At 37.5% G+C, this 69,287-nt stretch overlaps 2 protein-coding genes across 2 annotated transcripts; both read right to left on the minus strand.

The window, feature by feature from the left end:
* Window positions 1–13,921: 13,921 nt before the first annotated feature.
* On the minus strand, window positions 13,922–14,749 carry LOC139119593 (uncharacterized). The gene has a single exon (XM_070683437.1). It carries the CDS (start codon window positions 14,747–14,749, stop codon window positions 13,922–13,924), a length of 828 nt encoding a protein of 275 aa, XP_070539538.1.
* A 229-nt stretch (window positions 14,750–14,978) lies between these two features.
* On the minus strand, window positions 14,979–51,419 carry LOC139120855 (uncharacterized). The gene is made up of 10 exons (XM_070685459.1): window positions 51,250–51,419; window positions 51,055–51,145; window positions 50,172–50,334; window positions 33,183–33,269; window positions 30,804–30,884; window positions 29,632–29,761; window positions 17,933–18,000; window positions 17,519–17,578; window positions 16,893–16,947; window positions 14,979–16,777 (listed from the first exon to the last, which is right to left on the minus strand). The coding sequence occupies exons 1-10, from the start codon at window positions 51,290–51,292 to the stop codon at window positions 16,695–16,697; spliced, it is 861 nt and encodes a 286-aa protein (XP_070541560.1). The 5' UTR covers window positions 51,293–51,419; the 3' UTR covers window positions 14,979–16,694.
* Between the last annotated feature and the right edge of the window lie 17,868 nt (window positions 51,420–69,287).

A 69,287-nucleotide genomic window follows, 5' to 3' on the forward strand; every position in this document is an offset into this window, starting at 1 on the left:
TAAAACACAGTTCCCTGTCTTCAAATGTACAGTATTGGTTTCCAGAGAGACTGGGGAAATTAAGGAAACATACAACATGCCTAAAACATCATAATGTTAGACTTACAGGTTACATATCTATGATATTTGATCAATCGCGGGCTGTCTTTTATTTTGTGTCATTATTGTAATAATTCATTATTGATTACGATGGAGCAAAGAATTGACAGCGCAGTGCATTGCACAAGTTACTCTTTGTTACGCAAGTAATTCACTTTGTCCTGAAATTGATCGACCTATACATTTATGTTGTGTTCTATTTAATGGATGTTCCGACCTGTGGGATTTTTGTCATTTTTGTTACTGAGTTGATATTGAGAAAAGAACCCAATAATTTGCTTTCCTTGATTGAATGTGAAATTATGAGTCGACCACTTTGAATCTCATCGGAGCACAGACACTTCAAGGTAAGATAACCGTGAATGCAAAGTAGCAGTGACAAGTGTTTATAATAATGGACATGTTGACTAACAGCGAAACCATACGCACAAATGACCAATACTAATCAACTCGAATAATATTTAATAGGAAATTTTCGTTTTGTTCTGTCCGTCAAAACATACTGGAAACAATGAAACTCCTTTGATGTCCCGGATAAATACTTGACTTAAAACATTACGTCATAGTATTAGCCAAAGTCTTCTATTATGCGCACATTCACATTGAACCATTGACCATCCAACACTTGTCTATCTGACAAGCGACCTGACATCGTTTTTAGAAACTTTTCTACGATTTTGATGAACTCACATCTCAGAGTTATCTGGTGATCGCCACCTCACAGAAAATTGCATTGTTGGCTTCCATTGGTTGATGCCTATCAGGATCATCGTCATGATCGTTTACGTGGACAATTGATCGATCTGTCTAATTGTCGAACGGTTTTTAGATCACAGACTAATCAAAGTCAAGGCTTAAGGGGATGACCGCTATATGCAAATAGTAAAGACATAGTGGGAGTCGATTTCACCGTGACAGCCTCTTGTTGGTTTTATTTCGCCTTCGTATATTGACTATCAATCATGGATCAAACTTTGATACAATTTCGCCACCTATGTTGGTATGATGTTTGTTCGTTCCATTCATTGGTTTATACTTAAACAATAAGATTGTTTTTACTTTTACTTACATTTATGCAAGAAAGTTTGCTTCGAATTGCGATTAGCCTACAAGACGTAACGTATGCCATGATAGAAACAGTTAACTGTTTCTTACAAAGACATGATATTAGAGTATATTTCTTTCTACATGCCAATTCCAAGGTCAAACAACCGCTTTCTCTCACACCTAGAAAATGCCTACGAGACTAATGGAAATTCTACCCTTTCTTCATAGCAAGACGAAATGCCATTCTAGAAACTTAGCGACAGTTCTACTGCTAATTTACGACAAAACTACGTGCGTTTTACCTTACCATACATTTTGAAGGCAAACTTCAAAACCCAGGCAAAGTCCAGCCCAGCCGTACTCTCTCAGCTAGCAATCGAAAACGTCCGTGCATTTGTAGGGCTAGGTATGGAAAGCCATGTCTGAGTATGCTTCTATTGATATTCGATGAAGATAAGATTTGCTTCAAACCTGTACGGTATACTACTCGCCCTCCACAAACCATTCGAAAGTCATTGTCACGTTTTAGCAGTGAATAAATATGAACACTCCTTTACTCCCAGGATTGACACGGTATTATCGCTGCTCTGTGCTTGGAAAAATCGCCCAAGGAGACGTTTGTTTACAACGCGGACACGGACTTGGAGCTGAGTAATAATTTTTCTTTTACAATATTTCCTGATGTTAGCGATTTCTCGCGGACGCGGACACAGCTGCATAGGCATCTCAAGTTCGAGCAATCTGGGATGTGCGGATTTACGTGTCTGATTTTCGGCTATGCCATAGTGATCCCTCTTTGCAGATGAATCCTTCCACGAATATTTGTCAGGGAAAACAAGCAACGAAGAACAACGCTATACACTGATGCGTGCAGGCCATGAAGGAAGATTAAACTAAGTTGGTTCAAAATACACAATCTCCAGTAAAATAATGTAGGTCACTTTTTCAACTGTAACTTGGTCAGTAATGAGACATCAGCAGTAAAGTCAGAAAGCAGACCAGTAAAAGTCAGAGTTCACAAGTATACATGCACTCGTCGTTGATCACTGTAGTGTTACCTAGCTGAGGGTTTTCACCGATTGCTGCGTGAGGGTAGACTAGGCTGGGCTAGGCTAGGCTAGGCCTTGGTTTTTGAGTTTGCCGATTTTACAGTAACAGCCTTGGCTGGCTTAGTGATGTACACAGGTGACAAATACTAGTCTGTAAAGCACAAGATGCAAACAAGTGTTCAATGACCAACAAACTTACAGTAAATTAGAGACAAACAGACACATCATCCACTTCTGGAATTCAGTGCGAAATCTACAAACCTCTTGTTGATATTTCAGTTGCTTTTCTTGTACACTCATCAGATAATTGGTCCTTAACCCACAAAACATCAATCATTACGTATATTGTTACTTCACTTCTACTCACAAATATTTATAATCAACTTTGCAGTTTCCACATTTCACAGACAACTCAGTCTATAGACAGACTTGGGATGCTAGTTTTTCATTGAAATGATCCATCTTTTATTATATCTGCTCGCACAGGATAGACAAACACATTTGAATTCATGTTATCATAAATGGTACGTCCATTTTAAATACACATTCCGCCACTTTTGTTCAAATTTCTTGGTCATTTTTATTTTGCTTGATACTTGGAAAAATTAGTGTTGACTTTTGTAATCTATTTCATCAGTACAGGACAGCGTCCTGGAGACCTTTCCAATTAATACATCTATCGCTGCAACATATCCAGGACGACAACTCCAATTCTTTATTTCAGACACATTGTTTCGGACATTTTATTGTAAGAAGAATGGCGATGTCCCCGTTGAGTGTGGCCTTGATTGAAAGGTAAATCTTATAAGAACTAACCGATTCATAATGCTCAAAATGCAATGAAATGTTTTGTGGAGGGACCATGATTAACAATCGTTGACTGAGTCCTAAAGAAACAGGAAAGACCATGGTGTCCTTTGAGCCTTTTGTTGATCAGTTTAAATGTCATTTATTATTATAAAAACATTTCTTGTACTAGGCACGTCTGCAGAGTTGATCTCTGGGATTGTATTAAACATTGGACTGCGTCCGTAGAAAGAGTGTACTACTCAGGATGTGCAGCTGAGTGGTCCCACTTTCATGTTATAAATATTCATCAGGTATTTGTTTAAATTCACGTTGGGGTCGATTGGTATGTGATCACATATTTCCAATCAATCAATCAATCAAATCAATCAATCAATCAATCAATCAATCAATCAATCAATCAATCAATCAATCAATCAATCAATCAATCAATCAATCAATCAATCAATACTTTATTCATCCCAACTGGGCAATTAAAATGGTGTCTGAAGAAAATTTACACACACGAACGAGAAATCTACAAACTAGAAATAAATAAAAACAAACAACAGACAGACACTGGATAAAAAGCTTGACATCATTTATTTTCACTTAAAAGCCGCACTGCGGTTGGAATAAAAGAATGTTTGCGCCGATTTGACCTGCAAGCCGGGGACTGAAAACGCTGACCGGAAGGAAGTAAAACAAACTTTGAAGATAAAAACAGTGTTTGTCATGATATCATAGAGTTTAATAGCCTTCTGGAGCACCTGCTGGTTATAAAAACAAAGCAAATTTCTCTCAGGAGTACCGATTATGTTGGAGCATATTGAAACGATCTTATCTAATGAGTTTTTTTTATTTTTAACGGACAAATTATGCATCCAACAAATAAAAGAAAAACTAGTTAAAACACTTTCAATGAATGTTTTATAAAATAGCGATAAAATATTTCTATCAACTCTAAATGAATCCAGTTTTCTCAGAAAGTATAAACGCTGCTGACCCTTTTTCACTATGGCATCAGTGTTGGAATCTCACTTTAATTTATCATCAAAAATAGAACCCAGATAAGCATAAATTGATACAATTTCAACTTCCTGATTATGTATGATGGTCTTCTCCCTTCTGTGTCCACGTCTCCTGAAATCAATGACCATTCCTTTTGTTTTCGTGATGTTCAAGTTCAAATATGATTGGTCACACTAGTCAAAAAAATCATTGAGAGCGGGGCCATGATGATGCTCAGACTCCATTAAAAGTGAAAGTAACGCACTATCGTCCGCAAACTTAACAAGATGATTACCCTCATGCGTACTTCTACAATTCATCGGTGTAAAGGATATAAAGTAGAGGAGAAAGGACACAGCCCTGAGGAGACCCAGTTGAAGTATGTATCAAATTGGACATGCGACCGTTGACAAACACTGTTTGTGATCTACTGGTAAGAAAATCGATAATCCAGAGCACTAGTTAGTGACCGATATCAAAATTCAACAGAAGTTTTCTGTGAGAATGTGCGGTTGAATAGTATTAAAAGCACTTGAAAATCTGCAAAAGTATTCTAGCATGTGCACCTGGCTTTTCTAGATGTTTATACAGCGTGTTTAAAATGAACCGCTTAGCACCTTATACCCCTTTTCCAGGACGATACGCAAACTGAAGAGGGTCAAGTTTGTGTTCTATCTTAGAAACAATAATGAATTTTATAATTTTTTCTAGTGTTTTCATAACGAGAGAAGTTAGTGCAACGGGACGAAAATCATTTAACTGTTCGTAAAGTGAGATTCCAACACTGATGCCATAGTGAAAAAGGGTCAGCAGCGCTTATACTTTCTGAGAAAACTGGATTCCTTTAGAGTTGATAGAAATATTTTATCACTGGAACTACGTTAGAGTGTTTCCAAATGTTTGGAATAGTAACAGTGTCAAGAGAGATCTGGAAAAGGTGTTGAAAGACCCCACTAAGCTGATCAGCACAGAACTTCAGGGTGCATCTACAAATGCCATCTGGGCCTGGGCTTTTATTAAAGTTGTTTTAGCAATGAGTAATGACAAGGGAACAGTCAGGTGACAAAGACTTTTTATGCTGGTAATTCGAGAAGAGAAATCAAACTTTTCGAAACGAGTGACAAATTTACTAAAGGCGTATGGTATAGCATCATCATCGATACCTTCAACACCGACCTTTGGCCTATTCGCAGGCCCTGTTGACTGCTGCCATGTTTTTAATACCCTGCCATGCTGCTTGAAAATTACCTAAACTGAATATTGATTCAATTTTGTCCCTAAAGTTTAGCTTAGCCTTTCTGATCGCATTTCTAACTTCTCTGTTTGCATTCTTTTTCTCAACTGGAGCACCCTGAAAAAATACTCTTTCCTTTTTGTTCAGAATCGACTTTAGGTCTTTTATCACCCAGGGTTTGTTATTAGAAAATATTGAAAACTGTTTTGTTGGAATACAAGACTCCACACGAAATATAAGATGAAACGACATCGACAAGTTCATTAAGGTCCGTACAGATGTGGTAGTAAATCCTCCAATCCGTGCAGTCAAAACAATCCTGTAAACAAGCAATACTGTCTGACGACCAGATCTTCACACTTTTCACCACCTTTTGAACCCGTTGTATGACTGGTTTGTAGACCGGGGCAAGCAGTACGATATTATGATCAGCCGAACCCAGCGGTGGTAATGCATAGGATTTATAAGCACCTGGCACTGTACCGAAGCATTTATCGATGGTTTTATCTCGCCGAGTTGGACATGTAACATACTGCTGAAAAGTTTTCAAACTCTTATTGAGGTCACAGTGGTAAAAATCACCAAGAATGAACTTCGGAGCGTCCGGAGATATCTTTTCCAGTTTCTGAATATTTGAAGCAATATGTTTCACAGCTGTTGAAGGATTTGCTCGTGGATGAATGTAGACTAGAGTGAGACACAGTTGTGGAAATTCTCTTGGCATGTAGCAGGGCCGGAGTAAAAGCGAGAACACATGCATTTCGATATTCATTCATGTACTTGATGTTGGCATAAAGTTCGTCAGTTTTCCAACCAAGTAACCGGACATTAGCAAGAATTAATCTCGGCAATGGCAAACGCCTTTGACATCTCTTTCCTTTCATTTTCTGTCTAATCCCTCCTTTCTTACCCATTTTCCTTCGTTTGCCTTTACCTGAGATGTAACTGTCGTTACTTTTCGACTGTGATGACGTACGATGGAGTTCAAGCGGAATACTGTTCTGCATAAACGTAGGCACCTGGACGAATTCATGAAGGCTCAGCAAATACGAGTGAAGACAAAGGAAGACCCGTCATGGGCACGTCCATCCTGAATATTCACACCTCCAATGCGTTGAATTTGCACCAACAGAAGCGCAGAGAGCACCAAAATTGAACCAAATATGTTGCAAGCCACTCTGCAAACACTCCCGACGTAGCACGGCTAAAACTACCCAGAAAAGAAGTCAACTCAACATGAAATTTAAAAGAAACGACGGAACGACGTAGTCATCGGTGTCGCCACTAGTATGTCACAATGTGTCAGAAAAAACATAGAAGTAACTCTAGGAATACAAGGAAACATGTTTAATTCTTGCTATAACTATTCCGTGATAGCACAGAACCTAAGAAAACCACTTTTAGCAAGGGTTTCTGTTAAAAGTGGTGATTTATACCATAGAGGGCGCCATTACTAATTTCGCTATGGTGACTTTTCACTAATGTCAAAAAAAGGAACTTTTCACTACTACTTTACTAGGTCCAAATACTTCTTAGATTGTTTAATACTTTGCTATTACACTAGGAGACGGGCATGATCATGTGCTATCAAGAGTCGCATCAATTTAACCAAACTTTATCATTTTAAACAGTTGTGAACGAGTGCCAGTAAAGTTCAATGACTCACACTGCATGAAAACCAAATAATACTTACTGTATTAGCATGGATTATCACCTGTATTTTAGCTGAATAGTGCATATACAGATGAATACAGTCAAAAATCCACTCCTTGTTTTCAGCAAGCCTTTATTCATATGAATTCATGTGAATTCATGTGTATTATTCTATAATACAGGCAACTCATTATGTGAATTTATCTGTATTATTGCGTTTTTATGCAATGTCAGGGTCACGCATTGTTTGGTCGGTACAGCAAATAGTATATCGTCCGCTTCATTCTTTCACCCGATGTTTGGTGACTATATTTGTTGTCACTTTTAAGGAATAGATTAACAAAATGGCGATCCATCTTGTAGCGATCTGCTGAGATATTTCTAAAAGATATGTTACGGACGGTTTGTTGGCTCTGGGCCGGGCTTACAGAACTTACGAAATAATCCATAGACCAACAATACATTACGCTAGCAACTTATTTGTTGGTAAATCAATATCATCAAGAAACGTGATGCAATCTGATCACTTCAAGGATAGCAAAGTACAAATGATACCATTTTTCATAAATGTGAGAGAGGCGGGCTACAAGTTAGCCTTGGTGTCACGTTTTTCAAACATGAATAAATTTGAAATATTGTGTGTCAATCACATTACGAGCCCATACCCAGTGCACTAATTCCTTCACAATAACTATATGTTCCACCTACAAAATAAAATAAAATCCGTTGACAGCCATCAATAATATCAATTATATCGGGGGCTCTTTTTTGCATTTCAAAGCAAATCGTAGAATTTGAAGATGAAATGACGACTGTCTGTGCCCCCGATGGTTTTCGGAAGGCCACTGCCTTTATTCTGAACAATGGACCAGGTTGGCAATTACGCCACCAGCGGAAGTAAGTTTTTGTCAGATTTTCAGATAAAAAGTCAAATTTCATACATTTCTTTCAATAACCTAACGTTAGGTGATACTTCTATATCATAGGTCTAGTGTCTGACATGACACTAAAAGAAAGCCAAAGCTTGTGCAGTGTTTGACAGGCTTTAAATCCAACTTGACGTGATGAAGAATTATCATTTTGCAGATCGCTTATCTTTTCCTCAAAATTCACCCCGATTTGGTCCTTGGAGGCAAGTTTCGAGAGAGGGTGAGCCTGAAACTCTTTACAGGGAGATTCCTGACCTGTACAGGAGGGGGTAATGAATAGTTAGTACAACGTCGCTTACATTTCAACCGAATCTACACAAACGCCTTGTGGCCAATCAAGCTAAGCTGTTCCCTATAAATGAGCGCTGTGTGTTCAGAAAGAAATTAATCATGTAACACTATGATATCAGAAATGAAACAAGTGGACCCGGAGTGTCTCTTTTCAAAGGCAAGTGAAACCACAGCTATAATTGCAAGTAGAAAAACGGTTTCCTAGATTAAAAAATACCATCAAGGACAGTGTGCTCACATTCGGTTTGAATTGGTCCATTCAAGAAATATTTAAACCAGAAAAACAAGAATGACAAAAGCAAATAAGGTCTGCAACTTAGGTACTGGAGGTCATCTTTAGGAACATGCATATCAACTTCTATAGCAATGCGACAAGCAGATCCTACATACATAAGCAAATGTCAACAAAAAAATTAGCCAGAGAAGGCATGACCAAAAAAAAAGGTTGGAAGAGTGGGAAAAAATAAAGAATGGGAAAAAATGTAAAAGGGATCTGGTAAAAAGTAATGATGCTACCTCATAATTTTCTAGACCCTATACCCCCTCCTGAATATCAAATATTCCACCCCTTGGTTGATCATGTTTACATAAGGCCAGATGGCAGGAAATGTATTTACAACCTTGGGGATTTTTGATTAATGCTATGAGTGCTATCATTCTAATGTAAACAGCACTTAAGTTAGTTTCAGATAGTGAAATGCCTTCCACAGTGGGCGGTGATTACGACATTTGGAATTATCCTGGATCCAAATTTCTCCTCAGTTCTTGTGTGTCTTACATGGAAAAGTTGCAAATATTGATCCGCAATGAAAAAAATTACCTCAACTTTGATTTCTGATCAAATTTTACGACAAATTGATACCAAATATGACAAAATTATGTTCACAACCTTCGAAACTATCTCACAACATCCTGGATTGGTGTAGGTCATTTAAGGTCACAAACTGAGAACATTACCTAAAATATAAAAATTTGGGGGTTTCCAAACACTTTGAGCAGAAAATTATCTAATAACATCCCTCGGGACTTTTGTATCAAATTACAAAACTATCAGACAAGTAATCTTGAGAACAAGTTTTCTTGACCAAAAATGACAAAATTGTCTTTAAAACACAAATTTGTATATTTCAGGACAACTTCCATATATCTAACTATTGTCATGCCTGGACATCTGTACACCAAACATAAAAGCTGTCTGTCCAGGGGCTTTAAAAAGAAAATATCTTTCAAGATTTTTTGACCAAAAATGGTAAAAATTGCCCAAAAACAGTAATTTTTCAAATTTTGTCGTTATTTCAACAAATTAGAAGGGTAACACCCAAATTTGAGAGAAACTGGGCTAGCGGTTTCACTTAAAATGAGAAAAATAACCAAAAAATTCAGCAAAAATACAAAATTCAAGATATCTTCACGATATTCATAAAACTGTATAAAATTCACGTAAGGTATTTGCACACAAATTTTCAAAGCAATCAAAACAGTGGTTCTTGAGTTATTAATTCTTGACCATTTTCACATTTTTTAAACTCATTTGCATATTTTTGGCAATGCAAACTTCATTTGAACAAAATCCTATCTATAGCCCAGGATGCATCAACACACCAAATACCAAGCTGAAAAGTGCAGCGGTTCGCAAGTTTTTGATGTTGACGGACATACTGTACGTACGTACATACATACATACATACATACATACAGATGCCACAAACTTAAATACGATAACCTCACATTGGTATGCCAAATGTGAGCTAAAAACTATTTTTTGTACCTTATTGTTACAACTCACTTCTAGCATTCGATATGTTCCATCAATTTATCCATCATATGATCTATTCTGTCATATCAGATTAATTACCAAGATGCATGTATTTATCGGAGCCTTTCCTAAGTTTACAATAGGACTGCCATGTCTGCTTCACTCACACCAAGGGATTGCATGAAGGGTGACCATAGTCATACTCTAGATTATGAGCAGATTGTATATCATCCGCTTCCTTCTTTTCTTTCTTTCTTCCAATCTTTGGCAGTACAACGTTGCTTACACTTGAAGAAAATTTGAACTTATTTTTGTATCACACTTTTATTGCCACAAATGCTTACACTTCGACCGAGTCTACAAAAACGCCTTGTGGCCAACCAAGCTAAGCTTTTCTCTAATGCGCCCAGTGTGTATAGACTGAAGCAAATTACTCATGTGACACTGTAATATCAGAAATGAATCAAGTCGAGAGTGTCTCTGTTCAAAGGCCAGTGAAACCTACGCTGTATGATTGCAATAGGAACACTTTTCTTAGATTAAAAAACTATTTTTTGTGTGACATGGTTGTAACAACTCATTTCTTGCATTTGCTATGTTATATCTATACTATGGGAATGCTGATAACGACGTGTGTACAAATTTCTCAAGTTGATGTTCTGCAGTACCAGTAAGTGTCATATAAGTTAATACCTTATTCGTTTAGGCTTGCGAAAGGTAATTGTATGGCCTGCTTCTTTTTTCCAATGTTTGGTGATGGCATCTGTTTTCATTGTAGGTTTATTGGAAAGCTAGTATTATCATCAACCATAAAGTGACCCAGAGTATGGGGTACAGCGACCCATAGTAACAGGTAAAGCGACCCACAGTATGGGATACAGCAGATACAGCGACCTACAGTAACGGGTACAGCGACCCACAGCAGCCACAGTATGGAGTACCTTCCAACATTCATGTGGAGCCCAGGGTGTGCCACCCAACTTGAAAAACATCTTTTGATGGATATTTCAAAAATATGACGGTTCTTTAGGGAATTTTCTTGCCAAATTGGGCATTATATCGTTATACTGTTTTAACATGAAAGTCAACCCGTGTTTAGGGCTTTTTCATGATAAAGGTGACTAATACAGGGGCTGGGTAGACACGTAACCTTGCATCTGTCTATTAGAGGATCGCGGGTGTAGCTATCTCTGATACAGTTGTTATGAAAGATGACTTATGTACATGTCAAGGTTGAAGGTATCTGTCCTAATAATGACAAACAGTTCAGAAGTACTCAACAAGCATTGAATTAATGTGAGTGAAATATATGTATGAACTTTCAAACTACTTATGGAAGAGTTTTGCCAAAGATTATGACAATATCCTAAGTAACGTAACAATGCAAATATTGTCATCATTTGGACAAATCTAGTTACAAATAAGAGTGAAACTTAGTTGGTATTACTTTGCCCCAGGAGATCATTTGAAAAATTTAAAATGACAATTATCCGCTCTTGTTCACACATTTTTAAACACTAGTGATGAAATGTCATCAAAGCCCTGGAGATAGTGTTTTGGTCTAGTTATCAATCCCGTTGAAATACAAAATTTTTAACATGAATTGTATTTGCTGATTCTGTTGATAAATATATTTGCTTCACAATGTGTAAATCTGCACAACTTTACATTGCTGCACTCTCAAACTAAAAAGCCAATTGACTGCAAATTTGGGGCATTTTAAGCATTCTATAGTTCCACATATCAACTATTGTTGCCTAACACAGATTAATAATCTGATCTTCACATTGTGTAACATACTATCTTAGATGAATACACTGCTTCACTTAATGAACCATGAACACAGTTACCTGATTTGTAGCTTAAGTTTTGAATCTTATTTGAATATGTGATCACTTATAATCATATAAGCTTATCTACCAAACACTCAGCACAAAGTATATAATTTCTTCAATCAAAACACATTATAAACTGTTGTTGATTTTTCAGATTTCTTGTACTTTTATAAATTCAGTTCATATTTAGTCCTACTGACATACATTTAACTTCACACATTCATGGCAAGTTCAGAATTACGTGAATAAACAGAGAAAATTTATTCGTAGATCCGCAGAAAATGCATGCTTGAAGTGTGAGGGCGCTTTTCTGTTAGCCTTCAGCGTTCTAAGAGAACAAGGCATATGAATTATGGGAGGTTGAACACACTTTTTTCCATGCCATATGTATCTTATCAAAGATGACATGAAAACCAAATCATACTATAAATTTTTTTAAAACACTGAACCTTAAGTTTAGTAAAGTAGCAACAATTTAATTGAAGGATCAAAGGGGTACATATAGGTACTATAATCTCAATTTAATTCTTTTAGTACCCCATTTTTAAACTAAAATACATGTAGAAAAAGCAGTATTGTTTCAGTCTTTTCTCATTCCACTTAAATAGCAGAAATTAGTAGACTTTCAAAAAAGTTATTAAAAAACATACACAGCTCTGTACAAGTCTGTAACTCATCACCTGTTTCCCTGTACAACAGTCCAACTCATCACCTGTCTGTTTCCCTGTGCAAGTCCCACTCATCACCAGTTTCCCTGTGCAAGTCCAACTCATCACCTGACTGTTTCCCGTACAACAGTCCAACTCATCACTTGACTGTTTCCCATTTCAACAGTCCAACTCATCACTTGACTGTTTCCCTGTACAACAGTCCAACTCATCACTTGACTGTTCCTGTACAACAGTCCAACTCATCACCTGACTGTTTCCCTGTACAACAGTCCAACTCATCACCTGACTGTTTCCCTGTACAACAGTCCAACTCATCACCTGACTGTTTCCCTGTACAACAGTCCAACTCATCACTTGACTGTTTCCCTGTACAACAGTCCAACTCATCACTTGACTGTTTCCCTGTACAACAGTCCAACTCATCACCTGACTGTTTCCCTGTACAACAGTCCAACTCATCACTTGACTGTTTCCCTGTACAACAGTCCAACTCATCACTTGACTGTTTCCCTGTACAACTCATCACCAGACTGTTTCCCTGTACAATAGTCCAACTCATCACCTGACTGTTTCCCTGTTCAACAGTCCAACTCATCACCTGACTGTTTCCCTGTACAACAGTCCAACTCATCACCTGACTGTTTCCCTGTACAATAGTCCAACTCATCACCTGACTGTTTCCCTGTTCAACAGTCCAACTCATCACTTGACTGTTTCCCTGTACAACAGTCCAACTCATCACTTGACTGTTTCCCATTTCAACGTCCAACTCATCACTTGACTGTTTCCCTGTACAACAGTCCAACTCATCACTTGACTGTTTCCCTGTACAACTCATCACCAGACTGTTTCCCTGTACAATAGTCCAACTCATCACCTGACTGTTTCCCTGTACAACAGTCTAACTCATCACCTGACTGTTTCCCTGTACAACAGTCCAACTCATCACCTGACTGTTTCCCTGTACAATAGTCCAACTCATCACCTGACTGTTTCCCTGTACAACAGTCCAACTCATCACTTGACTGTTTCCCTGTACAACTCATCACCAGACTGTTTCCCTGTACAATAGTCCAACTCATCACCTGACTGTTTCCCTGTACAATAGTCCTACTCATCACCTGACTGTTTCCCTGTACAACAGTCCAACTCATCACTTGACTGTTTCCCTGTACAACTCATCACCTGACTGTTTCCCTGTACAACAGTCCAACTCATCACCAGACTGTTTCCCTGTACAATAGTCCTACTCATCACCTGACTGTTTCCCTGTACAACAGTCTAACTCATCACCTGACTGTTTCCCTGTACAATAGTCCTACTAATCACCTGACTGTTTCCCTGTACAACAGTCCAACTCATCACCTGACTGTTTCCCTGTACAATAGTCCTACTCATCACCTGACTGTTTCCCTGTACAACAGTCTAACTCATCACCTGACTGTTTCCCTGTACAACAGTCCTACTAATCACCTGACTGTTTCCCTGTACAACAGTCCAACTCATCACTTGACTGTTTCCCTGTATAACAGTCCAACTCATCACTTGACTGTTTCCATTTCAACAGTCCAACTCATCACTTGACGGTTTCCCTGTACAACAGTCCAACTCATCACTTGACTGTTTCCCTGTACAACTCATCACCTGACTGTTTCCCTGTACAACAGTCCAACTCATCACCTGACTGTTTCCCTGTACAACAGTCCAACTCATCACCTGACTGTTTCCCTGTACAACAGTCCAACTCATCACCTGACTGTTTCCCTGTACAACAGTCCAACTCATCACCTGACTGTTTCCCTGTACAACAGTCCAACTCATCACCTGACTGTTTCCCTGTACAACAGTCCAACTCATCACCTGACTGTTTCCCTGTACAACAGTCCAACTCATCACCTGACTGTTTCCCTGTACAACAGTCCTACTAATCACCTGACTGTTTCCCTGTACAACAGTCCAACTCATCACTTGACTGTTTCCCTGTACAACAGTCCAATCATCACTTGACTGTTTCCCTGTATAACAGTCCAACTCATCACTTGACTGTTTCCCTGTACAACTCATCACCTGACTGTTTCCCTGTACAACAGTCCAACTCATCACCTGACTGTTTCCCTGTACAACAGTCCAACTCATCACTTGACTGTTTCCCTGTACAACAGTCCAACTCATCACCTGACTGTTTCCCTGTACAACAGTCCAACTCATCACTTGACTGTTTCCCTGTACAACAGTCCAACTCATCACCTGACTGTTTCCCTGTACAACAGTCCAACTCATCACCTGACTGTTTCCCTGTACAACAGTCCAACTCATCACCTGACTGTTTCCCTGTACAACAGTCCAACTCATCACTTGACTGTTTCCCTTTACACCAGTCCAACTCATCACCCCTGGGTTTTTTTTAATTCAGGTCTAATGTCAGCTCACAACATGACAGGATAAAACCAAAGCGTGCTTGATCAAGGGTCTGTTATATTAGCTATTGGAATAACTTCCTATATGTTTGAAATACAAGTATTTATTTTCAATCCTGGGTATCCTTGCATAACACACGCAGCTCTGCAGAAATTGCCCTAAAGGCACAGCAAACTAATTGAAGCAGCTAACCAACGGAAAATCTTTGAGTATTTTTTTTATTTCAAACATGAAACCACTGAAGTTTATAAGTGTTTGTAATGCAAAGAAACTAATACTGTAAATAAAAGTGAGTTGTTCTTGAAATAAGGTATTGTGTATGCTGTAATGTGGATTGTAAAAATTTGCTGCTGACGATTCCTCATTTTCTTTCACACGTCTGGCAACTTGACATTAGTAGATACTCCATACAGTTACACAAGAGGCTGACACTCAGGAACGGTACTGTTGATAAAGTGCTCATTTTAGGATTTGGTATAACATTTGAAGTTTAATGTGAAAGAATAAACAAATAAATTTACTGCTTCTGTAACATCTTTACTCTAATAACACGAATTAAAACAGGTAGGCATAGTGCAAAAGGATTTACATCAAATGATGGATGCAAATATTGTAGTAGATGACTGACATCCGAGATCCCTGTTCTGAAAATATTTGTGTACAGATGGAATTGTTGTCAGTAATTACCTGCATTAATCATGTTATCTGTCTTGCCTGATACTGGTGACAGCTTTCATTTGACATAACCATCTTATCTCGCTTTACATGTTTTTTGATTCAAGCTTAGCTTGATATACCAGTAGTTTAAATTTATCAATGTAAAGTTTCACAATCCATGAAAATATGCTGCATTGCTAAATGAGTGAACATCACTGGCAATGGAAGCAGGGCTCAAACTTTGTGATATAATAGAAAGTCATTTCTTCTGAACTTTGTTTTCTCAGTCAATAAAACAAATGACATAATATAGAACTTTCAAGTGTTTACAACAACAAAATATAGAGTCAGAACAAAACCATACTGTTAAATCAAAGGGCAACTTTTTATTCTGTTCAAGCAGCTATTGAGACTGTAAAGACATTTCTTTACAATCTGCTCTAAGTGGTATCCTATACTACTGTTCCAATTTAACAGTTTACAATTCTCTACAATTCCACTCTATCCCCAAATGTATTGATAGCTATATATGAACAGTGAAATGAGCACATCACCGTGTTGTTTGACAATGTATTGATAGCTATATATGAACAGTGAAATGAGCACATCACTGTGTTGTTTGACAATGTATTGATAGCTATATATGAACAGTGACATGAGCACATCACTGTGTTGTTTGACAATGTATTGATAGCTATATATGAACAGTGACATGAGCACATCACCGTGTTGTTTGACAATGTATTGATAGCTATATATGAACAGTGACATGAGCACATCACTGTGTTGTTTGACAATTTATTGATAGCTATTTATGAACAGTGAAATGAGCACATCACTGTGTTGTTTGACAATGTATTGATAGCTATATATGAACAGTGACATGAGCACATCACCGTGTTGTTTGACAATTTACCTAATGCATGTAAAGGCTTCAAGTGGAAAAAATATCAGTGCATCAACCATGATCTTTACTTTATATCAACTTATAGCAATTTATCTATGGCCTGTCACAACTCTCTCACTGACAGAACAGACAATCATAAATCTCTGTATAAAACATATATCGTAGCCTTACTGTGTTTAAAGGCAGTATTGTGTCCGTTTTATCTATTCAAAATGAAAATTTTTTCCAGTTTTCTGTTGGACGTCAACTGAAAACTCAGGGTAAATGTATTTCAAAGTACATGTCGACATAATGGTATCTCCATCAAGGCAGTGTTTACTAGTTCAAGTATTCTGGTAAGAATATAAAAGTTTAATTATCAGCTAGATAAACTGGATCTTTGATGTGAGTTTTTAAGTATTTCATCATGCCAAATGTACGTATTCTCTTCTTTCCTACAGAACATAAACAAAGCGAGAAAACAATTGTTACTGAGTATTATAGTGATACTGATGGGTGAAGAGTTGAAACTATTGTGCTACCATAGAAACCAGGTATTCATCAACTTACCAAATACTCTGAACAGCTGATCATCACAAAGCATGAATTGCTTATTTTTTGGATCCTGCAAAACGATTGAGATAAAATACAAATAAGTGACAACTGCATGAACGGACAGACACTGCAGGTGTAATCAATCATTGAGTACATTCTGTTATCATGTATGACATATCAATGAACAAAACATGCAAAATTATGAATTGCATTTAATCAGTATATTGATAGTGTAAATACAGCACTCTATTTGGTCAAGACGTGTAAATAACAGAGCTATGTTCGGGATATAGCACAGTTGGGATACACATACGATCTCAGAGAAAAATCCCCTTTTAACATTTGACAACAGAATTTCAAGATAACAGCACTTCAGCAATGGGTATACCACCCTGTATATGCACTCACTATCCCTAGTCAATATATGTCATGAACTGGTCCAAATCTTGTCCTATACCTGTAGGTGTGGTGTATTACTTGAGTGTTGAATAACTACAATATTTATTTATCCGTTGACATGCCAAATGCAACTTAACAACACACAGACAGATAGATAGTTGTATACTTTAGAATATTTGCAAATTGAATTCTGATACAATGCCCTATAAAGATCTGACAAATGAAGAACTCAAATAGCTTACCATTAATTCTCTTTCTCTGATGATTTCCCACATTCGCTTTACGACATCATGTCTTGCCATCTGCAATCATAATCAGTTGTTTCATTAACTTCTGTCCAAACACACTTTTGAATTTTTAGGTTGAAATGTGAAATTTGAAATTTTAAAATTGAACTTGTCAATTAGTGACTTCCTTATTACAGAAACTATCAGTATATTTGAAGTATCCATTATTTGGTGATATCAAGAGCAGACTATCTTAATGTCAATGAACACACCTTTATTACGGCCAAAAATATATATCAATGGAATAATTACATATTAAATATTATTCCTGTCTGTTACCACTGAAAGTAATATGGAATTTACATTGACCATCTTGACTGAATGATTTAACTAATTAATCAAAGTGAACAATTCTTAATTCTTACTTACTCTATCAGTTCCCATGATTTCCGCCAGTTCTGGAGACAGTACCATTTCTGCACTGTATCCTGATTTTCCTGAATCAACAAATATTAAAAGAGATGTAATGGTTGCACTGAAACATTGGCATCAAAATACTGACAAATTATATAATTTGCTTGACTGAAAATGTTAGATTATCAGAACTCTTATTTGAAAATTGAGAAACAAACAAATCAATTTGTCTTACATTTGTCCTGTAACCCTTTCACTACCATGGTTTGGCCAAAAGCCATTGTTAGCAATGGTCAGTGTGGATCTGTTTACAGGGCATTGGGGCAAACAGGTTAAGTTATATGCCAAGAAGCTCACATCTATGTATGACACACCCATCTTTTAGCCTTATAAGTTATCCTGCCAAGTTCATATACCGGTATGTGTGGCTATCTATCGTATACTGTCACCATAAGGTCAAGTTGTTAAAAACCAGTAAGGCATAATATGTCCCGTGCATTGCATAATAAAATAGCCTTGAACTTAAAGCCATTCCTTGGGTACAAAAGGCAGCTTAACTTCAGTGGGTTCATTGTTTCGAATGACTGACACATGGAAGCCACACGAGCAACTGATCCAGAAAACTGGCATACATCTATTCCTTGCAAATAAATATAGCTCTCTGCCACCACAGTACCTCTCGTGAATACTTTGGAAATAGCATTGTGAGCGAAATACTGTCTATTTTTCAGGTTCAAGTGATTTATTGATGAAAAGTTTGTTTCTGTACGTGGTCGATGGCATTAACAACATAGTCGTTGACCATTTCAAACTGCTGTCAATCACAAAGTGATGCGCAGAAGGTGCTTATGATCAAACATTTGCTGTATACACCGGATCACCTACGATATACACAATGCAACAAATCCTCAAATAAAGAACATTCAATCAATACAAACCTGAAAACAGTCGAATGCATACTGCCGTAATTTAGTCTCGTAAGCCTTTTATCATATTTTTGTGAGACTACCGGTATGCTTGTGACAATGCACATACATGAGGTACAAGGTATGTGTGTGTGTACTTAGGCCAAAAAGCCAGTGTACTGTTAACGGCAGTTCTCTTTGCGGGAAATGTGGTGGCCCTGAAAATGGCCATTTGGTTTGTGTCAAAGACATAACTTACTGCCAATGGTGGTCCGTGTATGAGCGATTTGGAGGATTTGGGTACACGGACCGTACAAGCTGCAACACATAATAGGGGATAATTTTCCTCTTTGTGAAAACGGTCCATCAACCCACATAAGACGTGCCTTGCATTCAATATACATGGCATCCATCCAGGCACCTCTCCTGCACATTAAGCATCAAGCAATTTTTGTGCAAATTTCCTCTGATGCCAGCGTTCAGGTCACAAGTCCACTGCCAAGTAATTCCAACCTTGATAAATGGTCACAACTCCCCCAACCTAAATCCCAGTATTCTCCCTGAATAAGGTAACATAGGCGTGGCACCCTCTTGTAAATTCTGAACACAGGGAATTATTCAGGGACAACCAAACAAGTTTCGTTGTCTACAAGGTTTTTTCTGTCTGCCTTTCTCTTACCTATACACTCTGCTCGCTTCATACATGGTGGACTGCCCACTGTGTCAGATATGGGTAGTAAAATGTGCCCTCTTTCTTGCTTCCATGTGTGACCTGAATCTGTTATGGGATTATCAAGTCTGATTTCCCAAGGGGAGACAGCGAGCTGACTTTGATTTTGCTGGCTGGTGAAATCATGGTCTATCACAAGTAATTTTACAAATGTACCACATCACATGTATAGTGTTCATTGGTTTTTATCGTGTTGTTGATGATCGGGACTGTTAAAATTACCAATCATGAAGTCTACACCAATTATGAAGATGATTTATACATTAAAGAGGCAATCCCACTTGGTAACATTTTTAAAACACATTTTTTTAATGCCAACGGTCAATATTTGACGTGGTGACTGCGCCTGGATCGGGAGATATCGATAAAAACATGTCATTTCCCGAGCGTATTTTTCACATCCCAAAGTTTTACGATCGTTTCTGATTTTGACCCGAAATCCCCCGAGGGTTTGTTTTGTGCTGATTGACGGTATTCTAGGGACTCTATAAAAAGTTCGGACGACACAATTAATTTACTTCCCACTGCAAAGACTTTATATACATGTACAGCATTATGCCTTTACCTCAAGTAAGTTTTTTAAAACTTCTCCTTAGCTTTTGTCGTTTTCATTATTCTAAATCAGTTGTATTATATTTTTAACCAATACCACATAAACATCAGTTTTCACGTGTTAAATATTAGCCGCCTCCGATGACTACATTTTGTTGTGTGCCACACAGTACATGTGGTTCGCCACGCGCGTGGTATGCGTCTATGCATACCACGCAGTGGCCGCTATGTATCAACCGCACGTAACCGGGCAAGTCACCTATGCGAATTCTGGTGGAATCAGCAAAAATTGTTTTTCGTTTTTTCACCAAGTCAATAAGACTCAGCTTTCTCCCACGAGGCATGACCGATCACCACCGCAAGTGGTACTGTGGCGTACAGCAGCGTCAGTGTAGACTCGTACTCCATAGCTAAGTTGACAATGGCCCCAGTGCCGAACGTTCGATGTTCGGAAGCTGAATTTAGGTGGGCCACCGGAATTCAAACTTTTACTTTTTTGAAGACATGTTTTTATCAATATCTCGCGATCCGCGCGCAGTCCCCACGTCAAACATCGACTGTTGGCACTAAAAAAAATGTGTTTTAGAAATGTTACAAAGTGGGAGTGCCACTTTAACACTGTTCATGGGAGTAGTCTGCAAGTAATATCTGATACTGACGATGGCCTTGGTTTTGCATGATTATTTTGATGCTTATATTTATGTACTTTCAAAGCTGTGATTAAAAATATAGTTATCAAAACAAGCCAACAATTGCATGAAACATGGACAGACTGAGTACCCATACTGGCACAGAGTGATGACATTGGCCCTCAAGTGTGCCTTGGCCCATGGAGAGTGATAAAGATATAACAAACAGCTGAATGTAATGATAAAATAGTTAAATACAGGCCTACAGGCACTAAGGGTGAATTATGTTACAGCAATTTGATTTGTTTCTTTTCCTTTTCTACTTCTGTGATAATTTTTAAGACAATCAATCTGCAAGGAAGTTTATATATTGACAAATATGTTATCTTTTACAAGCATACAGCAAACTGTTCTTGACTTTTTTCATTTACAATATTTATAGACTGAAATACATAACATGCAACCAATGTTTACACTTTGCCCATACACCAGATACATGGAGAGATTTCAACATACCATCATTAACTCAAAAATCCTACAGGGAAAAGTAAACATTGTTTTCTCCCAGAACAACTGGTGCATCCACATCTGGAACAACTTACAAACTTAACCAATTACACAAGGATGATGACACAAGAGATAAAGTTAAGAAATTTAACTGTGGTGAACTAGACTATTCCTTTCAAATCCTTCACTAATTTGACATTTTAAACTAATATACACTGCATGGTTAATTGCCTGCAAAAATACATCAGGGGTGGACATTTTGATAAAGGGAGGGGGTGTCTGGAAGACTGATAAGGTACATTATCTTTTTATCAGATCCATTGTACATTCTTTTTCCCCACTCTCCAACCTTTTCTTTTTGTCAAACCTTCTCTGGCTGATTTTTTTATTGACATTTGTTTGGGATTTTTTTCAAAATCTGCCAGGAATCCCCCCAGGATATCAAATGGTCCACCCCTTTGTGTTGACCATCTTTGCATGAGATATGCAATGACCAGATGGCAGGAAGTGTGTCAACTGCATACAACCTTGATACTTTTAAACATAGAAAAAATTTTGGAATATATTTGTTGGAAACCAAACCTGTTCAAATCACCTAAGCTATGTTTTCTATAAATTCTAATGATTTTTTAAGGCATTTCAACACCAAATACAGTTTACTATTTCAAATGCTCACTAAATCACCATGTTATATACTCTTCGTTCCAGTAGGTATCAAATTATCAAGAAAAATCTTAAAAATGCAAAATGAAAGATATTCCTGCATAAATTGACAGTTTTGCAAAGTTGCCCCAAATATTCAAAACTCCAGATTTCAACCGAATTTCAATATATCATATTAACATAAACCCTAGAAACCTGTTTAATAAATATAAAAGCAATCAGACTGGTAAATTTTGAGAAACAAATTTTTTGACCAAAAATGACAAAACTTGCCCCCAAAATTAACATAAACCCTAGGAACCTGTACACTAAATATCAAAACATAACAAAATGGCCGCCATGCAGCCATATTCAATCTTATTGTAAAACAAATCCATGTGCATATGCATGACATAGGTCAAAGTCCTTGTACCAACTTTGAATAAAATCGGTTGAGATATGCCTGAGTTATGGCTAAGGACATGAAAAAATTGTAACAAAATGGCCGCCATGCAGTCATATTTGATCATGTTGTGAAACAAATTAAGATGCATATGTATGACATAGGTCAATGTCCTTGTACAAACTTTCAATAAAATTGGTTGAAACCTGTCTGAGTTATGGCTCTGTACATGAAAAAATCATAATAAAATGGCCGCATGGTGGCCATATTGGATTTTATCACAAAACAAATCGACGTGCACATGTATGTCATATGAAGTAATCTTTGTACCAAGTTTGAATGAAATCGCTCCAGGCATCTTTGAGATATCTGCGTGAACAGAGGCACGCACGGACATGACCAAACCTATAAGTCCCCCCGGACGGTGTCCGTGGGGACTAACAAACACAGAAGGTTAATTAGCGAGTTAATCCATTTGTTGAACGTTTAACTAGCATATTAACTGTATATTCTTGTCTCAACGGTTACAATCCGGTTACCAGAGTTCACGGTCAAGATGAAGATGTCGAAACTTGTGTAAAATATTCTATCCGATTGAGACCTGTGTGCTGTTGTCATGCGATTGCGTTGGGCATTCACTTGTTCTTGACTCAAGTTGTATACTTCCTGTCTTGCGATCAGCAAATTATGCATGTTCTTTGTGAGAAGTGATTGTCAAGTTCATGTTAGCGCCAACATCTGTGCGAACGGGACGTCAGTTGCTAGTTTTCCTACCTCAAGATGAGACGAATACATGTAACTCTTGACAAAATAAAATGTCAGTTGTAAAAATGTATTTTCTTAGCATTTGCACTGCGCTGCAGACTTGTCACTCTTCGTTACGACGGGAGAAATTGACTCAGGTTATTTTTTCAAACTTTATTTATATGTGTTCTTGTGTACATAGAGTACTGATTTTATCAAACTAATACTCATGCCGTAGCATAGAACAGTGCAGGCTGTCACTGACAGCATGTTCCGAGAGACAGAGTATCAACTAGTCTACAGTGGAGTCACGCAATCGGGAGGTTGCACTCGACTTTTACAATACCAGTGCACATATAATTATTTCGGAGATTTTTTCACGTTGTTACTTTTAATCAAAGTTTTGATGACTGACTATATTTTTTCACCAATTCTTTATTCATCGTAAGCTGAAATTCTATGCACAGCTAATCTCACCACTGTATAATAGAACCAGTGAAAAAGAAAAGAAAAGCAAAGTCAACTAATGCTGACCGGACCGATCATTGTCTGGTCAGTCTATGGGCCGTCGTCGTATGCAGTGAACACGAATTTTTCAGAAAGTTAATGAAGTTCCACAGAGCATGACTACAAATCCTTGCTAATATTTTCTGACTGTACGTTTGCCTTGCGTGAAATCAACCCCATATAGCACAAGTTACTAGTTTCGGCATTTCTAGAAGTTGAGCCGGGTTTGTGGTCCAGCTAGCAGCTGTTGAGTCTGCGGGTAATTGACAAGTTCAGACAACACAACTTTCCACAGAAATCATTTGTGAACTCTCGCAATCCACGTGTACTTTGACATAATTTAATTTTTGGGTTATATTTAAAGAAAGAAAAGGCATGAAATAACAAAATATTTCCATTTCGTTTTGAAAAATTGGCATATCGGCGAACTTGCTCTTGTGAATCTGCATAATGTGTGTATGAACTCATGCACTCGCTTGGGAAACTCCTTGATATAAATGTCGCATGTTGCCGGGTACGGTGTTGCTCAAGGTTTGAGCAATCGTACCTGAGCAGACACAAAAAGGCTGCACAATCGAAAGATGAAACTCCGAGTTTAAAAATATAAAAGAACACAATACTAACACCAAGCATGTACAGCCAGAGAGATAAAATTATCGCAACTAAGAGAAGTTTCACTGCTGATGTGCAGTGTTGAATAAGCTGTTTCTCTGATTGGGCCATTGTCACTATTCACAGCGACTTAGGGAGTCTATTTGTATTGTTTTAATTATATTGGTAAGATTCAGCTACGCAATTGGATAAGAGCTTATTCAATGCTGCACATTAGCCCAAGTTTCATACTCGCTCAGGCTAATTTTAGGACTCGGGTACGCAATCAGCGTAGCCTACTGTGTTTGAAAAGCAGCATGTGTCAAATACTTTCATTGATGTTGAACTGAGCACGTCTCCATTAACGACTATGTCCTCGGCCAAATCTGACTCTTCACTACATTCTTGATTGTCGTTGCAGTATGAGCCAAAGTCTGACTGTTTTACATTTAAATCGACCTTTGCACACATTGCCGTCTTTTTCAGGTTTGCTTTAGTTGCCCTTGCTTACTTTTTTGACGGTACTGAGCACGAGCGCCGGCTTGGTCTGCTGGAGCCTTACTGATATCAGCAGAGCTGAGAACGCAGAGCATAGCGTTGAAGATAGCGCATGCGCACTATACCGGAAGACTATACATAATCTCTGTGTGTTTATCAAAGATATCGTGGTCGGTAATCCGCGACCGTTGAGACAAAAGGGAAATAATGGCACGTGATGTAGCTGATAGTTTGCCATGTTAGTAATATTTCAGGAATTTCCTGCTACGATGTGACCCAACACTTTTTGCCAAAAGAAAGACGTGTCAGGGGTTCGAAATTTGAAACAAAAAAAAATTGCTAAAATTGACCTTTAAACCTGAGTCGCATCGTTAACAGTGTGTGGCATGGTACTGTATATTGGCATATTAACAGTGCGTGGCTATGTATTGTGTACTGGCATATTAATAGTGTATGGCTATATACCACATACCAGTACTGGCATATTAACAGTGTACAGCTATGTACTGTATACCGGCATATTAAAAGTCTGGTGAAATCAACCTGTACTACTGAGCTATTTAGCTTCCGGGTAGCAATATTGTTATACTTGCAACAGAATTTCTACATAAAAGTATGCGCGAGTGCTAACTTTTTATATTTCTAAGTGCAGGGTCAATTTGGGGTCAATTCGCTAAACTTAGGCCACACCCTCAGTTTGGTCATGGTATGCACACTCTGACGTCACAACTGGATTCATTAAAATCGAATAGCGGTCCCCCTGCTATCCCTTATCTCTGCCCCTTATCCACTAACACAACATGTTAACAAAGTAAGTACATCCACGGGGCAACCCACACTATTCGTCCGTTTCTCACCAGCAGACTCTCCTGCTAGCGCTACGTCTGTTGGAGAAGTGCTCGACCAAAAGAATACTGCAAGCGCCGTCTGATTTGTTAAACGAAATCAACGGTCAATGAAGGCCAGCTTTGCTCGTTCACGTAAATCGTATCGGTAATGACTCTGCACAGACAATCTGTATGATGCACACATGCATAAGAATAGTATTGGCACTTGAATGACAGGCACAGGAAATGATGGCCAATGAAAATGCATTTGTGTTGAACTTGCATTTTAAACATCAATCACAATTACACAGACCTCCTCCCTACAGAAACCCCATGGTCTATTTTTAGCCCTGCTACCGTATGTCTCAGTGCTGGGATGAGAAGGTCCTATCATTGTCATGACGACTATCAAAATTTGCATACAACTCTGAGAGTTAAACGGGCTGTCAATAGGTCACCAAACTATTGAGTATCACTATCGTCCATTATACCTATTTCCTTGGGTATTAAAGGAGGGCAAATTGTCTCCTGCTGCGAGGGCGCATAAACTCATGTATTCAGGCAATAATATTTTTATTAATATTTTTATTACATGCCTCTTCACAGTTAATGCTATATGACATTTAGTTACATGCCGGGTATTTTGAAACAATTTTACCGTTATCTACTAGCATCAAACAGATTTTAGCAAAAGCCAAAATAGCAGTGCGCGCATGGATATTTTACATCTGGCGTTAAGCATCTACTTTGACGTCGAAAACGTCGAAGGGCTTCACTGGACCGGGTAACCATGGAAACCGGTCAGTACATCTTTCACAGGCCCGCTAACTCCCCGGATGTTCCTATTCAAATCATCGCATTGATTTGTACTCATATCGAGGCATGTAATAAACTGGCATATTAACAGTGTGTGGCTATACTGGCATATTAACAGTGTTTGGCTACGTACTGTATACTGGCATATTAACAGTGTATGGCTATGCACATGCATACTGGCATATTAACAGTGCGTGGCTATACTGGCATATTAACAGTGTGTGGCTATACTGGCATATTAACAGTGTTTGGCTACGTACTGTATACTGGCATATTAACAGTGTATGGCTATGCACATGCATACTGGCATATCAACAGTGTATGGCTATGCACTGTATACTGGCCTGTATTTGATACATACAGGCGTGATCACATTTAGTTCTTGCATCACTGCTATTCAAACTTTACTAAATATCAAAGTAAATCCTAAACTGCAACTATAACATTTATAATTTTTGTATATAGATATCATCAGATTAACAAGTGTTCAGTTTCTACGGCCAGCGGGGGTTAAATCAGAAATCATGCTATGTGCCATCCTGAAGACAGTACATCCCCAATTTGTATTTTCATAGATAGAAATCTCGATTTTATACAAAAGCACATGACAATATATCAACAAGTCATCGTTGATGACACAGTCCCCACTTGTTAATAATGGGTACTTTGATTACATGTCCTCAGAGAGGATAGAGTCCTCTTCATTAATTAGGTCTGTGATAAAAATACTTTGATACAGATGGCGCTCAATGGCCAAGAATGAGTTCCATGGTGATGAAAACCTAGAACCAATGTAGGCCACCATCCTAAAGTTCATAAAATGAGTCAACTAGGAATTAATCAACAGGATGTTGCAAAACATTTTTGCATACAATTCTAACACTTAACAGATTATCACTGGTACCATATTTCATAAAGTTTGACGCAGTATTTACAACACTATGAGATCAACATCTGTATCAAGTTTCATCACATTTGACGTTGTATTACTTTGTGGCTATATCACCCTAATTAGGAAAGTTCATTACTTATGCAATTACAAATTAATTAAAATGACACTGATAAATGTCTTTTTCAATGTTAAAGCAATGTGAGCTTAACATCAGTTAACATCTGTATAAAGTTTCATGAATTTGATGCAGTACATATTTCTTGACATATCAGCCTACTTACGAAACTTCAATAATTGACATGTTACTGCTACATGACGTGAAACAAATTGACGAGCATATGTATGAAATAGGTCAATGTCAACTTTGAATGATACTGGTGGAAATAGTCTGAGTTATGGCTCTGTACATGAAAACATAGTAATAAATGGCTGCATAGCGACCATATTGGATCGTATCACATAAAAAATCGACGTACATATGTATGACATAGGCCAATGTCCTTGTACCAACTTTGAATAAAATCGGTTGAGATATGCCTGAGTTATGCCTCTGTATATGAAAAAATCGTAACAAAATGGCCACACAGCAGCCATATTGGATCGTATCACAAAACAAATTGACGTGCATATCTATGACATTGGTCAATGTCCTTGTACCAACTTTGAATAAAATCGGTTGAGATATGCCTGAGTTATGCCTCTGTATATGAAAAAATTGTAATAAAATGGCCGCCTAGCGGCCATATTGGATTGTATCACAAAACAAATTGACGTGCATATCTATGAAAGTGGTCAATGTCCTTGTACCAACATTGAATAAAATCGGTTGAAACATGTCTGAGTTGTGGCTCTGTACGTGAAAAAATCGTAATAAAATGGCCGCCTGGCAGCCATATTGGATCGTATCACAAAACAAATTGACGTGCATATCTATGACATTGGTCAATGTCCTTGTACCAACTTTGAATAAAATTGGTTGAAACATGTCTGAGTTATGGCTCTGTACATGAAAAAATCGTAATAAAATGGCCGCCTGGCGGCCATATTGGATCGTATCACATTAAAAATTGACGTGCATATCTATGACATTGGTCAATGTCCTTGTACCAACTTTGAATAAAATTAGTTGAAACATGTCTGAGTTATGGCTCTGTACATGAAAAATCGTAATAAAATGGCCGCCTGGCGGCCATATTGGATCGTATCCCAAAACAAATCGACGTGCATCTGTATGACATATGAAGTAATCCTTGTACCAAGTTTGAATGAAATCGCTTTTTGCATCTCTGAGATATCTGTGTGAACGGACGGACGGACGCACACACACACGCACGCACGGACGCACGCACGGACATGACCAAACCTATAAGTCCCCCGGACGGTGTCCGTGGGGTTTAATAATTATTATACACCTACGTCTGTAACCTATGGAGTTTTGTTGTACAGTAAGTTTCGGTATCAGGGGACGCTCAGTCCAATAACTTTGATGTGGAGTAGAGTAACTTTAGGTGTTATTGGATGCTATTTGACCTTTGACCGCAAAACACCTTTACGTTAACACGAGCAAAAAGAAGAGACTATTTTACATTTGCTACAAAAATATGTACTTCTTAACATTCAGTACTTCACAAAGTAAATCATGGTCAGTCCAAAACCGGTGAATTTGAGTGAAGTAAAATTTCTAACACGTGCACTGCGGAGTGCGGGTTGAAATTTCGTTCTGTGCGCTTTGCGGACGCGCTGAACGCGTTCCCAGTCTGCTCACCATCGCTTAGTGCAGTGCGTGAGAAGCATATAAAAACGCCTAAATTTTGACTTTTTTCAGGTAAAGTTTGACTAACAAGGTGTATAATAATAAGGTTATTCATAAAATACCGGGATTTATGTCCTCGTACATCTTACACTACGGTATTGTCCTAGACGCTATGCATCTTGGACAATACCTCCGCTGCACAATGTACTCGGACATAAATCCTGGTATTTTGTGAATAACCATGTATTATAACCATTAGTAACCTGCCAAATATCTTATGTGTCATTCTTAGCTTATAATGTATTAACATTACTGTAGTTTCATTTAATTCCATTAAAATTCAGGACAGCCACAATCAAAATATTCAGCACATTCTGGATCCAGTAATCAAATTCATTGCTTATTATGCAAGCTACAATCAAAACAAAATAATAGGCACAAGGCGTTCATCTACTAACGCAAAGTACTAAATAACATGAGAGTTGTACTGGCATATTGTAGACATCAATCTGTGTACATACACTGGATATGTAACAGACACTGGACAAACACACGTATCATATAATGGTAATGTAAGATATCACTGAAGCCTCTGGTACATGAACGCCGCATGAGCTCAAACTGGACTGTCTTGCCCTGAACAATAGTCATTGACACAATAGAAGCCACAATGATTTACATTAACAAATAGAACAATCCTTTGCAAATTAATTTATACCTTTCCTTTCTTTCTTTTTCTTCTGAGTTGTTGTTGCTGTTGTTGGTTTTTTAACGATTCTGTTCCTTGTCCTCCTTCCACCATCCTCCTCTTGCTGTAATTGTCTGGCTAATTCTTCATCATTGAGTGTCTGCACAAGGAAATAACCATACAGACACCCAAGGTCAAAGTTTGATACATTATGACAACAGAGTCACATGTCATTCACATGGAAACAATACAGACAACAATATAGACAGAGACAAATCTTTAGACATTTACATGAACTGTGCAGCAAGGAACATATACTGTATGATATGAAATTCAAAGACACAAAAGCAATGGTTGAGACCAACCACCACTGAACATTGAAATACAGTTTCTTTAATTATCTCTGTATGCATACGATGGGATGTGCCTCATATTTCCTCAGAGTTTGAGTTTGAAAGCCAACTGTCCAAAGAAACACCTTTTGACTACCAAACAGACAGAGAGAAATATGAGGACTCCTTTGAGACATAGACATGCCTTATAGTACTGGAGATATCCCATGATGCAATCTGATTTGTACCATCTCTGAGACTTAAAGGTGAACTAAGAAAACATAATTTTAAGAGTGTTTTTCAAATTTTTCCCTTTTGAATAATTTGTAATATCAATTTTGAGGACAGCGCATTTCATGAAATTTTGACCCTTTACCTGCCAGACAGTATCACTTCCCCATCATTCAACTCCATGAAAGCAGTATTGAGCCAATGGGACATATTGTGCTTCGCTAGTTTCAGCGAATCTGACCCAATGGTGAAATATGAACTTGGCAGGAAAAGGGTTAAACTATTGTATAACTAGCCATACAGAATAGTTTACAGGAAAATCGGACTAGTAACATCTAGTTGAGCAAACAAAAGGGTATTAGGAAAGGGGGTGCCTTTGCCACATTGTAGCAAATTTGATGTTGTCATTCTAATGGCTACGTTGATTTGACATTATGAATATAAACTTGTCTAAACTTTACATAAAAGTTGAGAAAAGAAAAAGTTATTAGAAGGGTAATCTGTCATTGTACAAATCAGAGGGACATGTGTTTAACTTCTAGTCAAGAGTGTCTGAATCACTTGTCAGTTTGTTTTCATCAACTGTCATTAACACATTTCTTACATCCTACAGACCAGATTAGAACAAGATCCACATACCTGGCTTGGTTGATCATCAATTTCACTATCACTTTCATCTACAAGTTGAGCTGACTTCCACTTGTCTGTCTTTTTATCTGTCTGCATTGAAAGAAAACTGACAACAATTATAACATTACCAAAGCACATAATGTATGGACATAACTTAACCAAAATAGTTCTGTCACATTCACAATCATTGCAGCTATATGTATGAAGTTACAAATATATAGTACGCAACATGACAAGTTGACAAGCACACTGCACACAATATTTAGAAATGGCACTGTGGAGATCTTTCACACTCAGTAAATATAAATTCCCAGCATTCATTATATATTGCTGCAGTTATGTGTAAATTTGAACCTTTGCCACATGTTTGCAACTTCATTGAAAGTGTTATGATCAACATAATGAATAATATTCACCACAGATTAATTTTAAATCCAAGTATATATCCCCAATCAGGAAAGTTCATTAAAATATGCAAATTAGGAATTGACTGAAATGTTCTCATTAAGTATGCAAATCAGGAACTGGCTGAAGTAAAAATGTTAAATGACTTTCAATAATATCATACAGAGTTCGCGTTTACGCAAAAAACGTGCGTATTTACGCATTGAAATTGACTTTCTATGCATTTTTTCATTGTTATGCGTTTTCGATACGCAAAGGAAAACAGTAAGCACTCCCCGCGACTGAGCTTAGGCGACAACCAGACGAGATTAGTGCCCGTTTGACATTAAATTTGTTGCAACATTTCTGTCAATCACTCATTTTGTGTGGAAACTTTCGGATTCTCTGGGCGTGGTTTGAAAAATCGGCATCATAGTTATCATGTCAGTTGTGCCTATGAATTACGTTGCTAATTTTCAGGCGAGCGATAGTTTCTGACACTTATAACACAAAGTGAATGATTGACAGAAATGTTGCAACAAATTACATGTAAATGCCAACTGTGCTCTCTCATCGCGTCTCACTGTCCCCAAATTTGATGAAAGCACACATGCAGCATGGCGTCGAAGCAAACAACTCTATTTTCTTCCAACTTTGCTCCACGAGTCCGTGAAAAAAATGATTCAGAGGGTCAATCGAAAGACCCTACTGGGCAACCCAACATGGACAACATGGAGAAGCGCAGTGAAATTGAACCCATGTTGGAATCCACGACGTATTGTCCTGTTATCGCCGATACAACAACAGGGGATCAGCGCCACAGTGAAACCGTGAGCTGTGATGAAGATGCACCGGTTACCAAAAAAATCCCGTCCACAACCACACGCAGGCTACCAAGAGCAGTGGAAGACTGAAAATCCATGGTTATGTTTTGATGTAATCAACAACAAGACACTGCTGTACTGCCAGTTATGTGAAAAGATGGAAAGCGGAATGCATTTACCCGTGGTTCGGCTGATGTACGGAAATCCGCTGTCAAAAGGCATATCAAGACTGGGTAAAGCTGCAATAACTCTAACTTTGGGTTGCCCGATGTGTTTTGACGGTCGCATGTATACCTTTGCTGTTACGTTTCAGCATGTTTGAAACACAGCCAGGTTGTTAAAGTTGTTCGTTAAACTGTTTCCATTAAAATAGTCTTACATCGTTCAATGCGAATATGTAGTGTAGGTTTATTGAACGGCACATTGTATTTTGCAGTCAGTTTTTTCATCGATCAAGTGCGGAAGTGAAATTACGCACTCAAATACAGCCATTACGCAATTTTAGCAGACTAAAGCGTATGCCGTACGCGAGGAGAAAAAAGTTACCGCGTACACTGATCATATCATAGTATCTTTAATGTACAAAGCAATTTGTTAACTTTGGTCTAGTCAAGACAGATAAATATCCTTAATTTGGAAAGTTCATTAAATTTGCAAATAAGGAATAGGCTAAAGTAAAAATGTTTAATGACTTTCAATGTTGTATCATAGTATCTTTAATGTACATAGCAAGTTTCGTCAAATTTGGTCTCGTCAATACAGATAAATATCCCTAATTAAGAAAGTTCATTAAATATGCAAATTAGGAATTGGCTGAAGTAAAAAAGTTATGCAAATACGCACAGCCTGATGTGAACGTGAATGACAATGTCATACCTATTGAAAGACAGTCCCTATCATATCCCATGATGAAAGTGCCAAGCTTGGCTCTTTTTTCCCATGATTCAAAATACATCGAGTTGATGAAGGCCTAAAATGCAACTTCCGCAAAGATTTTTATCCATTTTTGTAAAAAATAGTGCCAGTTATAAGTGGCGGAAACAGCTTTTCCAGAAGAAGTGACCCAAGTTCTAGCACATATGTAAAATCAGCGTTGGTGAACTTCCCATTTAACAGCTGGGTTTTGGTATAACATGCAACCTTTCCATTGGCCAGAGAACTCATTTCACATCACACTTACTTTTCTTGATCTGAATTTTTCTGCTTTAGGCTGTATTTCCTGTTTACTGATTGATTTCTTTCTCTTCACTGGTGGCTCATCTTCTACCTATGATATTCAAAACAGAGACTGTGTGATAAAGAAACTTGCAATTCCTATGCAATGGAGTGCAATAAGTCATTCTGATAACAAAGTCCCTGTTGGATCAACTGTTTTTGGGAGCTGTTGATTCCTGATGACTTTGTTGCAATTTTTTGTTGATATACCGGTACTTGAAAATGCATGACACACAAGAGACCTGAAGATCATATGGCCTGACTAAGTCCACAACACGCTATCCATGTCATGGGTAGTACATCTTTTCATAAGGGCAACTTGACATGAACGTATACATTGTAGTACATGGACCATGATATGATACTGATAAATAATTGCAATCCATCTGCTTAGAAAAGTCTGCCAAATGACTCCACACATGAAAATATCATATCAAAATTGCCACAAAGTGGCCATGTTGGATTTTATCAAGACACCATTTGACATACAGTCAAACCTGTCATAGTGGTCACCCTTACAGAGCGGTCACCTCTCTATAGTGGTCACTTTGTGGCAGTCCCGTGGCATTTTACATGTTAAAGGCCCTCTACAGAACAGCCACCTCTCTTATGTGGTCAGTGGTCACATGGAATTGCTCCATTTTGGTACAAAACCTGTATATAATGGTCAATATATCTGACTCTCAATGACCTCTATCAAAAAATGCTCAGACTGGCAAGCACGAAATAAGTCTACTTTTACTGATTTTACATTTTGCATTACAAGCTTTCAGAAACTAAATAGCTGTTCTATGTTTTTTTACAGATGTTATGGAATTTTATAATTGCTTTAATCTTTCCCTAAATTCACCACTTAGTGCACCACCTACACCGAAAGTAATGCCACACCCACCCTCTATAGAAAGGCCACCTCCATATAGTGGTCACTTTTTCTTGGTCCATTGAGTGACCACTATACACAGGTTTGACATACATACATATTTCATAATCATCACAGTGCATTGTCTTTGTATAAGTTTTAAAGGAATATGTTCATGCATGTCAGTGCAATGGTTAAATCATTGAAGAAGTCAAAACAAAATGGTCACCGAGCAGCCAAGTTGGATTGTGGCGAGGCACAAATTGATATAAAATCATGGTACAATGTCCTTCTAGCAAAGTTGAAAGAGATCAGTTCAGATACATCTGAGTGATGTTCAGTGTACTGTGGTATGTCTGGCAAAAGTCTTTATCTACATTTATGTTATGACAATGATTTCAACAGTAAAACCAGAAAAACAAGAATGACAAAAGCAAATAAGGTTTGCAACTTAGGTAATCGAGGTAAACTTTAGAAACATGAATATCAACTTCTATAGCAATGGGACAAGCAGATTCTACATACATTAGCAAATGTCAATAAAAAAATCAGCCAGAAGGCTTGACAAAGAGAAAAGGTGGGAGAGTGGGGAAAAAAATAATGTACAAAGAATCATGTAACAAGTCATTTACAATGACATAGTCCCCACTTGTAATAGGAGTATTAGTCTTGATGGGGCAGGAAAATGTGGTCATTAAGAAGTATCACTGGAGTGTATATGTTGAGATCTATGGGCACATAGGTCTATGTCGTTGTTCCCAATTTGAAACACATGAGGCATGTCTAAGTTATGGTTCTAAATCTGGAAAAAAGATCAGACCTCTAGCAGTATTGGCCAGCCAAGAAATACATATGCGCATTATAAATGAGGTGCAAGATGTGACATCTTAAGGTCTAATATCCCGGCAAAATTGGAGGGTATAGAACTTGTGGTTACTGAGATATGCATATATATGTATAATCAAGGTCAAAGGTCATCGAGGTCACATGGCATTTTGAAAAAAAAAATTATATTGCTAATTAGTCCCTATATGCATAAAAATCAGATCTCTAGCTCTATTCGCTTGCCCAGAATTAGATGTGTACATAATTAATGAGGTAAAGCGTGTGTTGTCATAAGGTCTCCCATCCTACTAAATACAAAGGACATAGCACTTGTGGTTACTTATTTATTGACATAAACATATATTTCAGGTAAAAGGACATCGAGGTCACGTGACATTTGGTCAAAAAATTTCTCTCCTATAGTTATCCCTATATATCAGAAATCAGACATCCAGCTCTATTGGCTTGCTCAGAATGAGATATGTGCATAATTATTGAGGTACAGTATGTGGTGTCATAAGGTGTCCAATCATACCAAATATGAAGGGTGTAGCACTTGTGGTTACTGAGTTATGGACAAATATGTATATTTGAGGTCAAAGGTCACCGAGGTCACGTGACATTTTGTAAAAAAAATTGTATTGCTAAGTTATCCCTATATACCAAAAATCAGACCTCTCGCTCTATTGGCTCGCTCAAAATTAGATATGCGCATAATTAATGAGGTACAATATGTGGCGTCATAAGGTGTCCCAATCATACCATACATGAAGGGTGTAGCACTTGTGGTTACTGAGTTATAGACAAATATGTATATTTGAGGTCAAAGGTCACCGAGGTCACGTGACATTTTGTCAAAAAAATTGTATTGCTAAGTTATCCCTATATACCAAAAATCAGACCTCTAGCTCTATTGGCTCACTCAAAATTAGATATGCACATAATTAATGAGGTACAATATGTGGCGTCATAAGGTGTCCCATCATACCATACATGAAGGGTGTAGCACTTGTGGTTACTGAGTTATGGACAAATATGTATATTTGAGGTCAAAGGTCACCGAGGTCACGTGACATTTTGTCAAAAAAATTGTATTGCTAAGTTATCCATATATACCAAAAATCAGACCTCTAGCTCTATTGGCTCGCTCAAAATTAGATATGTGCATAATAAATGAGGTACAATATGCGGCGTCATAAGGTGTCCCATCATACCATACATGAAGGGTGTAGCACTTGTGGTTACTGAGTTATGGACAAATATGTATATTTGAGGTCAAAGGTCACCGAGGTCACGTGACATTTTGTCAAAAAAAATGTATTGCTAAGTTATCCCTATATACCAAAAATCAGACCTCTAGCTCTATTGGCTCGCTCAAAATTAGATATGCACATAATTAATGAGGTACAATATGTGGCGTCATAAGGTGTCCCATCATACCATACATGAAGGCTGTAGCACTTGTGGTTACTGAGTTATGGACAAATATGTATATTTGAGGTCAAAGGTCACCGAGGTCACGTGACATTTTGTCAAAAAAATTGTTTTGCTTAGTTATCCTATATACCAAAAATCAGACCTCTAGCTCTATTGGCTCGCTCAAAATTAGATATGTGCATAATTAATGAGGTACAATATGCGGCGTCATAAGGTGTCCCATCATACCATATATGAAGGGTGGTAGCACTTGTGGTTACTGAGTTATGGACAAATATGTATATTTGAGATCAAAGGTCATCAAGGTCACATGACATTTTGTCAAAATATCCGAGATATCTGCGTGAACGGATGGACTCACGGATGGACGAACAGACGGACATGACCCAATCTATAAGCCCACTGGACTTCATCCGTGGGGACTAAAAATTGTGTCACTGCATCCTTTTTGCAATATGAATACGATGAGAAACTAAATTTTTATTTTTCGTGGCCTATACATGGGAGTCTATGGAGATCTGCCTTATACATGGGAGTCTATGGACGTGTAAACTAAAAATATGCAAATTTCACCACGATTTGCCCAAATTTGGGAAAGGTCACTCCTATGCACTTCCATACCAAGTTTCAAATCAATCGGACTTGTGGTTTCAGAGAAGAAGATTTTTTGACCAAAAATGGGAGAAAATTACAAAAAAATTCATGAAAAATAGCAAGTCCAAGATACTGACCCAAGATGTGCACAATCATTTCACGTCAGCCCAAGTACTTACATGCTAATTTTTCATGTAATCTGCTCAGTGGTTATTGAGTTTTTTCAATTTGACTGTTTTTACATTTTTTCACTTAATTTGCATATTTTTGGCAATGACAACTTCATTTGAACAAAATCTCATCTACAGCCCATCATCCATGTACACACCAAATATCAAGATGAAATGTGCAGCGGTTTTGGAGTTTTTGATGTTGACGGACAGACATACAGACATACAGACATACAGACACACAGACATACAGACATACAGACATACATACATACAGACATTTCCCTAGCCTATAAGAATAGCTTCCATTGCCATATATACATATGGCTATGGGAGCTAAAAATCAACACGTACCGTATATGTATTACATAAGTCAATGTCCATGTACCAACTTTGAATAGGATCAGTTGAGACTTGCCAGAGTTAGGCTCTCGACATGAAACAACCATAACAAAATTGCCATCATGTGGCCATATTTGACCACCTTGTGAAACCAATCGACATACATATGTATAAATAAGTCAATGTCCTTGTACCAACTTTGAATAAATTCGCTGGATACATGTCTGAGTTATGGTTCCGGACATGAAAAAATCGGGAAAAAAAATGGCCACACGGGCGGCCATATTGGATTGTATCACAAAACAAATCAATGTGCATATGTATGACATAGGTCAATGTCCTTGCACTAAGTTTGAATAAAATTGGTGAATAAAATCGTACGTGTCCAAAGGACGTGAACAAATTGTAACAAAATGGCTGCCATGCAGCCATGTTGGATCATATCATGAAACAAATTGACGTACATATGTATGACATAGGTTAATGTCATTGTACAAACTTTGAATAAAATCGGTTGAGATATGCCTGAGTATTGTGGCTCTGTACATGAAAAAATCGTAACAAATGGCCACACGGCAGCCATATGGATCATATCACAAAACAAATTGACATGCATATCTATGACATTGGTCAATATCCTTGTACCAACTTTGAAAAAAATCGGTTGAAACATGTCTGAGTTATGGCTCTGTACATGACAAAATCATAATAAAATGGCTGCCTAGCGGCCATATTGGATCGTATCACAAAACAAATTGACGTGCATATGTATCACATAGGTCAATGTCCTTGTACCAACTTTGAATAAATCGGTTGAGATATGTTTGAGTTATGGCTCTGTACATGAAAAAATTGTAACAAAATGGCCACACGGCAGCCATATTGGATCGTATCACAAAAGAAATTGACATGCATATCTATTACAGTGGTCAATATCTTGTACCAACTTTGAAAAAAATCGGTTGAAACATGTCTGACTTATGGCTCTGTACATGAAAAAATCATAATAAAATGGCCGCCTGGCGGCCATATTGGATCGTATCACAAAACAAAGTGACATGCATATCTATGACATTGGTCAATGTCCTTGTACCAACTTTGAATAAATTCAGTTGAAACATGTCTGAGTTATGGCTTTGTACATGAAAAAATCGTAATAAAATGGCCGCCTGGCGGCCATATTGGATCGTATCACAAAACAAATCGACGTGCATATCTATGACATTGGTCAATGTCCTTGTACCAACTTTGAATAAAATCGGTTGAAACATGTCTGAGTTATGGCTTTGTACATAAAAAAATCGTAATAAAATGGCCGCCTGGCGGCCATATTGGATCGTATCACAAAACAAATCGACGTGCATCTGTATGACATATGAAGTAATCCTTGTACCAAGTTTGAATGAAATCGCTCCTTGCATCTCTGAGATATCTGCGTGAACGGACGGACGCACGCACACACGCACGCACGCACGCACGGACGCACGCACGGACATGACCAAACCTATAAGTCCCCCCGGACGGTGTCCGTGGGGACTAACAAGCGACCTAGCGGCCGATATAGCTCCGCTGTGTTTATGTAGAGAATAACTATTTTTGACACATGTTGATGAAGAAGGTGGAAATCTTTGATAGCTCAATGCAGTGGCCAGAAAAAAAGTGGCTAAAATAGCTGCAAAAATGCACAATTGAAGATTTCATCATACTTTGAATATATCACATCGGATCATCCCGAAGAACATGTCAACCAAAGCTTTTGAGTAGTTTTTTGAGAATAAATTTTCTGACCAAAATGAGCAACAATTGCCCCCAAAATACCAAAATTGCAGATTTCATCATAATTTCAAAAGATCAAATTTAGTTCATCTGTAGGAACCTGCATATTGAATTTCAAAGCTATCAGACTAGTACTTTTCTAGAACCACGTTTATTTGACCAAAAATGGAAAACTTGCCCCAATTGCAAAAATACCAAATTGCAGATTTCCTCATTGTTGCAATAAATATCATTTTTTGACCAAAAATGGCAAAAATTGCCCCAAAAATACAAAATTACAGATTTCATCAGAAATTCAATATATATTACTTAGTTTATCTATAGACACCTGTATACCAAATTTCAAAGCTGTTAGACCAGTACTTTTTTAGAAACACATTTTTTGACCAAAAATGGTAAAAATAGCCCCAAAAATTCAAAATTGCAGATTTCATCATAATGTCAATAAATATATATCATTTAGTTCATCTATAGAAATCTGTATACCAAACTTCAAAGCTATCTGATGAGTAGTTTTGGAAATACACATTTTTTGACCAAAAATGGCAAAAATTGCCCCAAAAATACAAAATTACAGATTTCATCAGAAATTCAATATATATTACTTAGCTCATCTGTAGAAACCTGTATACCAAATTTCAAAGCTATCAGATGAGTAGTTTTGGAAATACACATTTTTTGACCAAAAATGGCAAAAATTGCCCCAAAAATACAAAATTGCAGATTTCATCATAATTTCAACAAATATCATTTAGTTCATCTGTAGAAACCTGTATACCAAATTTCAAAGCTATCAGATGAGTAGTTTTGGAAATACACATTTTTTGACCAAAAATGGCAAAAATTGCCCCAAAAATACAAAATTACAGATTTCATCAGAAATTCAATATATATTACTTAGTTCATCTATAGGAACCTGTATACCAAATTTCAAAACTATCAGACCAGTATTTTTTAGAAATATTTTTTTCTGACCAAAAATGGCAAAAAATGCCTTAAAATGTAAATTTGCATATTTCTGCACAATTTGAACAAATCTGAAATAGATCATCCCTAGGGACATACGTACCAAATATCAAAGCTATCTGACTGGTAGTTTTGAAGAAGAAGATTTTTAAAGATTTTTTTACCAAAAATGACAAAAATTGCCTTAAAAATACAAATATGCAAATTTCACCACAATTTGAACAAATCTGACTGAAGTCACCCTAAGTAAACTGCATATCAAATTTCAAAGCAATCGGACAAGCGCTTTCAGAGAAGAAGATTTTTTTACCAAAAACAGCAAAAAATGTCCCAAAAATACAAATATACAAATTTCACCACGATTTGAACAAACTTAAGTGAGGTCACCCCAAGTGAACTGCATATAAAATTTCAGAGCAATTGGACTTGCGGTTTTAGAGGAGAAGGCAATTGTTGACGGACGACGCTGACAGCGGAGCTAAAAAAGTTAATGCTACCTCATCAATCCACTACCCCCCCCCCCCCCCCCCCCCCCCTCCGGTTTTTCAAATTTTTAACCCCTTGGTATTGACCGTGTTTAAATGAAGAGCTACATGGCCAGATGGCAGGAAATGTAAAGTAGGTGAGCTATTTACAACCTTGGGGATTTTTAAAATGCTATCAGTGCTGTCATCCCAATGTAAACAGCACTTGTTAGTTACAGATAGTGAAATGCCTTCTGGCATTATGACATCTGGAATTATCGTCAATCCAAATTTTTTTTATCAGTTCTTGTTTGTCTTACATGGAAAAGTTGCAAAAATTGTTCCACAATGAAAAAAAGTCATTGTTGATGACACAGTCCCCACTTGTTTATGGGTACTTTAAATTATAAGTCCTCAGAGAGGATAGAGTCCTCTTCATTAATTAGCTCTGTGATAAAAATACTGCAATAGAGATAGGGCTCAATAGCCAAGAATGAGTTCAATGGTGGGGAAAACATAAAACCAATGTAGGCCACCATCCTAATTACAAAAGGTCATTAAATGAGTCATTTAGTAATTTATTGACAGGATGTTGCCAAACATTTTTGCATCCTATCCTAACACAGGGCTGTCAATGATTTTCAGAATAGAAGAGTACAAGTGAAAGAACAGGAGGGTACAGCCTTGTGCGGAGCGAAGCGGAGCAAGGCGTGCGCGCAAGCGCACGCGGGGGGAGGCCGGAGGGGGGTGTCCCCCCAGCTGAAGCTGAAGCTTTTCTAAATATTCATCTTCAATTGGTGGCCTGTGGTGGCACTTTTGAGGGCAATTTACTGTCAAGTTTATTATAACTGAAGTGTCAAAAGTAACATGAAATTGAATCTTGTGAAATAAATTATGAAAGACAAACAGAAGTATTACAGAGTTTATATGTTTATTGTTACACCAGGTTATTATTATTTGCATACAAATTCTGTTGAATTACAACCTGCTTAATAAAGATCATAATCTGAACCATAATCAGAATCGCTGGAGTACTCATCTAAGCCCAAGGCTTGCATGGCAGTACCAGCTGACAATACCTCAATATTGTGTGATTCCCAGGCTGATGAAACAGTAGCTTCAGAAACTACATCTGCAAAAACTATTTCTTCAGATGTAGCTTTAGAAACTACACCTGCAGAAACTATTTCTTAAGAAACAACATCTGCAGAAAGTAATTCAATAATTGTAATACGTTCCCATTCAAAAACAGCTAATCGTATTAGAATTTTAAAAAATCTTGTCCCCACTGCAAAACTGATGTCATAACGTCACGACAAAAAATTCCGATCTGCGTCTGGTTGATACTGCTGTAATTTTATTTTGTCTGTTTCAAGATCTCTCCTCAGAGTTACCGGCTATGAATTTCCAGTGTGAAAATTTACAAATGTAATGGGGTAAATACAAGACCGTTACCAGAGACAATTTGAGTAGACGCTACGACATACAAACAATTACATACTCAAGTTTACATCCGCTAATGAAATTGCGTGGCTTCGTTGTCCATCGGCCTCTCAATCAACATTGATTAAGAATTGAGATATGTTGATTTATTTACGTAGTAAATCCTTGCACGTGAAAGTTAACGATCAAATCTTTTCTCCTGATGACTATCTATTCTGATATCCCTCACACGGGCCCTCACAGTAGTCAGAGTTTTGTCGAAACCCACGCCGGCCAAGTGGGTAGGCTCACTACATGCATGATATATCCATATTCAAAACATGGTTTACCGCCGTATACGTACGTGCAAGGTACCGCGAAAGTATATAGTCAAGCCTAGCTAAATTTTGTGATTGCCCTAAATATTAAAAATGTTGGTCTTGGTAAATGATTTTGAAGGATCGGAATACCGATATTTGCTTTTGAGGAAAGATTTCGGATGTCGGAAAATATTTATCAAACTTCAATACTTGGGCCTTCGAAATAACCACAGTACACAGCATGTACTACCGTAAGAACACATTTCATAGAACGGCGGCTTGGTGCAAACAAATTCAGTGGTAGTCAAAACTCACTAAAAATTATGTCAATCCCCACAAAGTTTTTTTTTTGCGCTGAGTAAACGATTCTTACTCATTGTAAAGAGTGTTCACAATCTGCAAACGTGAAAACAAATCAAAAATTCCAGTCGCTAAATACACGTAATGCTATGGCACTTTGCTCAGACGCGGCGTGAAATCTACATTGCATGCTATACCATTGATGGATTGAACCCCCGATCACTGAAATTCCTCCGGAAAATAAAGTGATTTACAAATATGAACATTACTTTTATATCCAGAGCTAGTGTAAGCCTCTCGGGGTCTTTTTTGGACCCATAAATCCAACGTGGCTGTCGTTCTTTTCGTAGCCATATCGATCGTGTACTTCCGAAAACCAATCAGAACACGCAAAGCTTTTTGACAGTACGGATTGAAACCAATCAGAAATCGGCTACCAACGAGCCTTAGGGGCTGCGCCTCTGTAGCACAGCGCAGCCAACAGTAGAATTGGGACAGGAAAGAATTCATAACGTGTGTAAAGATCATTATTGCAGGCCTTGAATAGGGAAAACAGGCGGCGGCAAGACCTGTGTCAGACGGCGATTTGCCGCCTGTGACCGGCTATAAATGACAGCCCTGCTAACACTGACAGATTATCACTGGTACCATATTTCACAAAGTTTGATGCAGTGCTTCTGGACATTCACCCTAAAAACAAAAATTCATATGTAAATGCAAACTAGCAATTAATTTAAATGATACCGCTAAGTGTCATTGAATTGTATTTACAACACTACATGTATGAGATCAACATCTGTACCAAGTTTCATCAAATTTGACGCAGTATTTGTGGATATATCACTCTAATTGGGAAAGTTCATTACATATGCAATTACAATTTAATTAATGACACTGATAATTGCCTTTTTCACTGCTAAAGCAATGTGAGCTTAACATCTGTACCAAGTTTCATACAATTTGATGCAGTATTTCTTGACATATCAGCCTAATTACGAAACTTCAATAATTGACATGATACTGCTACATGACGTGAAACAAATTGACGAGCATATATATGAAATAGGTCAATGTCCTTGTACCAACTTTGAATAAAATCGGTTGAGACTTGCCAGAGTTATGGCTCTCGACATGAAAAAAACCATAACAAAATGGCCGCCTGGCATGTGGCCATATTGGATCATATCGTCACACAAATCAACTTATATATGTATAACATTAGTCAATGTCCTTGTACCAACTTTGAATAAAATCAGTTGAAACTTGTCTGAGTTATAGCTCCGTACATGAAAAAATCGTAACAAAATGGCCGCATGGCAGCCATATTGGATCATATCACAAAACAAATCGACGTGCATATGTATGACATATGAAGTAATCCTTGTACCAAGTTTGAATGAATCACTCCAGGGATCTCTGGGATATCTGCGTGAAGGGACGAACACTTGGATGGACAGACATACGGACATGACCAAACCTATAAGTCCCCCCCAGCAAGTGTCCGTGGGGACTAATTAACCTCAGCTTTGTTTTCAGATCAAATTTCACTACAAATTGATACTAAATATGACAAAATTATGTTCACAGCCACTGTCTCACAACATATCCTGAGTTTGTCTAGGTCATTTAAGGTCACAGACTGAGAAAATCACCTACATTATATGAATTTGGGGCTTTCCCAAAACTTTGAGCAGAAGATTTATCTGGCTAATAACACTCTTTGGGACTTTTATACCAAATTACAAAGCTCTCAGACAAGTCTTTTTTGAGAACAAGTTTTCTTGACCAAAAATGACAAAATTGTCGTAAAAATACAAGTTTTCTTGACCGAAAATGACAAAATTGTCTTAAAATACAAATTTGCATATTCAGGACAATTTCCTCCTATCCAACTATTGACAAATATAAAAGCTATCTGTCCAGCAGTTAAAAGAAAAAAAAAAAATTTTACGATTTTTTTGACCAAAAATGACAAAAATTGCCAAAAACAGTAATTTTGCCAATTTTTGTCATAATGTCAACAAATTAGATGGGTAACGCCACTACATAACACTATTACTTCCGGGTGTTGGAAGCGACCTGAATACTCCGTTCACCAGAATAGGAATATATATTGTAATAGGGTGAGCAAATCCACTACCCCGAGCTCACAGGCTAGCAGTTTTTACCGCCAGGCGAGTGAATTTTCGTACCTCTACTAGCTGGGAAAGTAATTTTTGGTACCTCTACTAGCCTGATGGGCTAGTGTAATGTAGGAGACAGCTGAGGAGAGTAGTAAAGTCGATCGGGAGCAAATGACATGTAGAACTGCATTGCCTACAGCAAAATGAACACAGAGACGGATTTTTCCGAGCCAATTTAACTGACATAAAAGTCCTCACACAAGTTCGATTTAAAAGAACGTATGCAATTCTGGGATGAAGAAAACGTTGTTCTAAGAAATTACAGCTTGAATTTAATCTCAGAAAAAAGACAAACAATCCATACGATCACTGTGTAGCAGGTTGAACATATGTCCTCGTCAGTACGATAAAAAAAGGTGACACACATGAGTTTCTTGTGTCGTGTATGAATATTTATAACACTACAAAGACAAAGTCCGGTAACGAAAATTAGCAACAAAAAATGGACATTTTTTACGAAAACGTACTCGCCAAATGTTCAGTTCAGTGAGTGGCTTTGAATGCAATAAAAGACAGTCACAAGCAAGCTTTGGTGTCAACGGGTCCAGTCTTTGAATTTTCAATGAACATCGACTTATTTCTCAGGTCAATTAGCCAAAAGTTACTTGTCCATGGCAACCAACCTCTAATGTTTGTGAATTTTCCTATTCTAAAATGACTGTCAAGAAGCAATTGGAGCGAATATGACATCGGGAAATTCATCTTTCAAAATACACGGTAAACTTGGACACTTTAAGTTGTTGTTGGTTTAAGTTCTACTAAGTCTGCGCATGAGCATTAAAAAGACCACTTATGTCATTAGAAAAACATGGGAGACTGGTTTTGTGCAGTGGTAATCAAAAATTCATAGTGGTGAGGTATGACATAAGCACGGTAAAAACACCACAAAGAAGTACATTATTTTTCAGAAGCTTCAAAGCATTCCTTTATAACTAGTAAAGATTTTTTTCTTTCTGTATAGTTCAGTTAAAACTGAAAAATACCTTAGAGGTACAGTGGAAATGGCTGTTATTATTTGTGCATTAAGCCCTAACATTTTATATGCTTGTATGTTTACCTTCTTAGAAATTTTTTCAAGAATATTAATGGCAATGAATACTAATGAGCCGTCCGGCATTCTTTGAAGTCTGGGGAGAACCCTAAGAGAGTGACTGACATTTTCTCACTACATCATGAAGTTTCATGATAGTTTTTGAAATACAGTGTGAAATGAAAAATCGATGTTTTCGCTTTTTTCAAACCACGTAAATTTTACTGGGCAATTGTTTTTTTCAATTCGGGCCAGTGTGAATTTAACCCCCCACTTGCCCGAAGGACAAGTGGATAAAAATATAAGTGTCTATCCCTGCATCATGACCGTCCATGCTCTTTGGTACAACACATGCATGTAGTAGTCAACCGCCATCGGACACTGCGATCGCATGACATGCTATTTTGTGTTGGGGTTGTTTTTGTTGCTGTTGTTGTAAATTTTATTTCTTTCAGCAATTATTACATGGGTATCAAGGAGCAGAATGCTTCCAGTGCATAGGGTTATTGTGTTCACAGAGATATTCACATGGAGCATATAAACGGTCATGCTCTACGCTAATAAAATAACTGATTCGTATCGTCAAAGACAAGATGAAACAAGTCATCGTTGATGACACAGTCCCCGCTTGTCAATTTTGTTATAATCTTTGGTGTCTAGGTAGCTGTGGTCTAGGTAGCTGTGGAATGACATTGATGCAACGGGTGCATCAGGCCTGTGACTTGCATAATAAAGTAATCAGAGGAACGTTCAATAAATTACTCATCTCTGCCAGTAATGACCACTGAAGGAACTTTTGATGACATCACACATAAAGATGCCCTCACTGCCTCTAGTGTCATGACGGCACATACTATAAACATGGTTTGGTGGAATTTTCGAAATGGTATGGGATCGAGTATGTTGTTGTAATCAGCCATTTCGGATCATATAATGAAACAAATTAATGTGCACAAGAATTCAGCCATTGCATTTTATCTTCGTATCACGTTTGAACAAAATCAGTCCATCGAGGGACAGTGACCTATATGTTTATGTTTCAAAGACATAAAAAAATCACACCAAAATTGAAATCAAATGGCTGTCTATTGACCATATGGATCATAGCACAAAATTAGTAGACATGCATATGTATGCCACAGTACTTTATCGTTGTACCAAGTCTCAACAACATTGGTTAAGGAATATTTGCATATGATTAAACCTCAAAGACATGAAAAAATCCAAAAATGACCATCTGGCAGCGATATTGGAAAAAAATGACAATCTGGCAGACATATTGGAACATGTCACAAAGTAAATTGGCATGTATATGTATGCCATAGTGCTTGATCTTTGTACCAAGTTTGGACAAAATGGGTGTAATGACCTTTGAATTACACTTCAAAGACATGCAAAATTCAAACAAAATGGCAGTTCTGCAGCCATATTGGATCCTATCGCAAGGTTAATTGATACATGCATATGTATGCCATAGTGCTTTGCCTTTGTGCCAAGTTTGAACAAAATCGGTTCAAGGATGTTTGAGTTATAGTTCAAAGACATGAAAAAAATCGCAAAAAAATGACCACCTGTCGGCCATATTGGATCATATCAAGAAATAAATTGGTGTTCATATGAAGGGCATAATGTTTTGCTTTTGAGCCAAATTTGAACAGAATCAGTTAAAGGATGTCTGAGTTATGGTCCAAAGACATGAAAAATTGCAACAAAATGGCCGCCTCACGCCCATATTGGATCATATCGCAATATAATTCGACATGCATATGTAGGCCATAGTGTTATGCCTTTGTGCCAAGTTTGAGTAGAATCGGTTCAAGGATGTTTGAGTTATGGTTCAAAGACACGAAAAATCGCAAACAAAATGGCCGCCTCGCGGCCATATTGGATGGTATCGCAATATAATTCAACATGCATTTGTAGGCCATAGTGTTATGCCTTTGTGCCAAGTTTGAACAGAATCTGTTCAAGGATGTCTGAGTTATGGTCCAAAGACATGAAAAATTGCAACAAAATGGCCGCCTCGCGGCCATATTGGATTGTATCGCAAAATAATTTGACATGGATATGAAAGCCATAGTGTTATGCCTTTGTGCCAAGTTTGAACAGAATCTGCTCAAGGATGTCTGAGTTATGGTCCAAAGACATGAAAAATCGCAACAAAATGGCCGCCTCGCGCCCATATTGGATCGTATCACAAAATAAATCGACGTGCATCTGTAGGTCATAGTGCTATGACTTTGTGCCAAGTTTGAACAAAATTGGTTCAGTAGTGTCTGAGAAACTGTTGATGACGGACGGACGGACGGACGGACGGACGGACGGACGCACAGACGGGACCCAATCTATAAGTCCCCGCCGGACTTCGTCCGCGGGGACTAAAAAGTCTGTGGTATCGTGCTGTAGTTTTTGGTACACAAGTTTTGTTAATTTAGGAAAAAATCTTCATGTCAAATGCAATTTTTCCGTCCCATTTTGCAGCAGGAGAGCAGGAAGTGAAACAACAAGTCACAGGCAGGCCAGTTGAAACATGCTGGGCTAGCAATTGTTTTGCCTTCTAGCCCGGGGACTTGTAGTGACTCAAAAATGATTTGCTCATCCTCCGAATGGGAATCTGTATACATTGAAGTGTGTTTAGAAATGTTCAAATGACGTCCAAAAGTGTTTACTTTGAATAAGAGAGTCACATCAGTCGCACATCTTTGTGTTTTGAGTAAAATATTTGCATGGCTAATAAATTTTTGCTGTGGCTAATTTGAAAAAATCCTAGCGCGAACATTAGTGTCCTTATTCATATTAGGCAGTACATGAATCACCATGCATATTTTGGTACTGGAAAAACAAATTACCTAATATTCACCAATAACAGAAGTTAAAAATACTGCAATTATACGGTGTCACTCAAATTTGATCAGAATTGGTACATACCAAAGATCAACAATAAGTGTTATTTCTATCTGTTCAGTGCAGGAAAATTATACGTTGATGTTATGACAATTTCTGCACAGTACAACCAGAAAAACAACAAGAAATATTTAAACCAGAAAATTAAGAATGACAAAAGTAAATAAGGTCTGAAACATTAGGTACTGAAGGTCAACTTTAGCAACATGCATAGCAGAGAATCTTTCAACCATGGATGTACAAAAATAGACATCCATAGTTTCAGCAGATCTGTTAATATGTCACAGTACATAAAACATGACAGGAAATGACCAATTAGCTGTTTCAGTTACTGCTACACTCCCAAACATAATAGGTACCCTGCATACAAATAGGTTAAAGGTCAAAATCCTCTTATTCAGATGTGTGGGCTGATTCAGTTCACTGCCACCACTCCTGCACACTTGCAGTATTTCCCTTTTTCTTACCTCATTTGCACAATTTTGACACTGATGTGTTCATTTGAACAAATTCACATCTCAACCCCTTCATCTACCTTTACACCAAATACTGAGACGGTAGCTTTGGCGGTATGGGAGCCTTTGTGTGTGACGGACATACATCCGCATATACATACCCACATACATACAGACATACAGACACCACTCAGACTCATCATATAAGCTCTTTTGGTATTTATATATAAAACCAAATATGATCCATGAGGTAAAAATAGCTGCCATCTTTGTGTTAACTCTATTGGCAAAAATTAAACAATTTTCACAAAAAGAAGATGGGCACACTCCATTTACTTAAAGAGCCTAAAATGACCTCAAACAAGCACTAGACCAGAAAAGACCTGGTACATTAAAATTTCAAAATAATCTTAATGACTACAGAAATAACTGCAATTCATTATTATTCTTTGTCTTATCGACTTAGAATTAGAATAACTTTATTGTCCATATCATGCAAAATCGTCTTTCTATCACTCGCAGTAAAATACATACAATAAAATATAACAAGTTAAAACAGCAGACAGTAGACACATAACAAAGACACTGCTGATCAACAGCACATAAAAATTGTGACACTGAAGAGAAGAAGTGAGATCTCACAGCTAGTGTCTATGATAGACTACATGAACCACTCAGTGTATGTATGCATGGATACACGCACAGACTTAATATTTTGGGGTGATGTGCAGCGTCTCAGAAGCTGATATCCAATTAAGTGGCTGAATCTTACTGTTATAATTGAATAATACAAAAAGACTCCCTAAGTTACTGTGAATAGTGACAATCAACCAATCAGATATAACCTTTCAAGCACACTGCACATCAGCAGAATATTTTGTCTGACTATATTTGTATGACTACTTGCCTCACTGAAGGATGAGCTGTCACTCTCTCTATGATGATGATCTTTGTTACAATTTTCTTCTGTTGATGTCTTAGAACTTGATGCTTCTTTCCTTTCTTCAATAGCTTTAACAGACTCCTTTCCTGTGATCATACTCATCAACATATCATCTATTTCTTGTTTTCTAAATGCAAAGAATTTTTGATAATGCAGTTGAGAATACTGTAAAAGACTATCTGTCAGCTTAATTTCCTGTTAATCATCATCATCGTCATTATCAGCATCATATCCATCATCATCATCATCATCATCATTGGAGATCGAGGCCCCTGTGGTTTAACAATTATTTGAGTATGCAATCCTTTTTAAAAAATAAAAATGTATCGCAATGTTGACCTTTCAACTCATTCATTGACATTACCTAAGTTACATATACTTCAGTGGATCCAAAACTTTAGGGTTTGTCATTGGTATCAGTGTTGATGAATGAACTCGTTATGTTACAGAATATAAACAGAGTAAACACAGCAAGATTTGGTGTAAATGAAATGGTATATTAACGTAAGATAAGTACCTTCAAACACAGTCTCTCCATACACATGTAGGGACTGTGCTTCAAATGAGGCAGATGGACCACTCAATGAGCGAAAAAACTATATTAAATGGAGAGGCTTTTGAGTACGAAAAGGGTCATCCCTATCAAAGAGTGGAACAAGAAATCTTGGCAAATGTAAATTTATTGTAAACAGCGTTAAACGGCTTTCTGATATCGTTCCACGCTTCGAGGATACTTTAGAGAGACCTAGACATCGTCAGACATGCTTTCCTAGGCAATGCTTTCCTAGGTAACATAAATATTGAATAAACTTTGCCGTTGATAAGAATAAAACCGAGTGATACCGACCTGTCGGTTAGGTCTGCGCAGAACTTATCTTCAAGTGAGCGACGAACTCTCTTAGACGACAACGTATTTAGGTCTCCATTTTCTAAAATTTCTGTGAGACATGGGAAAAGAGAAGAAATGTACGTTAAGTGCAGTGGTGTACAGCATGAAATAATGTTAATCAATTCAAGTTAAACAGAACAACCTAGTTCATACCTTTCACGCCTTCCCTCAGAGCTGCACTGCTGATCTCCGCCATGTTGTTGTCACGCTGGATGGACCGGAAGCAATACGACACCCTAAGTTCACAAATATAAGCAGAGATGCAGACGACGCAACCTGATGATTTCCTTCGTGGGACATGTACGTGAATTATCTTTCTTATTTACACCAATTATTCCCACCGCCGATCTCAGTGATCTCGCAAGTGCGCTTCCGCTTTTCCACATGAACTTACTGGTCGCAGTTCTTTGTCTGATTTAGAACCTGTGTAATCAGGAAAACACTAAAAGACTTGGGCTCATCAACTAAGTCAAAAGCGGCTACCAATTCCATTGGACTTCGTGATGGCATTTCCATCATTTTCGATAAATCAAGAGTAGCTAGTAAATTCAACAATTTTTTCACGACAATTGCTTCAAGTCTTGTAGAGAAACTCCCTATTGGCATAGGTCGTTTTAACATAGCTAGCATTAACTTATTTTATTCCAACAAGGGTGTTCTGACTGATTCTTTTCAGTTCTCTGTTGTTGGTGAGGACTACCTTTGCAAAGTTCTTCAAAACATCAATTCATCAAAGGCTACTGGTTTGGATGGTATTCCAGCCAAGTTTGTGAAAGATGTGGCTGATGAAATTGCTTGTCCACTCTCACATATTATTAATCTGTCACTTAAATTTGGGAAATTTCCAAATGATTGGAAGAAAGCAAGAGTAGTCCCATTACACAAGAAGAATTGTAAAACAGATGTCAGCAATTATCGACCAGGGTCAATATTGAGTGTAATTTCAAAGGTTATTAAAAAAGTAGTTCATGATCAACTGTCTAAGTACATTGAAGATTCAAATCTTTGTATAAGTTTCAATCCGGTTTCCGAACATCTTATTCAACAGACACATGTCTTCTGGTCTTAACAGATTACATTCGCATGGAAATGGATAAGGGCAATTATGTTGGGATGGTCATGTTAGATTTACAGAAAGCGTTCGATGCAGTCGACCATACGATCTTACTTGGTAAACTAAAAGCCATCGGTTTGTCAGATTCTGCCGTTAACTGGTTTTCGTCGTATCTCTCAAACAGAATGCAACTCGTCGATGTATCTGGTGTTTTTTCTGATGTTCAAACTATAACTAGCGGTGTTCCCCAAGGATCCATTTCAGGGCCCTTGCTATTCTTGATTTATGTAGGGCCTAAATGACATGGAATGTGCTGTGACGTGTAAATTGTTTTTATATGCAGATGATTCAGCTTTGTTAGTTTCGGGTAAGAATACTACAGACACAGGCACTTGGCACATTGCTGGGATAATAATCGTATTTAATATGTAGGATGTCTATATACGACTTGATTATTCAATAAAGAATCACCGTACGTGATATTTGTGTAGGCTATAGGCCTACATGTTGACTGGCATTGTACCTATGGCTGCCTGGCTCGGGCCCGGCGAACGCACTGCATAATCATCAATGTGTAGAATGTCTACATGACTTGATTATTTATTAAAGAATAACGCTACGTGATATTTACTGTACATGTCGGCTAGCTTAACCGAGCTGCTGTAGAGCTCTGCAGGGCTTGGGCCCGGCTTTAGCCCGTTGTCCACTGCTGCACAGCTGTGCTTCTAAACGCAAACTGAAAATTAACTCAAAATTGTCAGTTGTGTGTAATAGTACAGAAATTTCACAGAAAACATCAGTGAAATACCTTGGAGCGGAAATTGATCAATCGCTTGATGGCGAGTCTATGGCAAGCGTTGTTTTGAGCAAGGTAAACGCCAGACTCAAATTTCTCTATCGGAAATCTCAATATTTAGACTCAGACATCAGAAAATTATTAGTTTCCTCTCTTATTCAATGCCATTACGATTATGCATGTTCATTTTGGTTTGCCAGTTTAACTAAGCGTACGAAATCGAGTTTACAATATTCACAAACGTTCTGGATTTACCTCCGCGAAAACATATTTCGACCAAGCATTTTAAAATGATTGGCTGGCTGCCCGTTGAACAAAGAGTACAGCTGCTAAAACTAAATCACGTTTATAAAGCGATCAACTTATAATACTGCACCCCGTTATCTCTCTGAACATTTCAATTTGACAATGAACTGCCATACGTATAATACCAGATCAAGCTCATATTCTGTTCGTTCACCAGCCTTTGGTTCTCATGGTCAACATTCGTTTCAGATTACAGGAGCTAAGTTATGGAATAACATTCCTTTGAGTATTCACAACTCTAGCCATGTTCTCAAGTTTTAAAAAGAAGGTCAAATACTATCTGTACACAAAATTGGATGGCTAGGGTACCTGCGCCCTGCTCCATTCGGCGTGTACAGATTGTTTGTTTGGTGGTTCCATTTTGTTATTTATTTGATATTCGGAGTGACATTGTCTTCATGTGATTTTTGTGTTTTCTTTTGAGGACCACAATGGAAATAAGTTTTTAACTTTTTGTGCAATCCTCGGCAAGTAATATTCAGTGGCGTTTCCTTTAATTGTAACATTGTAATTGTGCTTGGTGTTATTTTATTTGTATTTCTGTGTATTTACTTTAACATTTTGTATTTTATCGTTTTCCTGAATATTTGCCTAATAAATTCAAATCAAATCAAATCAAATCAAATCAATCAGTCATTCATGTTTGTCGTCGGGATTAGTAGGCTATCTGTTAAAACCTGCAAAGTGGGCATAGGCCTAAACATTACCAATTCTCATGTACAACGTGATACCCTTCGCTTTTAAAGACAATGAACAAAACCACATATGTACTGTAAATGCTCACGTGTTTCATTATATATTGCAGTTATGTGTAAATTTGAACCCTTGCCACATGTTTGCAACTTCATTGAAAGTATTATGATCAACATAATGAACAATATTCACCACAGATTAACTCTATAGGTCATTAAGCTTAAGTATTCAAATACGCAATTAGCTGAAATAGAAATAATTAATTTCTTTGACTGCTGTCATTGTATCACCACTTTATATAGCAAGTGTAATTGCCTCTTGTCAAGTCCTTCAAACTATATATTCCAAACTTTGAAAGCTCATTAGATATGCAAACTATAAATTAGCTGACATGAAAACTTAAGTGCGAAATGACTTCCAATATTGGTATAACCTGGTATAATCATCAATGTACATAGCATGTTATGCCAACTTTGATCAAATAAATCCAAGTATATATCCCTAATTAGGAAAGCTCATTAAATACACAAATTAGGGATTGGCTGAAGCAAAAATTCTTAATGCCTTTCAATAATGTTAGCCTACATAATGGTATCTTTAGGCTAATGTACATGGCAAGTTTCATCAATTTTGGTCATGCAAAGTCAAATATATATATCCCTAATTTCAAAAATTCATTAAATATTCAAATTAGGAGCTGCATGAAGTAAAAATGCATAATTACTTTCAATAACGTCGTATCATAGTATATTTAATGTTTAATTACATAGCAAGTTTCATCAACTTTGGTCTAGTAAATACAGATAAATATCCCTGATTATGAAAGTTCATTAAATATGCAAATAAGGAATTGGCTAAAGTTCAAATGCTTAATGACTTTCAATAATGTTCTTTCATAGTATCTTTAATGTACATAGCCAGTTTCGTCAACTTTGGTCCCGTCAATTCAGATAAATACCCCTAATTAGGAAAGTTCATAAAATATGCAAATTAGGAATTGGCTGAAGTAAAAATGCTTAAGGACATTTAACAATGTTCTATTATAGTATCTTTGATGTACATGGCAAGTTTCATCAATTTTGGTTATGTCAAATATATATCCTTAAATAGATCAAATATATATCCTTAATTTCGAAAGGTCATTAAATATGCAAATTACGATTTGGATGAAGTAAAAATGCTTAATGACTTTCAGTAATGTTAAATCATAGTATCTTCAATATGGATACCAAGTTTCGTCAATTTTGATTGAGTAAATTCAGATATATACCCCTAATTAGGAAATTTCATTAAATATGCAAATAAGTAATTATCTTTCACGTCACCCCTTAATAACTTTCACAGCTGATATATCTTGATGTGATCAACATTTGTAGCAAATCTCATCAAATTGTGTGCAGTCGTTCTCAATATATATCCGTTTTTTCTAAAATCATTAATTATGCAAATGAGCAAAAAGTAAGCAAGCAACATCCACCAAAAACTAATCAGTTCTTGCCATTTGCAAACTGAATGTATGTACCAGATTTGATTCTGATCTGATGAGCCGGTTTTGAGATATTGAGCACACAGACAGACAGACAGACAGACAGACAGACAGACAGACAGACAGACAGACAGACAGACAGACAGACAGACAGACAGACAGACATCGCTGCGACATATGCTCACGTGTGTCAACACGTGAGCAAATAATTACCACGATCACCATTTCCTCCATAGAGCCCGCTCGACAAGAAATGCAAAATGCAATAAGTATTTCTAAAGTAACCTGACATATTTGATATTTAATACTTTCTTGGTTCTACCATGGAGGTAGTAGAGAGCATCTTTTATTTGAAACAGAGGCCAAGCCAAAACAACAGCTTATCGTCCAAACGCTTGTGTAACTTCCTATGTAACTTGTAAGTACTTGTCAGTTTGGGGAAGTCTTCTACAAACAATTTTTGTGTTCAGCTGCAAACTGACATGCATATTTAATAAGTCTTTGAGCAAAAGACAACTCAAAACCCGTCACAGGTATTTAATAAAGCCTCTGCGTGAATGTCGGTACATGTAATCACATGAAACTTTTTCAGACACAAGCAATCACATGAAACCTTTTCAAACAGAGACTAACTGACCATAACTACTCTACCGCTCAACCAGCCATGTGACTTAATATATTTTCTGGGTTCTACAATCGCAAGATTCTCCTGATCATTTCGTTTTGCAACAACATTTTTCATGCCAGTGAATGAAATCCTCAATACGTACAATATGTGATTTCTGTAGCTGTCAATGCAGAAAAAATGTCATGTGCTGTGGTTAGTAGGAACTTACACTTGCGTGAAAGAAAATATTTTCCATATAGAAATCAATACTACGTTCTTGGTTGTACAATATTTATTCAGTATATTTATGAGATGTCTAATTCTTTGTACATCTAAGTTAAAGTCACGCTCGTTACTTTGTAAGTAGTTGTCAGGCCTTTTCTGACGAGTCCACTGCTTAGCTGGTAGCCAGCTAATAGCTAGCTAAGAGTGGCTATTAGCGTCTAAAAACGGTTAATAACTTAAATAGCTCAATAGCCAGCCCATTCAGACCGCGGGAGTTTTAGCTGGTAGCCAGCTAATAGCTAGCTAAGAGTCGCTATTAGCGGCTAAAAACGGCTAATGGCTTGAATAGCTCAAAAGCCAGCAGCCCATTTCGGCATCAGGAGTTTGTAGATGGTAGCTAGCTAATATTAAGCTAAGAGTGGCTATTAGCGGCTAAAAACGGCTAGTAGCTTGAATAGCTCTATAGCCAGCCCTACATAATCATTTATGTTTAGATGAATATCTACCTACTACGTTTATTAGCAGCTAAAAGTGTCCTGTGGAAATTGATAATAGCTTAAATAGCCACAAACAGCTAACAATCAGCTATTCTTATGGCTATCGTAGCTATTAGCTACCTAGCTATTTAGGGGGCTATTCAGCTATCCAGCAATCCCGCACCCCACTCTATAGGGCGCTTTGTAGGTAACATACCACAAAACAGTAGCTCCCAAAACTTTCGTTAAATTCCCCGATTGAGTGACTTGCATTGAGCTCATAACCAGTTGCTACTTTTGCTAAGTTACTCTAACAACCTGGAAAGTCACCATGAATGAAGATAGACGTCGACAAGAGAAACCACCACGTCGAAGTTCCGGGGGTTACCGAAGTTCGCCCACGAGATCAATGGAGGACTCGGAACAAGCTATTATGTAACCTGAAAGCAGGTCAGGAATCACTGTAAACGGCCTTTGATAGCAAGATCGATAAATTGAAGAATGAACTTTTACCACTTCTGACACAAAACTAAAGGAAATAACAGAGATGAATTTTCCCTGGATTTGGCCAGAATGGAAAAACAGATGTTCTTGGTAGAAGAAAGGTTGCGTGCATTAGAGAGTCTAGGTACTGATGTTCAGTCTTTAGGAATTCATGTAACTAACCAGGTGACTGAATCGGATGTGTCAGTTCTAGCAACTATGATTGAGCAACAATGAGAATTGACAGAACAATAAGTTGTGTTGAAAATTGGTACAACAATGTATTAAATAAACCCAAACTCCGTACTTATTCAACTTTTAAGACGGAGTTTAGCACTGAAAGCTACCTAAACTTGGACTTGTCTCGATCAGAAAGGTCTCTGTTTCTGTCTGTTTGCCCAGTTTCGTTTTGGTATTCTTCCTAGCCTCTCAGGGTTGGAACAGGGCGATATAGAGGCGAGGCAATGGCCAATCGTACGTGTAAACTATGTGACTCGAATGATGTCGAGGATGAAGTTCATTTTATTTTCCATTGCTCATTTTATGATGATTTACGGTTTTCTTTATATAATTCTGTAATTGAATCTTGCCCTGAATATTTTTCTTACGATGATATACGTAAGCTAAATCACCCAAGAGTTTCCTCAAAATTCATTGTTAGAGCCTTTAATAGGCGACGAAATGTTCCTAATTAGTGATTTGTGAGATTTCTTTGTTTTATAATATGTTTCTAAATGTAATTTGTCAATGTATTGTAATTATATATTATTTTATTTTATTTTATTTTATTTGGCTTTATTTAATGAGCGTAGCCTGGTAAACTCTAGAGAGAGTTTATCTCCCCCACGGCCCTCGACATTACAACAAATATATACAAAACCACAAAAACAATTTTCAAAAGTGAAAATACAAATAACCACATATAACAACTGCCACAGTTAACAGGAAAAACAAGAAAAAATTAAAATTCTGCCCAATATTGTTTAAAATAATTGCTTTTAAAAGAGGCAAGTGTCTCAGAAGATTCGACTTCTGTTTTCAACTTATTCCATTCCATGGTTCCCTGTACTGACCATGTGTTTTTAAAAACATTCAGTTTGGCTCTAGGGATATCAAGTTTATTTTGGGAGCTAGCTCTGGTCACACGGCTTTGACACTGATTGACATATTGAAACATTTCCGTCATATACAATGGGGCTATACCTTTCAAGGATTTAAATACTAAACATATTTTTGTATAAAATTCTATCAGGTAAAGGCATAATATGTAATGATCTAAAAAGTTCATTGGTCGGATAATTATACTTAGTACCCATCATAACACGCACGGCGCGTTTCTGTAATTTGAATAACTTATTTATATTTACACTAGTTCTCCATGCACTACAACAATAGTCCAAATGGGGAGTATATATGCGTTATCATATGTTCGTCTAGTACTTAATGGTAAATACCGTATTATACGTCTAAGTCGAGCTATACGTGAATTGACCTTTTTATAAATTGAATCAGTGTTGACTTCCAGTTCAAGTGTTGATCTACCACTATACCCAGAAGTCTTTCTTCATTTACAGACTCTAAAATATTCTGACCAAGTTACAATGAAGAACATTTCTTGGTAGACGTGACAATCTCTGATGTGTGGTCATAAGCATGGTCTTTGTTTTACTTGTATTTATAACCATTTTATTTTGCATACACCAATGTCTTACTGATTCAAGATCATCATTGAGTGTTTTTTCAATTTCTGCCAGGTTCTTTCCTTTTGCCATGATTGTAGAATCATCGGCATACATTTCAATGGTGTTGTTGACAGCTAAAGGTAAATCATTAATAAACAATATGAAAAAAGGGGTCCAAGTATGCTACCTTGAGGAACCCCAGTAGATATCGGTAAAGCATCAGAAATTTGATCTTGAAAACACACAACTTGTTTCCTATTTGAGAGATATGAATGAAACCAGTGTATGGATGTTATATCACAATTATAGATTTCAAGCTTTTTAAGAAGCACATCATGGTTCACCAGGTCAAAAGCTTTGCGTAAATCTATAAAAATTACACCATTTAGACCACCATTATCCATAGCCTTAGACCAGGTTTGAACCATTTTACATAAAACTGTCTCACATGAGAAACCTTTTCGAAAACCTGACTGTGAGTCATTAACCATAGGTTTTAAGAACCCTCAATGACTTTTTTGAATGAAGATATATTTCATAGTGACTTATAAACCCAATAGGCTGGGTAATTCATCTTGTATTTTTCTTTTTGAGTTATATACTTTCGTAATTACTTGTCACTATAATAAACATACTACTACTACTACTACTACTACTACTACTACTACTTCACAAGTAAAACGTCGGAAAGTGCTGAATCAAAATTCAATACACATATCTTCTGCCCGGATTTTATATGTATTTTAAAGTGTCATTTTTGTAATTGATGTATATGTGTTTTTCATTGCCGCAATGCTAATTGGTAACAAAGATCGATTGATTGATCTGGTTTACTGCAAAATACATCATCTTATTATGTGTAGCATTTGTCATAAATAATATTTTTTTGCCAGCGAATTAATGAAGTTAAAACGGTAAAAACGTGTCTACGAGGTGCACAAATGTCGTTGTGATGTGGATATATATATATTTGGTGGGCAAGTCACCAACATTGTGTCAAAATCAAACATTGAATGTAGATTAATTTTCGATACAAACATGTTAAATATTGGTGGAAGAAACTATTTAAGAATAAAAAAATTGTCGATAAGAGCTGAACTTCCTGTTCAGCAGAAGGATTCTATATGCGCCTCTCAAAGCACTGTGTAAATAAATATGGCAAGCCAAGAGAGATCGCCACACTGTCAATGTTTTTGCAGTACCAGCAGGTTTGACCAATGCTTCTTATACATGCTTCTTAAGAACTTTCTCCTTGATAAAGCACCATCACTTAAACACCAAAAAGTTGTAGCTGGATTAATGAAAACAACTTTAACAAATAATTGTGAGGTTTTTGGAATATTTGATCACTGATGAAAATAGTAATAAGAATGTATGCCAAAATAGAACATCATTTTAGATTAGAACCCTACTTAACACAGTTACAAGGTGAAAAAAGAAAATTACTCACCAAACTTCGCAAAAGCAAGCATGATGTAGCAATTGAAAAAGGGAGACACACTGTTCCAAAAACCCCAATTACTGTAAGATACTGCAATCATTGTAACACTAACAATATTGAAGATGAAATGCACTTTTTATTAGTCTGTCAGAAATGCAAAGTCCAAAGGAAGAACTTTTTCAGTAAAATTAATTTCCCGAACGATACAACTTAAAATCAGCTTATTTCTCTGCTATAAACAAAACAAGATTTATCTTTTAATGAACAACTTGCAGATTATATTACTACTTTATATCAACAAAGAAATAGTTATATTTATTATTAGCTAATATTATTATACTGTATTACTTATTGAAAAAAGTTTGAACTTATTTTGTATCACACTTTTTTTGCCTCAAATATGATGTAAATCCTTTATTTACCAGCAAGCAATAAAATATTACACATGTTATAGCCTACTGCATCATGTGTTCTAGAGAGTAGATCCTATCACAAAGGTGGTTAAACGGTCTGCTGGTTTTGTCCCGTTTTGTTTTCTATGAAAAAGGAAGTTGTTCACTTCGTTGAGGTATTCATCATCAAATCTCTACGAAAAAGATCGGAGATCGTCACATAAATAGATGAACCAAGATATAAGTTATCTGAAAAGGCAAGCAAATGTTCCATAACGTTTTCATTGTATCCCTGTAACTGTTGTGAAATTGTAAAAAGCAGGATCGCTTTATATGTAGGAAGCAAATAGGCGAGGGCGTTGTGTTTGAATATCGACTTCCTAGGTGATATAGACCCGTCGAGACATTTTGATTTTAATCATCTTCCGAAACACTCCACATGACCACGCCAATTCAGAATTCTGGACGACGCCCTCACTCGTTGACAACAACGACGTCGACGTAGGATACACAATGGCACGGGCCTATGAATGATTTACCTGCGGCTTCGTGCAGCACAGTTATGCTCACCGTTACAGCACTGCAAACGGTACATTTTGAGCATTGTTGAAGTCTTTCAATAGCGGAAAGACCGCCCCACGATTGTCCTTACCATCACCAACAGGAATTGGTTTAGAAAGACAAGGGACGGTTTTAAATTGCTACAGATTAATCATCTGTCCATGATTGTACACCTGATGGACAATGGCTAAAATAATTGGACCGACAACACTTTCAAACTGTGAATAGATACGATATATCACATTCGACAGTGCAAATTTGTTGGATCTTTTATTGCTCTGATGACCTTGAAGGCTGTTTATAATCCCTTGTATTAAGCCGCCCGCTACCCTCAAATCTGGGTCCACAGCACAGTAAAGTATCCATACTCATTTAAGTTTATTTGGTCTGCAGAACCAGCCTTTTGAAGAGAGTTATCTCAACAGTTACCTTGCAGTTTTATTATGTACCTTCACGTAGGAAATAGCAGAAGTTTCGCCTGTTGGCGGTTTCGCCACAAAAATCTTCACAGACAATCATATTGATCGTAATTAAAGTTAACGGGTTTGGTTGTGTTGTACAAAAGAGCCTTATGGCCGCTATTGCTGTAATAACACTCAGAAAAAGCCGCGTAATTCCCAGAGAGACAATAACATCGCTCACATTAGACATACTTACTTTGCGATATTTCGTGTCCAAAAGAGTTGTTTGAAAAGCCTATAGGTAATTCATTAGCTTAATTTATTGTTTATGATGTTGTTGATTGTGTCATGTCTCGGAGAGTTTTATCACCTCTGAACCCCGAAATGAAAAGGAATAATAGAAGAAATAAAGTGTTTACGACTGCCAGTAACCAAGTCTGCCCATTTTGAGTAAATCAAAATTATCTCCTAATAGGACATCGTTTGCTTCTCAATTGTCATGGTCTGTGTTACACAAACATCGTCTCCAGGGAAAAACTATTTCTTTCCAATCTGTTATTTGTAATATACCGCCTCCTCATTCGCTCCTTGACATGTGCTGACGTAGTGCTGCGCAGTTCGCGTTGGTCGGAGCGTCGAAACACATCAAACAACTTTGCGACTGTTTTCACTTTTTCTTTGCCGACAACTTTCTATTGGCAAAGAAAAGAACTTTAAAAAAGATAAGAGAGGGAATGGCGTGGAACGAAGTGAAGAGATGGCCCGTGACCAATACCATGTTTCTGTTCAAACCGCTGACAACCGTAACAAAGCCCTTGTGCGCTTCGGCATCGCTGAGTAAAGCAGTGAGCATCTTTGGAAATTCACTAGAATAAAGTCTCTTATTTTGAATGTCTACTCATTTCATAAAATTGGCTTAAATTTGCTCCATTTGTAGAAAAATACCACTTAAAATCGTCCACTGTGAATGTAAATCATAATAACGGTAAAACATATTCAACCTGTGATGAAATTTTGCTTAACATCAACATCTTTCTTTCCTCGTCTCCTCAATACCGATTTTCAAGTGAATCGGAGAGTAAATCACACGAGTGTTCCTCAATGTATGTATCAAAGCTCCTCTTTCAAGTTTACATAAAAATTTGTTGACCTGTCTTATTGAAGACCTCTACATCCTCTGTATATTCGTCTGTCTATCTACATAGCTATTTGATGACTAGCTAGTTAGTTGGATGGTTGGCCATCCATTTGACATTTTTACATCTGCTCATGCGCCTTCTGTAACGGTATAAGTTGATCTATCTACTTGCCTTGTGCCTATATGGCTGACCAACTCTCTTGACCAACCGTCTGTCTGCCTATCTGTCTGACAATCTATCTGACTGACCATCCCTCTGTCTGCCTGACAGACAATTATCTGACTGACCAACCCCCCTGTCTGCCTGACTGACAGTCTGACTGACCAACCCTCTGTCTGCCTATCTGACTGACAGTCTATCTGACTGACTAGCCCCCTGTCTGTCTGATGACAGTCTATCTGACTGACCAACCCCTTGTGTCTGACCAACCCTGTCTGCCTGACTGACTATCAGTCTGTTTGACTGACCAATCCTTTCTCTCTGTCTCTGCCTGACCGACTCTCTCGCTGTCTATCTATCCAACTGACCAAATACCTCTGCCTATCTGACCGAGTCTATGTGACTGACCGTCTATCTGTCTGTCTGACTTGTCAACTCTGTCTCTACCTGCATGATCGACTCGCATGTCTGCCAATCTGTCTGACTAACCACCGCTCAGTCTGCTATCTGACTTACCACTAGCTGGCTGTCCGTGCCTATCTCGCAAACTACAAGTATATATCTCTGTCTTGCTGTCTGAAAGGGGGAATGACGATATACCAAAAAACACAAATGGAAACGATTATTTGATGTGGTTGGAGTTCTACCTCGTCCGAGTTTTTAAGCGATCATGTCAACACTGGGTGTTGTTATGGATGACTTGCCCGGGGCAATGTCGGGTTGGTCTTATTTAATGTTCCAGAAACTCGCCTTTTATATGACTTAATAGAATACACAGAGCGTAGAAGTCATAACCCAGGGACAAGTCACCGTAATTCAGGACAATATATTTCTTGTTTAACCACTCAGATTTTCTGACTCCATCGAACTAAGAAACAAAGTCCAGAACGGCACTAAAATCACCGAATGTTTCTGTATTGGTGACTGCAGTCAGTAGATCCCTCGATACTTGCCTGTGAAAAAAAGGATAAGATCAACCACTAACGACTGGAAAATATATGTACTCCAAAGATAAAAAATAGTACTTAGTCAGCGGAGTCTGGACTTAAAAAACTAAATTATGCAGTACAATGTGAGCGTAACATGTGGTTCGCTACAATCAAAACAACACATAATTTCCGCCAGTTCTGTTTGTGATTTTAAAGTACAGTATATTGCGAACACTTATTTCTGTAAGAACTGCTGACAATAATTTTGTAAAGGAATCGCCTTTTACACGAAGGAGGAGAGACTGATATCCCTAAACTGTCTATAATTCAATCCATAAAATAACTGTAAAGAAGCTCTATTCACCTGTCCTAAAGTAACGGCTATAAGTAACTAGGTGTGGTGCTAAGCAGCGACCTACAGTTACCTTCTGGCCCTTTCTCAGGCACCTATAACATGCACCAGTGGGTTGACTATTACCCTCGTAGTCTCATAATTCCAACTTTATTTTGCATCTTTAAGATTAATGTATGAGAAATGCTGGAGAATCTGTACTCCCACGATTTTGCATTGTTATCTCTATTCGACTGAAACGTGGCCGCTCTTAATTCCCTCAAGGCAAAGAAGCCGCTGACTGTTTATCGTCATCCAAGCGAGCAACCGCTCGCATACAACGAGGAGACGGAACGCTGCAATATACGAAACAATGAAAAACAAAACAGAGTTTTGACAGTTATTCAAAATGTTGAAGAAGTCAGGAGAATGTTGGAATTTGTTCTGAACGCGTTTTGATAAGTAAGTGAACATTGCGGAGCTTAACCAACGATTATGTGTTCTTGTAATTGCTCAGCATAAAGACTTCTCAGCATAGGAACTCGATGAAACACTTTAAACGAGTAACAGTAATCTTCTTAAATTTGCAGAAAGGCTGATTTTAGGTGTTATTCAGCGGCAACGATTAAATAATTTTACTTTTAGTTGAAATGTATGTTTTAGGTGGTATTCAGCGTCAACTATCAAATCACTTTTACCTGAAATGTCTGTTCAAGACCAATATGGGACAGTGTTCAGGCGTACCTGCAACCATGGTAACTCTTAAAACGTTTTAATGAGGGGGAAGGTGTGGACCCAAATTGCCCGAGGCTAAGATCTCATAAACCTTACAAATGGTCTCATTTAGGCGACGTGTCATGGTGTCAGTCGTCTTTTACAAAAAGAGGAACGACTACTCAACAAAACATTCTTCAAAGAGTAACTTCGTGACCTTTTTAATTCCGTTAATATGCAAACATTTTCGTTTTGTCCGAACCAAGGATAAAGACAGAGTCAAGCCATTGTAAGCTAAGACTACACTGCTTGGAGATCGTATTGGACTCCAGAATAATCATCATGATTAAAACTACATCCTATGGTTGAAACAGAAATTTAAAATAGTCCAATCTTCATTGTAATCATTAATGTTTAAAATTAATGAAGATTGTATTTGGTTATGCAATCCGTTTCTAAACTTTACACCTGTTCATATTGTGATATTCAGCTGGTATGCAAAATCTCTCAACAGATTACGTTGTGATATTCAGCTAGTATGCAAAACTTTTCCACAGAATACATTGATATTCAGCTAGTGTGCAAAATTTATCCACAGAATACATTGTGATATTCAGCCGGTGTGAAAAATCTATCCACAGAATATATTGTGATATTCAGCAGCTCATCTGTGCAAGATCTATCTGTGCAAGAGAGCTATCAACAGAATGTGATGGACAACAGTCCCTAAAATGTATCGGAATGAGACTGTTAAATGTTTATCATTGCATGATACTAAATTAAAACCAAATCTTCTGTTTCGATCACTTTCATCTGTTCTTAAAACTTGTAATTTCATTACGACACCTAGCTATTCTGAACAGTTTTACCTCTCAAGGCAAATTTACTGATAATTTAGAGGCCATTGTTTTTAGTTATTAAACTACCTTAAAGATATTTTAATTCGATTAATTGGAGTGAGATGTTCTAGTGACACTATGACAGTTCTATACAGTATGTTCGTTTAAAACTTGCTAAGACAAAAATGAAAAGTAGTGAGAGTGTGTGTCGACTTTTTTTCCGATCTCCAAATGTTTCCCTCAGTTGAAAATAGTTGCAGAGGTTAACATCTTTAATATGGCAATCTCATTTATGTTCAATGCGTCAAAGAGGCGCATGAGACTTTGTTTGTGGATCGTTAACTTTTTAACTGTCCTTGGTTTAATATCAAGATGTTTTGAAGATACTACTTTTATGTCTACTGATTCAATGTGCTTACCCACTGGCAGTGTTTTCATCGATTTTGCAATCATTTCGTCTTTACTTTTAAAAGGTGAATAGCAGTGATTGCCTCAACGCGTCCAACCTTGCAGGACTAAACACGCGACAATAGTCACCGTTATTCGGGGGCCATCACCTCTACCACATCGTCCCCTCCTTCTTGTCACTCGTTACCTGGGAAACATTTACAGATCGTTAAGTGGACATTTTATCACCGCATTTTAATAACGTTAAAATCGTTTTGCAGACATAAACACACAATAAACGTCGCGCGCTGGTAGCCACCGTCATAAATCGTAGACAAACAAAACAGTTTCAAATAATAAACTTCTCGGCTGAGTAAAATGCCAGCCAGCTTGGTGTCTGGCATATTTCTGAAGAGTTTCTGTGCACGCTTTTATAAAATGCTTTTTCAAAGCTGCTTTTCTTTATTTTTCATTGGATTGCTGTAATTTGACAAAGGTTTAAGTCTGATATGATACTCAACACAATACAGCTATCATACGTTGTAACACAGGGCATGTCGTGTGAAATAGTGTTAAATTATGTGGCGAAGAAACTGTATGGCTTGATGCTGGCTATTCTGACAACTCAACACTCAGTGTTACACTGGATTACTGTATTTTAGACTCGAGACACACTGAATTAAGAGACATCACTGTTGTGACTTCGTAGACCGACAAATCCACAAATGGCTCGAAATGGCCCCCTTCCCTGTCTCTGATTCTCTCATAGCCCGATATACCTGTTTAAACTTACTGTGACACATCATATCAGCTAATACTTGGCATGATATGTTCTCTCTCTCTCTCTCTCTCTCTCTCTCTCTCTCTCTCTCTCTCTCTCTCTCTCTCTCTCTCTCTCGTCCAGTGGATCAAAACACCATAATGCAATTTTCCGACTGAATGTGACGCCCGTAAATGTTGACACTAATACGTGTTGCGCACTACATATTAAAGTTGTGACACAATTGACGATGTTACAACGGCTGTGACATGCATGACTTTGCCACAGTGAGTGTAAAACACTCACCACGGTTAGCAATGGCACCATTGCTTGAAACACGAAGCTTATGAATTATATTCGTATTTTCAGCAACCTGCAACAAACGAAAGATAGTCATAATCTCGACGACATTAGTTCACAGTAAACAAACCCACTGAAGTCTCAATTCTGTCTGCTTTCTTATTTGTTTAGTCTTTTTGTAATTCAGCTGTGAAGAACTGAAAAGCTTGACCCGAAAACCTCACCCCCAAAATATAGCAGAACAGTTAAGGTGCTCTCAGGCCCATAACAGTGTCCCGTTACAGATTTCAAATAGATCATAAACCATGCCTTCTTTTTCCTATTTCTTTTCGGCATCGTAACCTGCAAGGATATTATAAGCTGGACAAACGGTAGTTATGCTAAGATCCTTGAACACGTCCGGGACCTGTCTCCTATTTCTCTCTATATGAACATATATCGGTTCAATAAAATCGTAAAATGCTTGTTGCAACATGCACTCGGAGCAGTGGCTTAGTAGCCCACTCATGTGTAACGAAAGGCACCGTTATTTTCACACTTGTGCAATATGCATCGCTCGTCGTTTTACTAAGTGTTAACAAAGAAACTAGCACATGACATGGCGTCAATGCTCTATGGTTAAGATTTAACAAGAGCTAGCAACGATATTTGAACACAGCTTATTGCGTTTCATTGATAAAACATGGAAGTGCTCATGTGAATTATAAACATCATTTGTAAGCTGTGGGAATTCGAGGAATTCAGAGATGATCTCACAAACGTATTCAGAATGATAAATATTAAACACAGATATTTTCACCAAATGACAGATGAATTCTCTCTAGAGCTGTCAATCCACACGCCCGTCTTTTCGACATAGCTAACATCTGAAAAATTATTATTTCGTCATCCAATTGAACAGAACATTGCTGAGCTTTTATGTTGGTTTTTGGAATATGTTCTTACTGTATATGCAATGAAACCATTTGACAATCATCAGAGAGCTTCAAAGTTCTAACCGCACAATGTTCCCATGCGATTTCAACTTCTGGCTTACTTTGTGAAACCAGCAGGGTTTATTTGCTATCGCTGTGTGCGAACGCGAAACGGCAGCTTATTTGAAAGAGCCATTTGCTGTTGTTTATTTACGCCTACCGTTTTCCATCAAACCTTCATGTGTCTGTGGATGCAGCGGCTGGAATCTTGCATCATTTTATACTTTCAATCTTAACTTTGCATCAGAGGATCAAAAATCGTAAATAATGTTGTAATATGAAATTTGTTTATGGAAACAAACTTCAAATGTGTGCATGGCTCAATTGACCTACATGAAAAGAGTTAAACGGGCATATCCGTTGATGCTGCTATTATGTTTCAGATTGGTCCTCTCATCGCTAGAATGTTCTAGTAGGATGCCATATTCAAAAACCTATGAAGACATTTTGATGCCGTATTACAAACTCTGTACTTGTGTCTTGTAAACCCCTTTTCAGTGCCATTTGTCTTACTGGAAATCGTAACATCATTTAACTTGGGATTACCATCCTCTTCTCGCTTCTAGAGATAATATTACGTCAATGGAGTAGATCTAAATGTTATAAATTTTGCTGTAAGCTGCCTTGCACAGCTGCCTTTTCACAAACTAAAATCTATGTAATTTACCAACACTTGTAAATTAACCAACTGATAATAACTTCTCACATTACTGGGAAACATTTGCGCCTGTCGCTCTAATGTAACTCCAAAGCCTTACATTTTACAACGGGAGTCAGTGAAATGATGAAAGCCAGCTCAATGTTGAAACACAATAATAGGCATACTATCTTACACTTCGAGGTGTAGCTACACACCGATGTAACTTTAAAATGTATGGCAACGTAAAACACGGTGACGAAGAGCGATTACAGACTGAACCATTCTAGAGAGAGGTGAGGTTATTACCACATTATGTCACAGAATTGCCCATTTAATTTTCAGTAACCGTACCTGTCAGTATTGGCCATATCGCTCGGCCAGTCGACTCTTGCCTTCAGCATGAAACATATAACACA

The sequence above is a fragment of the Ptychodera flava genome, chromosome 20, assembly GCF_041260155.1.
Source record: "Ptychodera flava strain L36383 chromosome 20, AS_Pfla_20210202, whole genome shotgun sequence".
NCBI classification, from domain to species: domain Eukaryota; kingdom Metazoa; phylum Hemichordata; class Enteropneusta; family Ptychoderidae; genus Ptychodera; species Ptychodera flava.

Bases quoted from the DNA above. Each gene is read 5' to 3' on its own strand.
- LOC139120855 (XM_070685459.1), bottom strand. From the start codon at position 51,292: ATGGCGGAGATCAGCAGTGCAGCTCTGAGGGAAGGCGTGAAAG. The intron at 51,146-51,249 runs GTATGAACTAGG...CATGTCTCACAG, and splicing joins TCTGAGGGAAGGCGTGAAAG to AAATTTTAGAAAATGGAGAC. The intron at 16,778-16,892 runs GTAAGTTGATGA...TATGTTCTGTAG, and splicing joins TCAGCTGTTCAGAGTATTTG to GAAAGAAGAGAATACGTACA.
- LOC139119593 (XM_070683437.1), bottom strand. From the start codon at position 14,749: ATGAGTTGGACTGGTGTAAAGGGAAACAGTCAAGTGATGAGTTGGACT.